The following is a 71,027-nucleotide window of genomic DNA, read 5'->3' as shown; positions in this document are numbered from 1 at the left end:
TTTGTGTGGAGAAACACACCTGATTTTTGTATGTTGATTTTGTGTCTTGCAACTTGGCCAAATTCATTTGTTAGTTCTACCAGATTTGTGGAATCCTTGGGGTTGTCTACATGTAAGTTCATGCCGTCTGCAAACATATGTACATAACTGTACTTCCTCCTTTCTGATTTGGATGCATCCATTTCTCCTTCTTGCCTGATTGTTATGACTGGGGCTTTTCTACTGTACAAATGGGACACTGAAAGTGACATCCTTGTTGTCTTCCTATGAGGTGAGTGTGGGCAATGAATGCTCTGGTCCCACAGCCCCAAGGGTCCCAGATGCCCCCAACCCACCCCCTGCTGATCTACTAGGTTCAGAAAACGATGGCAGAAAGGGAAACAGAAGGTGATGGGAGGAGGGGGGGCTTTGGGGTCAAACCCCCTGGCCCAGCCCGGTCCTGCCTAGAGCAGCCCCAGGTGGACTCAGGGCCTGGCAGGTGCTGCACAGGTTCTGCGAAGGTTCCTGGTGAGTGTTTGGCCTCTTCTTCTTTTACAGTGTTTGTCACACCCCAACACGAACATTTACTGCCGCATCGACCATAAAGCAGATGCGGCTTCTTAGTTTCCTCTGTCAGCTGCTCTTTAAGAACTGTGGCAGGGTCCGCCTGACCCCACTCCCTGGCTAGGGTCACAAGCTGGAGCCTGAGCCAGAAAATCAGCTCTGAGCCTGGGCATATTCAGGGACCCGAGGCCAGGTTCCCGACTCTCCTGATTTCTTCAGTCCCCAAAGGGCTGCCCTGATTCCTGGGTGGGCCAGACAAAGGCTCCCATCCCCCCAGGAAGTGGGGGAGCTCCCAGGGATGGTGACCTGACCCTCCTCCACCACCTGAGAGGGTGTGAATAAAGAGGACCCTTCACCTCTTTTGTCTTTTGCTGTGAATGGGAACATGTCTTGGCAGAAATTCACCTGAAACTCTGGTCCCTTCTCTCCTGAGTCACACAGGGGTAATTTTATCTCTGTTCCTGGGAAGGAGGAGGATGAGGAGTGCAGATGGAGTGGGGCCATACTAACAGGAAAGGGAGAGATCACAAGAGCTGACCCAGCCAGGGGCGCACCCCCGCCGTCCGTAGCCTGCTCAGGACCCCGGGCCGTGGCCACCTCCCAGTGTTTGCCCCTTTGCAGACACGCACTGGGTCTCAGGTACACAGAACAGGGGGCCATCTGATGTCCGCAGGAAGAGGAGCTGCCACGGGCAGCAGCCATGGGCAGGACCCACACCTTTGCACACTTCCCCTTGGCAGCTTCTCTTTGCCCTGAGCATGGTGCTCCCGGCCCTGCTTCCCATCTGCTTCCCCTTTCCTCCCTGACGTGGACCTCATTGAGACATGTGTCCAACCACATATGTGGGCCCATGTCCCAGAGGGAGGGCTCCCCCACTAACCCTCCTGGGCTCCCAAGCACAGGGCCAGTGTCCCTCCTCCCACTGGGCCTCAGCTGCAGCCCCTGCCACACATCCTGGCCCGCAGTTCCCAGTCCTTCCCTGAGGACCTGGGGCGGGTGCTGCTCCCATGTAGGGTCTGAGCACCGAGGCACAGAACCTACAATCTCCAAGGAGGTTCTCCCATTGCCCGAGGGTCCTTGCATGAGGTGAGAGGTAAGGAAATGACCTACAAAGTGTCACATCCCCATGTAGCTCAGATGCTCCTTATCCCGATGCACCGGGTGTTGGGTTAGGCAGAGCAACGTGTTTGTTGATTTCCTATTGCCACTGAAACAAATCACGACAAACTTCATGTGCAGTTCAGCACAAATGGAGATGTCCCCTGAGCTGCATTCTCTTTGGAGTCATTTTCTTGGCCTGTAAGCTGTGTTCCTGGGCTGGGGCCTCTTCCTCCCTCTTCAGAGCAGCAGTGCAGCAGCCTGAAGGCTGTCATCTGCTTCCATCCCACGTCTCCTACCGGCTCTCCAGCTGCCATCTCCCTCCCTCACCTACAGGAAAGGACCCTTGTAATTATATCAGGCCCACTGGGTAAACCACCGCAACCTGCCAATCACTGGCCTGAATTCAGTGTGTAAGTTTCCTTATCATGCAACATATTCACACACGTGGGGGACAAGGCTGTGCCCGTCACTGAGGGCCCATATACCATCCTCTGCGCCTCTCAAGGCCATGCTCATCATCTTGCTGGCCTAACCGCTCCTGGGCAGCCTGGACTTGGTCACCCCGACTGAGGGGCAGTTCCTGCGGTGATGCCCATAGCCCCTGACTGCCCTCGAGGGGTGGAGACAGAGCCAGTCCACACTCCCTGAAGCCCTGTGCACCTCTTGCTTGTCATTAGTCCTCATCTGCTAAGGTGAAAGAGTGCCTTGATCCCCACTGGACCATCGGGTCCCCCGAGCCATTGGGTAGCGGGATTGTCAGCACCGTGGACAGCGCCGCAGCTTTGTCATTCCAGGGCTGCAGCAGGGAGGTCACCCTGGGAGGGGCCGCTGGAAAGGCCGCCCATTTCTATGGGACACCAGACACCAGGAGGCAGACTATGTTACAGGGAGAACCCAATTCTGCTCTGATTTGTAAATCAGGAATCTCTGCACGTCCATTACAACTCCCGCGTGGCTGATCGCTGCACCGTAGTAAGGCCTTGGGGAGGCTGAGGGCCTGCTGGGGCCTCTCAGGAAATCTCTCTGCCCCTGAGAGTCAGGCCACTGTCTTGTCTACAGCAAGGAAGGGTTTGTGATGAACCTCTGGCCCTCGGTCCCGACCTTGGAAACAAACCTGTTACCCACATGGAGCAGCCCCTGCCTGACCTAGCATTCTGGTCCCTGAGACCCAGCCTAGACCCCCCAAGCAGCCAGTTGCATAAGCATGCCCCAAAAAAGATTTTCCTATTTCCTTTCTGTTATGTCTTTTTATTTGATTATTGCTGTCAGGGAACATACTCTGTTTGATTTTGATTATTTTAGTATTGGTTAGATTTTAGGTAGGACATCAGACATAAGCAACAAACAAAGTCGCCCTCCAGCTCCTCCAGGCTGAGCCCCGCACCTGGTGTCAGAGGCCTTTCCCATCTGCTGTCTTCCCACTGAGCCCGTTTACCTCTCAAGGGACAGGGTGGTGTGAGGACCAATCTCCGCAAACCAAAGGGCTCCACTTGACTTTAACCCCAGGAGAAGAGAAAAGACTGGGGCCTTCACAGCCACCCCATCTTCTTCATTCCTGTTTATGTTTTACCCACAGAACCAGTCTGACTATATAGACCCAGCCCTGCTCTTTCCGGGGTCTCAGGTCCAGTGTATCCATGCGGGGTGCCTTTGTAAAGGTCACCTTGCTGCTGTTATCTTTATTTCTTTCCTGTTCTCAGTTGCGTTCATTTTGCTGTTATTTGTACTTTCTTATGATAGGACCTTTGGTTGTTGATTTTGAGCTATTTCCTTTTTTTCTAAATTGTAAGGATTTAGGGTTAAAAATTCCCCTTTGGGCACTGCCTAAGGTGCATCTCACAAAGTTTGGGTGTTTCTCATTTGGTTTTTGCTTTTTTAACTTAGTGGACTTAACTTAATTTTGGTGCTTTTTCAATTTCCTTTGAGATTTCCTCTTTGACTCTTAGATTATTTAGATACATGCTGTTTTGGAGATTTTCCAGTTGTCTTTCTGTTTGATTATTGCTGTCAGGGAACATACTCTGTTTGACTTTGATTATTTTAGTATTGGTTAGATTTAGATCGGATATCAAACATAAGCAACAAAAGGATGAATTGGACATTCTTTCCTTTGGCCATTCTTTAAGGAGAGGTCAGCTAGCAATGAATTCTCACAGTTTTCCTTCATCAGAGAATTTCCTTATTTCCTTTTCAGTTCTGAAGGGTAATTTTACCAGATACAGTATTTGTATTCTAGTGTTCATAGCGGACAGTTCTTTCCTTTCAGCATTTGAAAAACGTGCCACTTCCCTCTGTCCTCCATGTTTTCAGATACAAAAATCTCCTGTCATTTGAGTTAGTGTTCCTTAGTAGGTAATACATTGTTTCTCTGGCTGTTGTAAGATTTGTTTCCTTTCTCTTTAGTTTTCAAGGGTTTGCTATACATCTTAGTGTGATTTGTTTAGGTTTACCCTGTATTGGGTTCATTGAGTTTCTGAAGACATTACTTCTTAAAATATTATTTAGGTCCATGTTTTTTCCCCTCTAATTCTGGCACTCAGGTGGTACAAATATTAGGCCATTGTGTCATTGTCCCACAGATCCCTGGGACTTTGTTCATTTTCTTTCCATTTGTTTTCTATTTTTCAGAAGTAGTAGATTCTATTGATCTGTCCCCAAGTTCACTGATTCTTGTCTATCTCTATTATAGTAATCAGTCCGTCTATAAGGTTTTTTTGCATCAGTTATTGTGTTTTTCAGTTCTGTAATTTCTATTTGGTTCTCACATATAAGTTTTATTTTCTTACTGTGGATTTCAGTCTTTTTCAAAAGAAACCATAATCAGTTACTGAAGCGTTTTTATACTGATTGCCTTATAAAATTCTTGTCGGATAATTCCAACATCTGATTCATCTTGGAATTGGATTCAGCCGATTATTTTTTCTCATTCAAATTGTAGTTTTTACTGGTTCTTGGTATGCCAAGTGATATATTTTTTTATTGCATCCTGGACCTTTTGTTGTTGTGCTAGTAGACGTGATCGTATCAAATCTTCAGTTTCAGCAGGCAGTCGCCCTATTTCAGTTCAGCGTGCCAGTGGATTCTGGCCTACGTTTGCAGGCTTTCATTCCCATGACAGTGTAGTTTCGGAGCCCAGGTACTGCTATCCTGGCCTGCTTTGCTCTCTGGCACCGCTGTAACTCCCACTCAATCCCTGTTTGTTCCCTGCAGAGAAAGGGTCTCCCTTGGCTGCCTGGGCCACTTTTTGCCACCAGGGAAGTGGGGGAGCAGTTGTTAAGCCTGCGTTTCCTTATGCCACTAGAAGGAGGACAGAGAGAGACAGGGCTCCAACCTGGGGCCCCGGTAGTTGGGTCAAACCACTTCCAGTTACCCAGTTGTCAGGTGGGGGCTGGGACAGCCCAACTTCTTGCTGCAGCTGCACCAAATCTACCTCCATCCCACAGGTGCCTCAGTTGTGGGGCAGAGGTTGGGGGGCTGTCTACTAGGTCTCTGGTAGGCCACCCCTAGTCTTTTGGCCAGAAGGACTAGGCTTTGGGGGTTGCCTCTCTATGTCTCTGGCAGTTCCAGTTTTCAGGCTTCTCCTGCGTGTCACTGGGGTTACATGGGAGATAAAAAAGAAAACCCAGAGAACTCACTACCTGGCTGCCTTTTTCTTTCCAGCTTTCAGAATTCTTCTACCAATGTTTGTTGTTGGATAACTCCCAGGAATTTAGTTGTATTTGGAGGAGAGGAGCAGGGATGAATGTGTCTGTTTAGAGGGAGCAATCTTGTTCCAGAATGGGAAGACCAGGTCATCTCCTTTTCTTAGTTACTATCGTTGTTGTAGGAAATCTCCACAAACTTAGTAGCTTAAGCAATGCAAATTCATCATCTTACTGTTCTGGAGGCCAGAAATCTGACGTGGTCTCACTGAGCCAAAATCAAGGTGTCGGCAAGGCTGTGTTCCTAACTGGAAGCTCGAGGCGGGGTGAGCATTTTCTTGCTTTTTATAGCTTGTAGAGGCTACCCACAGTCCTTGGCTTATGGCCCCCTTCTTCCATCTTCAAAGCCAGTAAAATAGTATCTGTGTGACACTTCGTCATTATTGCTCCTTCTGAACACAACAGAGAAAGTTTCCCTGATTTTCAGGACTCATGTGATTAGACTGGGCCTCCTGGGTAATCCAGGATTGTCTCCCCATTTCAAGGTCCTTAACCCATTCAGATCTGCAGATTCCCTTTTGCCATGTAAAGTAACATATTCACGGGTGCTGGGAATTAAGACATCATTTGGGGTCATTCTTTTTCTGACCACACTACTCAACTACCTTTTATGTTTCCATAAATGAATTTGATCAATTCATTCCTTAAAGAAGCTGCCTAATTGCTGCATTATTTACAATAACCGAGATATGGAAGCAACCTACGTGTCCATCTACAGATGAATGGATAAAGAAGATGTGGTACATATACACAATGGAATATTATTCAGCCATAACAAAGAAATCCTGCCATTTGCAACAACATGGTTGTATGTAGAAGGTATTGTGCTCAGTGAAATAAGCCAGGCGGAGTAAGACAAATACCGTATGATTTCACTTACTTGTGGAATATAAATACAAATCAAAACAGAATGAACCAAACAGCAGTAGACTCATAGACACAGAGAAGGGACTGGTGGATACCACGGGGGAAGGATTGGGGTGGGTGGGTGGTGAGGTTTGTAGAATAGCCTGTTTTTCCCCCTTTGAGTACCCTTCACAACCTTGGGGAACATCGATTTACCACACGTACAAGAGTGTGTTTCTGATGTGTCTGTTCTGTTCCACTGGTCTCTGTATCTTGTCTTTATACTAGTACCATGTTGTTTTGATACAGTTTTTTAATACGTTTGGAACTAAGGAAGTATGAGGACTCCAACTTTGTTCTTTTCAAGGTTGTGTTTGCTGTTCAGTGGCCCTTGAAATTTCATACAAATCGAGATGAATGGATGGATTTCTTCAAAAGATGCTGTTGGGATTTTGCACGGGTTGCACTGTATCTGTCAGTTTTTTTAGGTAGTGTGACGTCTAGACAATTTTGAGTCTTCCATCCGTGAACTTGGGATGTGTTTGTGTATTTGTGTCTCTAATTGCTTTCAGTCATGTTTTCAGTTTACAGTGTACAGCTCTTCCATTCTTAGGCTAAGGTTATGCCAAACTGTTTGAGCCTTTTCAGTGCTACTAGAAATGGAATTATTTCTTCATTTCCTTTTGGTTATATAGAAACAATTAATTTTTCTGTGCTTTTATCTTGAGCATTTTTTAACTCATCCAATACTTTCTGCAGGTTTTTTTTTTTGGTGTGGAATCTTCAGGGTTTTCTCTGTTTCCAGTCATGTCAGCTGTGAACAGAGATAATTTGCTTCTCCTCTTTCTAGGTGGTTATCTTTTGTTTCTTTATCTTGATTGTTTCTTCTGGCTAGGAGTTGTGGTACTGTTTTCTAGAAACAGGGCAGGCAGCACAGGCTTGTTCCTGCTGTTAGAGAGAAGTTTTCATTCCATCATCATTTAGTTTGACGTTAGCTGCAAGCTCTTTATGTGTGGCTTATTATGTCAAGATTTTTTTTTTTCTGTTCTTAGTTGACTGGGGATTTTCATCAAAAGGATTATCTGTTGACTTATTCATGAATTTAAATGAATGACCATGGGGGTGTTTTACTCATTCTGTTAATAGGGAGGGAGTATTACGTGGAATGTTTGTCATATGTTAAACAATCTTTGCTTGCCAGAAACATATGCCCTCTGGTCATGCTGTACAGTCCTTTTTATGTGCAGTTAATGATGGTTTACAGTTGTTTTGTTGATTTTTACATCATCCATCAGACATAGTTGAGTATTCTCTTGGGTTTTCTCATTAATCTTGCTATGGGTTTCTCAATTTTGTCAGTCTTTTCAGGGTACCAGCACTTGATTTCCTGCAAATTGTTATGAACTTTCATACATTTTTTTGTCTCACTATTTTGGGGGTAGTCATTTGAGAAATGCAGCTTTTGCAGTAGTTTTGTGTAGATTCCAAAATAATTTTTTCTGTGTATATTATTGTTAATTTAGTGTCTCCATGGGTAGTGAGTGCCTGGGGTTTACTGCTCTCCTTTCTTGATGGCCGTGTCTTTTTTATTAAAGAGATTGTGTTAAGAGACTGAGGGATATGAGTTTAAGTATTTACGGAAGCCCAGCAAAAAGGATACTATGTTTTTAACAAAAACAAGGGATCTACCCCTGTCACATTTATATGTGAAATTTAAGCTTCTTTTTAAAAACTAAATTGTGTAATTCGTGATGAAGTGAGATTCCTTTTTGAACTCATTTGATTGCGTCCTTGAAATGCTCTGACTTATGAAAAAAACCTCATACTAGCTTTGCTTCCCAAATAAACTCTGCCCACCAAGCCAGGAGATGAGCATTCAGAACCCGTCTCCCTACTTTGTTTTACTGGTTGCAAGATTTTATTGTCTATGAATCTGTGTGTGTACAGAATAAACTCATCCATCATTTTTGATGGGTATTTCTTGGTTTTTCTTCCCCAGTCCTGCTGAAAACATTGCCCATATATCCTGGAATATCTCTATATGATTCTCCTGAATATATTCTAAGAAGTGGAGCTCATGGGATATTAATCTTAAAAAATTTTATAGCAAACATTGCAATAGACAAAATCTTTGTGCAACATCACATATTGTCCCTTTTAAATCTCTTCCATCTTTTCCCATGCTTCTAATTCCAAAAGTCAGAAATGGCATGGTATTCTGCTACTTTTTAATAGAGTTCTTTTCTAAAAAGAATGGTATTTTAGTTGCCCTTGTGTAATTACATTTCTACAGATGTGCAAGCAGAAGCTCTGCTCCCACATGTCCCTTGTCCCTCTCCTCCTCTCCTGCCCTGCCCCAGTGCAGACTTTTCCCCACATGGGAGCTTGATCAGGATGAAATACACTGTCGCTTCCTAACACATTGTTTCTACTCCTGAGTTCCCAGTTTCCACAGCACTTCTTTTACCCTCTCTCCTCGACAGCGCAGTAAACACACTATAAAAATGCCCCCCGTTTTAAAAATTTTTATTAATGTATTATTGATATACACTCTTATGAAGGTTTCGCAGGAAAAATGTGGTTACTACATTCACCCATATTATCAAGTCCCCCCTCCAAACCCCAAGGCAGTCTCTCAGGACTCTCTAGTCTGTTCCATTGGTTTAGGGGTCTGTTCTTGTGCCCATACCAAATTGTCTTGATTACTGTGGCTTTGAGGTAGAGCTTGAAGTTGGGGAGCATAATTCCCCCTGCTTTATTCTTCCTTCTCAGGATTGCTTTGGCACTTCATGGTCTTTTGTGTTTCCATTTGAATTTTACAATGATTTTCTCTAGTTCATTGAAGAATGCTGTCAGTATTTTTTTTTTTTTGGTATCATTAATCTACAATTACATGAGGAACATTATGTTTACTAGGTTCCCCCCTACTAGGCCCTCCCCGTGCCTTCCCCTACATTATACATGCTAATTGTAATGCCCCCTTTCTTCCCACCCCCTTATCCCTCCATTTCCACCCATCCTTCCCAGTCCCTTTCCCTTTGTAAACTGTTAGTCTATTCTTGGGTTCTGTGATTCTGTGGCTGTTTTGTTCCTTCAGTTTTTTCTTTGTTCTTATACTCCACATATGAGTGAAATCATCTGGTCCTTGTCTTTCTCTGCCTGGCTTATTTCACTGAGCATAAGACCCTCTAGCTTCATCCATGTTGTTGCAAATGGTAGGATTTGTCTTCTTCTTATGACTGAATAATATTCCATTGTGTATATGTATCACATCTTCTTTATCCATTCATCTACTGATGGACACTTAGGTTGCTTCCATTTCTTGGCTATTGTAAATAGTGCTGAGATGAACATGGGGGTGCATCTATCTTTTTCAAACTGGGCTGCTGTGCTGTTGTTATTTTGACAGGAATTGCATTGATTGCTTTAGGCAGGATGGCCATTTTGACAATATTAATTCTTCCTATCCATGAGCACGGGATGTGTTTCCATTTATTGGTATCTTCTTTAATTTCTCTCATGAGTGTCTTGTAGTTTTCAGAGTATAGGTCTTTCACTTCCTTTGTTAGGTTGATTCCTAGGTATTTTATTCTTTCTGATGCAATTGTGAATGGAATTGTTTTCCTGATTTCTCTCTCTGTTAGTTCATTGTTAGTGTATAGGAATGCCACAGGTTCTGTTTATTAATTTTGTATCCTGCACCTTTGCTGAATTCAGATATTAGATCTAGTAGTTTTGGAGTGGAGTCTTTAGGGTTTTTAAACTACAATACCATGTCATCTGCAAACAGGGGCAGTTTAACTTCTTCTTTACCAGTTTGGATGCATTTTATTTCTTTGTGTTGTCTGGTTGCCGTGGCTAGGACCTCCAGTACTATGCTGAACAGAAGTGGGGAGAGTGGGCATCCTTGTCTTGTTCCCTATCTTAAAGGAAAGGCTTTCAGCTTCTCGCTGTTCAGCATAATGTTGGCTGTGGTTTGTCATATATGGCCTTTGTTATGTTGAGGTACTTGCCCTCTATACCCATTTTGTTGAGAGTTTTTATCATGAATGGATGTTGAATTTTGTCAAATGCTTTTTCGGCACCTATCACCTATGGAGATGATCATGTGGTTTTCGTCCTTCCTTTGGTTGATGTGGTGGATGATGTTGATGGATTTTCTAATATTGTGCCATCCTTTAAGCAACAGAGTGTTCTCCAAATCCACTGAATGATTCATAATTGAAGGAAATGTAATGAATTAATTTCTTAATGACATGTCACAACAGAATTCACATCAGAGAACTTATATGAGAACTAAGTCTCAGGTACTTTCAAAACTCAGCTGTAAGTACTCATGTGGCTCTCTCGCTGGGCTCTGTTCTATTCCGTTGGTATGTCTCTCACTCCACAAGTACACATCTTGATTACATTTTAATCCAGTATTAGAAGTCCTAAAATGAATGAGTGTGAGTCCAACCATCCCAGTGTATTTATTTCACTGATTTCTATCTTAATTCTGCTGTGTGCTGATGGTATACTTTGTGTGATTTACCTCTTAGGTTATTTAGGTTTGTTTTATGGTCCCTAGTATGATCTATTTTGGTGAATGTTCCATGTGCACAGTTAAGTGCACGTTGTTTTATGTGGTTGTTTGTTGGGTGATATTTCATAAATGTTAACTTAATACATAGTGTTGTTTAGGTCTTCCATATCAGGAATCAGCACTTTTTTTTCTTTTCTGTGCTAGGGGTAAGGATTCCTTTACACATAAAAATGCATAAGACGTCAGCACTTTTTCTTAAAGAACAACATGGTAAGCATCTTAGTATTGTGGGTCATACATTTTCTGTCACAACTGTTCAACTCCACTGTTACACTGTGAAAGCAATCATAGAGAATATGTAAATGAATAAATGTAACTATGATTCAGTAAAACTTTATTTACAAAATCAAGTCATTGGCCCATGGATCATAGTTTTCTGCCTCCTGTATCCTTTTGGTGTTTGATTTACTTTGTTTAGCAATTACTGTATGAGGCTTTGACATATCCATCTATAGTCATGGATTTATATATTTTGCCTTCAATTCCATCATTATTTGTCTCATGGCTTGTAAAGATCTTTTGTTTGAAGCATACATGGTTTGCAGTTGCTATGACTTCAACTTTCTTTTAGCCAATGTCTGCATGTCGTTTTCCATTTTACTTAAACTAATCCATGTCTCTGTATTTTAAATGGATTCCATGTAGGCAGCATAGTTCTTACTTTATTGTTAATTCTAATCTTAAAAATTCTGTCATTTAATTGGGATGATTAGGCCATTTAAATTTAATGTAATTATTGACATCAGTGGATTAAATCTATCATTTTGAAATTTGTTTTCTATTTGTTCCAACTTTTTAGTTCCACTGAGAGTCCACATAGACTGTCCTATGAGTGAGGAGTTTGGCACTTGGCCAAGAAAACTTATGCATGATTTTTCATGTCCAACTATTGACAATTACAAAGGCTTTACCTGGCAAGACTTTCAGGGGTAAGTTGCCCTCTCCACAGGAGACTTGGTGCTCAGTCAGTGCATTACAGTCTCTGAAAGGAGTTGCAATCAAGGAACTCCTGATTGGCCATGCTCTTATGCATATATACATTCCTTGCTGAAGTGCCTGTACTTGATTTTCTTTATCAGAGATCCAGGAAGAATAATTTTCTCCACTTTGACTTAGTACTCAGTATTTTTCTACTTCTAAACCATCCCCTTCTCCTTCCTCCCAAACCCCCACCACACCTCTAGAACCCTTTTAGCTTCTGTTCAGAGGTTCCTCAGCAGTGAGATGATTTTCATCTGTGTCTATCTACCTGAACATCTGTTGGTGAGGGGAAGTTAAGAGGAGAGTATCTATACTTTCCCTTACCATCTTAGTAAGTAATTAAAGGCTTCACTGTTACTTTCTTTTTGTCTTGTGATTTTAATTGGCTGTTCCCACATCTGATGGCTCAGCTCTTTCCAGTTCAGCTGCACTAGTGACAGTGAGTGTATTAAATTTATCCTTGTATCTGGAACTCCCAAGCATTACAGACAGGCTTGCCTGCCTAAAGTAAAATAAAATTTTATTTTAATAAAATTTTAGCTTATTTCTCATTACCTAAGTTTCCTGGGATGGGGGTGGTGAAGGGAGCCTTTAATTTCAGGCTTTTTGTTTATTCTTTGACTGCAGCTAACTGATGGCTTCAAGAAAATGTCTTGTTATGATAAAAGTGATATTCTTTCCAGCTTTCTAAATCATAAGAGTAAACAGAAATGTCTGGCCACCACTTTTCCTAGCTTGTGAGAGCTAAATCATTCACCTATTACGGTTTTCTCCTAGGAATCTTGCCAGACTGTTAAATCCTATGTCATGAGAGAGTAGCTCCATAATGCCTGTGCTCCTTATCTAGTTCCATATTCCATTCGCTCTGACCCAGCATCCTCATTGTCCGCTCTTATTTACTCTGTTTTGCTTCCTGCCTGTACCTGTTAGCTAGACCCAGCAGCTCTTTTGGTATGCAATCCCGCTCAGCTATTAGCAGGCACAGCACTTTTCCAACTGCGTACACTGATGTTTGGGCCTGCAAAGGGGTCTGACTTTCAAGAAGGGAGCTTATAACAGATCCAAGGCAAAGAAAACTTTGTTTAGTATATGGGGGCTTCTGAGTAGTGTTCAAATAAGGGGAAGCTTTTATTTTCAAACAAGGGGAAGTAGGCTTCTTCTTTTGTCCTATATGATTCAGGAAAACCTGAGCATTCTGTCTTCAGATATCCCTATTCAAAGCCTCAGGGTTCTATCCCTTACATTTCCAGGTCCAAATGTTTCCCTCTGTCTACTCAGAATGCAAAAGATGAGTGTCTCAATCGGTGCCAAGGAGACTATCTGACTTTCCAAGTTTATACCAGACTTATGAATGGGTCTGTGCATGTCATATTCTCTCCTCAGTTTATCGGCAGTCTACCAAAATAACTAGTCAATTCCACAGTCCTAATTTTTAGCAATTTCTTCCATACTTGAGATTTTGAGATTCATCCAACACCTGAGATTTTGCATATGCAAATATAATACATTCCTTTACTCCTGCAAAATATTTTGATTTATCACTGCTGCATATTCTAGCAATTGCCATGCTAGTGCATGCCAGGGCCTATCAATTGTCCACCTGCCATCATCAGTGATGATACTCCCCACGTCAGTCAGTATTTGGCTGCTCCCACCATGTAATCTGAAAAGCAAGGACAGTCTGTTGTGGCCTGTGGATTAGAGGTCAAGGTAACGATCATTAAGCCAAGGGGAGGTTTCCAGGAAAGGGGAAGTTGTGTTTCTAGCAGCCTATGTTTATAGTAGCTAGGTGAAGGAGGCACTGGCCTGTGGATGGGAACCTGGGGGTGATTCTGGCAGCCCCTCATGACAAGGAAAAGCACGAGGAAAAGAACAAGGGTGCAATATCCTTTGAAAAAAGACTGTTAGCTTGTCCCACTTTCCTATGTCTTTTTATTCACTAACACTGATAAGTCCTTATTCTTTAATTTGATAATAATTGCATTTTACACTAAATATCCTCAAAAGAAAATTAGTTTTTGTGGATACAGTTGTCTATCCCAGCATCTTGAAATGTGGTGCTCTTGAAGACAGCTTTGACCTATATGGTTGATCGTCTCCTTTGCATCTGGAATGCTCTTTTTTAGTCTTTTCTTTTTCCCTTATAAAATATGAGCTCGACCCAGTTTTGGTAGGAAGTAATTCTTCCATAAGCCTTTCCTTTATGCACAAATTTATAGTGAACTTTTCCTTTTCTCAGATGTTGGAGAGTAATTCTAGCAGTAACACTCATTTAGATATTATTTCAGGGTAGCACATATTATTATTACTATTTAATCATTTTTTCCATATGTTTTATCTGCACAATTATTTGTTATAGGTAGATTCAACTTCCTTGGAGCAAAGGAAACCTAATTTTTGTCTTTTTAAGATTTTTATCAGAATTAAGCTAAGTGTTCCGTCTATGAGAGCATTATATAAAGATCTCAGAGTGAGGAATCAAGTCTCTTTAATGTGTCACTGGCATGTGGCACAGGCCCTGGCACAAAGAAGCACTCAGTAAATATTTTCTAACTGAATAAATAAAGACTAAATTAAATTGTGTTAAGTATATATTCTGGTATGCCTGCCTGTTTGTATATGGGTGTTGATATAAAAACACACAAATCTGATAACTTAATTTTTTATTTGAAATATTTTCTAAAATGGTAGGTTATTTTTTCCTCTAAATTTACTTAGTCTGCTTTAAATTACTGAGAAAAGTAGCACTTTTATTCCTGTTATAAGTCACATAGTGATGAGCATTCTTGAATTTATTTCTCTATTTCTTAAAACCACAGACCTACAGATGAGTTTGAATCAGATTCAAAAATCTATGGGTACTTGAAAGCACATGGGGCCAGGCTGCAGTTTGTGGGGGACTCTATAACTGCAGGCACATGACAGCTAGAAATTAGTACACTATTTTGGGTGGTGAAATTGTTTAAGCTGAGTTTACTAACTCTGTGAAATAACCCTTGAGCTGAAATTCTCAAGAATTTTGTAAATCTTAAGAATCTTTATGAAATAACTCTTGAGCTGAAATTCTTAAGAAAATATTGGTGAATGTCAACCACCTTCATTTATTTTCCTTTTGTGTACATCTTTATGATATATGTTATTGTCAGAATAACAAGTGGATTCTTTGAGGCTGTTCAAGAGTAAAAGAGACTTGGCTAGTATACCAACATAGCTGAAGGAAGAAGCACCTATGCCTAGTGAGAATATTCTTCCATTTCCAAGAAGCTTTGCAGGGCAGTTCTGCAAGATCAGATTTGTACAACATACAAAAACAAACATTTGAATGCTTGACCAGATCGGATCCTCTCAAAGTGTTAATATCAGACTCATTTTTATTACTGAAAAATAATAAAAGATAAAATATTAAGAGACAAAGTTACTCTTTTTTACAAATGATTTCCCACAGGGGAAGACTGTCAACTTTATTATATGCTCCCTTTCACTTTTACTTGACTTTTAGTTAAAGCCCAGTTCATTTAGTTTATACTACTTAGACATCAGACTTTTTTCTCATCATTTTTTCATTTAGCTACTATCTGATTGCCTCCTTAGAAACCTTCTAAAAGGCCCTTTCATTTTTATCCTCTTCTCTGTTATGTGCCTCATCTGTACAGAAATATAGTTGGGCAATTTTTCTCAAATCTGCTTTCAACTCATTTTATTCCAAACAGTGAAATGATATTAGTGAACCCATAGTTGCCTTGCTTAGTGAAAATACACTTCCATATTTTGTACATGCAGTTCTTTTTGAATAAAATATATTTATTTCCCACCTTCTATCACGTGTGCTACATACCTCACACCACATCCAGTTTGTCATGTGCCAAGTCACTTGTCAATATTCAGTTTAGTTATTACTTCTCCTGACAATTCCAAAACTGCAACTAGCTTAGGCCTGGCCTGCTTGGGAGAACTGAATGGTGGTTCTTGATTCAAGTAAGCATTAGAGATCTCAGGAGCAATAATCTGTGAATTTTCAATTTCATGATTAACACATAATGTGACACCCTTGTTACCATGCCTTCTTTTTTCTGACATGGTAAGCAATTGCTGACCTTCTCTTCTACCTTAAATTTAAATGTCCAGAAAACAGTATGTAATTGTCTGAACAAATCGCTCATTTCTATTGAGTTCATCTCTTTCATGTCTAGCTATATTTTTGTCTCCTGGTTTGCCTAGGATTGAGCTGTTTTGGATTAGGTATCTGCCATACTGATCCAATCAGTGGTGACATGTAACATGACCAGCCACTTACAAGGACCATGGTTAGGCAGTGCCCCTGATTCAAGAGTGTGGGCATGAACAGGACAAGCCTTGACTGACATCTTCATTACTTTCTCTTTCTTGATTCAGTGAACACATGACAACACTCCTGTGCATACAGTTCCTAAAATGTTCCACCTACAATTGTCCTACTAGAACACATTTAGTAATTCAATATTTACTGACTACCTAATATGTGTCAGGTAAATTTATGTTTATTCATATTAGGATAAATTAGAGCTATAGAGCTGAATAAGATTCAAAAACCCTTGATTTTAACTTTCTTAGAGAGCTAGAAAGACTATCAATTACTTACTGATAAAGTAAGTGCATAATAAAGGAGATTTGAGAAATGGAGGAGATGAGAGGTAAACAGGTGAAAGATCATATAAGTCTTTGAATATTACAATAAAGAGTTGTTTTACTTTTGTTAAAAAGCCCTTGGATATTTTTTAATTCATGGGTGTATTATGATCTAATTTCTGTTTTAAATAATCACTTTGGCTGCTGCCTGGAGAATGCACTCAATGGGATTAAGGTTAGAAGTAGTACAAGCAAATTATGAGATTAGTGATCTGATCCAGATGAAAAATGATTGCATTCTGAATTACATTTGGAGGAGAATGTGATGAAAATAAGTTATATTAGAAATTTTAAAAGAAGAACCGAGAAAATTTAGTTTATATTGGGTTTTACATAGTAACCAACAATTAGAACCTGAGCAACTGAGAAGACAGTAATCTTCTGAGAGAGGAAATATTCTCTCTGGAGTAGATTTGTCTGGAGAATATCTAAGGTAGTAGCTGTAAACAGATTTCCTGTTTTAGCCATGGTTAATTTGACATGCCCCTTAGAAATCCAAGAAGAGATGTTGAGAAGGCATTTGTAAAAATAAGATTAGAACACTTTGGAGAGAATCAGAGTGCGGTTAAACATTTGAGAGTCATGACTTCGATGGATTTTTAAATTAGAGACCAGAGAGAAGAAAGACTAGTAAAGGAGACAGAAAATGCGTCTCATGAGATGGGCGAAAACACAGATAAACCTTGTTTTGTTGGAATATGGTACCTAGTTTTCATAACTGAGGGTCTATCAAAATCCCCTGAAAATTGTTAAGAGATTGCTGTGCCTACCATCTGAGTTTCTGATTCAGGAGATCTGAGATGGGCCCAGTGGTTTGCTTATTTTTTATGTTGTCAGGTGTACTAAGGGATCCGACTACATTTTTTGCTATTCGACTAGTCACAGCTTTTAAGCCCAATCCTCCCTCCTTTGCCCGCATCCAGGTAACCTGCTAAGAGATCTCGGCCTCTTCCACTTTTGCTTTTGGTGAGAGGTTCAAATGCTGAAAAACATCTGCCAGTGTGAAAGGAGCTTTACCTGGACCACCCCCAGTGGCAATAAAAAACCTAGCCAGTCTCCTTTCCCTGTTCTCACGGGCTGTTTTTGGACCTGCTTGGGAATCATTCTGCTCTCCCCAGAAAGCTTTTTGATGTGAGTAATAAACCTTTTCATACCCTTTTAGTATGTGTTTGGTTCGTATACTTAGTCTCGGTTTATGGACCAAACTTGGGGCAGTGTCAGTCCTGCTGCTTCAGGCGCCATAGGGGATGCTTGTACTGCTTCTGTGAAGACCACTATAAGGACACTTATCTGAACACTAGCATATTTTAACAAAGAAGGAGAGGTCATTCAGATTAAAATGTTGGTAAGAAATCAAGTAAGAGGATGACCGAAAGTTCACCATCAAATTTAGGAAGATCATTTGTAATCTTAATAAGAGCTACTTTAGTGGAATGGAATGGGGATATAATGAAATGGAATGGAATTGAGGGTACATGAAAAGTCTTATTTCAAGAATAGCTTTTTAAAATGTTAAGGTACATTTCTATCCTCAAAGAATGATCTAATATAAAGGGGGAATGATCATGTCATAGGGAAAGGGGCTGCTTGTTAATCAAAGTCCTTGAAAAATGACCATGTACTCCACAACAGAACTGGAAGGTTTATTCTTAGACTAGAAAAGGGAGAATCTTAGATCATGTTAGAGAATTCTTACATCCATATTAGAGGAGGAAAATGAAGTTGGTCTCACCTGACTGTGTCTCTTTTCCTAGTGACATATAAGCTGAGAGCATCACTTCAGTAAAGAGGGATGGACTGTGGAGAAATAGTCACAGGGAGAGTGGAACAATGATTTTCTAAGGTATCTAAGGTTCATTTATTAATTTTTGGCAGTGATGAGTACTTATCTGAGATGTGTGGTCATAAGTTTAAAAGGAGACCAAGTAGTACCAGGAGCCAGTATTGAGGAGTATACATATGACTGCAGTTCTTAAGTCAGGCCTTCTGGGTTCAGATCCTGTTTTCACCACTTATTAGTTGTGTGACCTTGAAAAAATACTTAACCACTGAAAAGGCTCACTGCCTTTTATAATATTAGTTTGACATGAGAACATGTCAGCTTTCAAAGGTCTGAATACTACTGTGTACAACAATTTCTTGCTGTAGTGCAGAAAATTACTGTAAGTAATAAACATTTTCATACACTTAGTATGTGCGTGTGGCATCATCAGTCTCAGTGTGTGAAACCAGCTGTGAGCAGTGTCCATCCCACTGGTCGGCCTCTGGCAGGCTTGCCTAAATCCTATAACAAAAGGGATGGCCCACTGACCATCATAACCTAAGCATGGGATTTCTTCCTGGAAAACTGGGGTTCATTACAGGTAAAAAACAATAAGGTCACGTTCTTAATTTTGTCAAACCCTCTCATCCCTGTTTCCATGGTTACTTTACTTTTGTGCCATTAGGAAGATTCAGATTGGATAATAAAAATATAGTTGGTCACCTTGGATAATTTAATCAGTATTTTGTTAAAAAAAAGCTCTTCTCCTGGGAAGGCTTTCTGGTGAGCATTAAATGTGATAAAATAGTCTTTCCCAAAACTTAATCATTATCTACTATTTCAATCTTGCTACTTCTAAAACACGGCCTATCTAGTCTATTACCTCTACCAGAGCAGCTTCATTGGCATGCGATCTGTCTAGTTGCACAAACCCCATACTAGGCAGAGTCCCAGGCTTTGTTTAATGCTTCACTTTCATCATCTTGAAATTCTTTGAAATTGAGTTTTCTAAGTAAAGTCTGACAGAACATCAAAGCATGCACACGAGCGGAGGAAGCACAGTGGATGGCAAAACCCTCATATGGTTGTGGTCCAGCACCTATCAGTACCATCGGCATGGTGGGAAGCATGAATGCATAGCAGTTGGTGTGGTACATAAACATGTGCCTTGGGGCAGCTCAGGGCCCTACGGGACTTTCCAAGACAGGACCTGAGACCAGATTGGAGCTGGCATTGGCTAAGCCGCAGAGAAAGTGCCAGCAGCAGTGGCTATGGGAGAGAGGTGGGGCTCTGCATGGATGTCAAGGCCTGAGATGGGAGGCCGACTTGTTCATCTACCTGCAGAGCCTGTCCTCGAGGCATCTGCAGTCGTATTAACCCTCTAGTCTGAGCATTGTGCCAGAATCTGCCTGCAGTCAAGCAGTAAAATATGTCAGTAAATTGCCAGAAAATAAAAGTGTGCATATCGACATTGCAATAAAGAATATTGGCAGTTATTAGAACACTTCAAAAAGTTTAGAATCTCCAGTTTCATTCATTTCAGGAATGACCTTTAAATATCGGAAGACAATTTTTAATTATTTCCTCGAAATTCAAGATACAGCACTAGAATGCATAGACAGGCATTTCGAATTCCATATGAATCATGGAGTTGCTTTGTTTCTTACATGACCTCCACAAGTTACAAGAAATGTCAGAGGAAAGAATAAAATACCTTTATATAAATTCACATTTAAATTAAATTCAGACTGCAAGAAAGTGATCGGTATGAAGAGTTAAATCTTTTTTGAAAAAATGTTCTGCAAACAATATCAGGTCCAGATGTACCAAATTTTATTTTTTGAAATAATTTATTAGAAATTTATCCTAATATTATCACAGCTTATAAATATTCTTAGTTCCAGAAACAGTTTATCAGAAGAAAGATCCTTCCCCAAATTAAAAATTATCAAAATTATTTGCAACCTTGCGTTTTATCTAGAGTGGTGAACATTGCTGTCAGTCACATCAATTGTAAATAAAATTGCTCCAAATATAAATTTTGAGGATCTAGCAAATGAATTTTCAGAAAAGTGAGACAAAAATCCTATGATCAATCAAGATGCTATAGTAAGAAGTTATTACTTAAGGTACTATATAAAACTATAACACCATTATTTTTTTTGCAATTTGTAAGTTAATATTTCTCATGTAGCAGTAGTAACCCTGTTATGTTTAGAATTACATTTAATAATAAGATCTTTGAGGAAAAAGCTTTATATTTTTGTACTTTTAATAACAAGGTACTATGCAAGGGGTCCTGCATTTTCATTTTTTATTACATAATGTAAATTATTCAACTTTTCCTACACACAGGTCATCAATTATTTTAAATCCTACCTCTACTTATCCTCTCATCTATGTAGAGTAAACTTTGAGATGTATTGTTCAAAGTTCTAATATTGGGAGAACTTTTCATCTTTTTCAGGACTATCCCTATGAAAAGAGGTGTTCCAACATGTATATGAGATTTCTATCAGTTCCCGCAAACAGACGCTTCTAAGTAATATTGCCAAACTTTTCATTTAGATGCCATATGGTATATCATTGGGTATGATAACCTGCCATAAGTGCATTATGCTTTATTTTTAAAAGTTATCTATAGCCTATCTATATGATAATCAGTGAAATAGAATGTAAAAATAAGGTGGGCCTGTCAGATATGACTTTTAATTTTGTTTCCATCACTTATAAGTTGTGTGATCTTAGACAACTCACTTAATTTTTCTTGGTCCAAATTTATTTATCTGTAAGATAATGGACTTGTTTAGTTGCCTTTTAAGCCCCTTTATGGTTCTAAAATTTTATATAGCAAAACTATTTTAAAATATTTAATCACAACGATGGTTGATTACCCAAACAAAAATGCCATTCACCTCAAAATTTAAGAGTTATAATTTTGAAGCAAAATTTACAAGTATTGACTGACTTAATGTAGAGTGTCATGATTTACATATTCTGGGACTATATCGCAGAATTATAGATCAGCTTCCAATAATTAAGTGGTCTAGTTTTATAGAGGAGTGCATGTTGTAGCTGAAGAAAAGCAATATAGACCTGGATATATCAGTGACAGCTTAGTTACAGCATTTTTTTTTGACACTCTAAAGTTTGGCATTTGTCATATAACCTATAATCCCATTTCCTTCCCACCTCTTCAACTCTCCCACTTCCACATGTGTAATTTATATTCCAGAGAGCGTAGTACTAACCATAAATTTTTTCCCTGAAAATTTTTTTCACTTAAATTTATAAAATCTTTCTGAAATCTAGTATTACCACAAGAAGAGTCATGCATTGAAGAAACTTTCCCGTTTCTTTATAGCAATGTAGAAAATGCATTTGTTGTACTAAAGATGGAGCAACCAGTAATAACAAAGTGAGTTTCTTCCTATTTCCAAGGTGCCACAGGTCATTCATTCAGGGGCTGACTGCTAGGTATGGTATAATGTTATCTGTTCTTGAGCAAATAAGCTCACAGTTCTGTGGTGAAAAGCCCCAAATAGAGCATTGTGTTTGCTTAAAAAAATGTGGTAGAAATCAACAGCTCTCACTAATAGACCACAGTGCTCACAATGCGTGTTTGTTTCTAGTATTTGTAATTTCTGGGTCTGTGTATTCTACATCTACACATTCTTTGTTTCCAGACACTCTGCTGATTTCTGAATTGAGGTCAGGCTGTTCCTTCTAACACTGCTTTATAAACAAGTGATGAGATATGCCATACCCCAGGATAGATCAGAAACTTCTAAAGTACTGTATGGAATTCTGGGCACACTGCACACAGCCTTTGAGCAAATAAATAGATTTCAGATCAGTCAGTCTTCTCTTTCTCAATCTGACTTTACATGATGGAGGAAACCATGTGGACAAAATTAGGAAATTTAGAATATTAGGACAAGAAACTATTCTAGAATAGAAAGCATGCTATGCTGTAGAGTCCTCTGTTGGATGTGATGTTGGCCAGAACACTTACTGAAATTAAAGGGAAAAGCATAGTTGTAGTCATTTCCTCCCTTTTTTAAAAGTCATTCCATACTAGAACAAGAGAAAAAGTAACCTGCTCCAAATTCTGTCAATGGATAAATTACTAAATATTCTAAGAGAAAACAGCAACAAAATTAATGCTTTATAAATGAGTATGACATCATTTTAAATGAATCACCCAAATAATATTTGTTTTTATTCTGAAATAAAGTGTTTAGTTCAAAATCACATCATCCAAAATTACTTTTACTCAGACTCTATTTAGAACTTGAAAAATGTCATTAGCAATTTATCATGGAGTATTCTGGGACGAATGTGGAGTAGAGAGAGCCTAAGTCTACCTTATCCCAACTGTACTCTTTCCCAATCTACACTTATTCACAGGGCATTTCACCCTGAATAACAGAAACTGAAGTGAACACTTTCCATACAACAAGGAAGAGAAAAATAAAAAACAAACAAACAAACCCAAAACAGCAGGAGAGACAGAGACATGGTAAAGGAGGGTAACCCACCCACCCCCAGCACAGTGACTGGCAGAGGGAAGGGGGAGGGGTGTCCCTGAAAGAGCCAGGCATGGACTCCCTGCCCTGAGGGGCAGTAAAAAAAACCTTGCCATTTAAAGTACAACTAGACCATAGTGGAATAACTTAAGTTTCAAAATCAAATACCTACCAGTTAGTAAGGAAACAGTTTGAGGCAATCTGGGATCAGAGGAGCCAGCCAGTGCAATTGTTTGTACTCCTTCTGTACATCTTAGTGTGGCCCAGAGCAGGAGCTAGGTACACACACCAATCTCAGACTTGGTCTGGTCGGCCCCCTCATCCCCACCCATACCCAGGTACCCTGTAGGAGATCCAGCAGTCATGCCCTACTGCTCACTGTCACCCAACCACTGGAAAGTTCCCTGGCTCACAGGGAGGGTGCACAAATTTGTGGGCTGGTACTACCAAGAAAATTCCCCAGAGCACTTTGGGGGGACACACATGTGGGACTGACACTTGGCCACCAGTGGGACTTGACAGGTACCAATGTGGGAATTCTCCAGGGCAGCCCAGAGAGTACAGGGGCTGGGGTTAATGCATGTGCGTGATATCTGATCCTGGTCCCAGTGGGACCACAGGTGCTGATGAAGAAATTCCCCCTGGAAATCCAGAGTGTGCAGAGGCCTCATGGGAACATGCAGCAAACACAGTGCCTGATCCCAGCCACCAACAGGAGGTAGGGCGCTAACATGGGAATTCCCTTGAGCAGCCATGAAGGGACTGAGGGGAAAAGTGCGCAGAGCTTGATTCCATGCTGTCAGCAAGAAGCAGTGGGCACCTGTCATGGGAGTTCTCTGGAGTGGTCCTGAGCAAACCAGCAAACCAGCATGTTCTTGGGCATGCAAATGAGGAGACACTAAGGCCTCAACTGGTGCCAATTTGGGAGTTACCTGGAGTGTATCCCCAACCCACTGCTGCCCCATCACCCTCTCTATGCCAGCACAGAACCCACAGGTGACCACCCATGATCTCCTCCAATGGACCTTCAAGGCCTTGCCCCCAGGGACCACACCCTCAGAGCCCCAGCACCATGAAAAGACTGCCTTACACTTGTCAGCCTCCAGCTTGCCAAAACCACAGGCACACAAAATATACACAGGGCACTCTTCCCCAGAAGGCCAATACTCCAAGACTCGGAGACTGAGCCCTTTCAGTGAATTCAAAGAACCAAGCACAGAGAATCATATGAAATTAGAGGAATATGCTGCAAAGAACAGAACAAGAAAAGGCTCTAAAAAAGGAGCTAAATGAAACAGTTAACCAGACTACCTGGTAAAGAGTTGAATGCAGTGATACTCACTGGATGTAAATAAACAATAGCAGAACTCAAGGCAGACCTCAGCAAAGAAATAGAAATTGTAAAAAGGAACCAATCAGAAGTGAATAATCAAATAGATGAAATAAAAAAAATTGGGGGGAATGAACATCAGACTAAAGGATGCAGAAGAATGGATTAGTGACTTGGAAGATAGAGTAATGGAAAGCACTCAGGCTGAACAGCAAAAGGAAGAAAATTAAAAAAAATAAGAATAACATAAGAGAACTTGGGACATCAAATGTCTTAACATCCACACTGTAGGAAACCCAGAAGAGGAAGAGACAGAGAAAGAAGTAGAAAATTTACTTACAGAGATAATAGCTGAACATTTCCTCCAACTGGGGAAGGAAACAGTCTTCCAGGTCCAGGAATCACAGAAAGCTCTAAATAAGATGAAACCAAGGAGGTCCACACAAAGACACATTTTAGTTAAAATGCCAAAGCTCACAGACAAAGAGAGAGTCAAAAGCAGCAAAAAAAACAAGAAAATGCAGTAAGTTACATATAAGGGAAACCCCATAAGTTTAACAAGCTGATTTTTTGGTAGAAACTCTACAAGCCTGAAGAGAATGGCATGATATTACCAAAGTTCTGAACTAAAAAACCTTCCAACCCAGAATACCCTATCTAGCAATGTTATCCTTCAGAATTCAGGAAAGAGAGCTTCACAGATAAACATAAGTTGAAAGAGTTCACCACCTCTAAACCTGCCTTACAAGAAATGTTAAAGGGACTTCATTAAGAGGAAAAAAAAGACCCAAAGTAGAAGCAAGAAATTTAAGAGCAGGAAAAATTTCCATTGGTGAAGCAAACATACAGCAGAGGTAGTAGAACAGTTATTTAAAAGCTAATATAAAATCAAAAAGACAAAAGTAACAAAAGCAATTGCATCTAAAAATTAAGAGAATCATTTAATAAAAAAGGAGTAAGGATATATATATATATAAAACATGAAGGAGGAAGAATAAGAAATGTAGTGGTGTTAAAATGTGTTCAAATGTAAGTGACCGTCAGTTTGTTGTAGATTGTTGTATTTATAGGATGTCCTTTAAGAACCCCATGGTAACCACAAACCAAAATCTTATTATAGATACACAAAAAATAAAAAGAAAGGAAGCCAATCATAACATTAAAGAAAGTCAGAAAGCAAGAGAAAAGAGTGAGAGGAAGAAAGGATCAGAGAAGAACAAAAGCAACCAGGAAACATTTAACAAAATAATGGTAAGTACATGCATATCAATAATTATGTTAATGCCAATGGCCTAAATGTCCAATCAAAATACCAGATAACTGAATGGATTAAAAAACCAAGACCCATCTATTTGCTTCCTGTATCTTATTTCAGACCTAAAGACACACACAGACTGAAACTGAAAGGATGGAAAAATATATACCTTGAAAATAGAGATGAAAAACTGGTGTTACAATACTTACAACAAAATAGACTTTAAAACAAAGAAAGTAATAAGAGACAAGGACATTACATAATGATAAAGGAATCAGTCCAACAGGAAGATATAACAATCACAAGCATCTATGCACCAAACATCGGATCACCTAAATATATAAACCAAACACTAACAGAACTAAAGGGATAAATTGAAAGCAATACAATAATAGTAATGGTAATTACACCCCATTTATATCAATAGATCAGCCAGACAGAAAATTAGAAAAGGAAACAGAGGCGTTGAATGACACATTAGAACAAATGGACTGAAAAGATATTTACAGGTTATTCTACCCAAAGCTAAAGAATACACATTTTTCTTAAGTGCACATGGAATGTTCCTCAAAACAGATTGCATATTAGGATATAAAATAAGTCTCAAAAAATTTAAGATAGTTGAAATCAAGTATCTTCTCAGATCATAATGGTATGAAACTAGAAATCGATTACTAAAAAAATACTGGAAAAAAAACATGAACACATGGAGGTTAAACAACATGTTTCTAAATAATGGATCAGTGAACAGATCAAAGAGAAAATAAAACAATACATGGAGACAAATTAAACAAAAACACAACAGTTAAAAATGTATGGGATGAAGCAAAAGCAAAAAATTATGTGTCTACAAATTGGACAACCTAGAAAAATGGATAAGTTCCTAGAAACGTACAGTCTTCCAAGACTGACCCAGGAAGAAATAGAAAATTTGAACAGACCAATTACTAGTAACAATATTGAACTGGTAATCAAACAACTCCAAGCAAATAATCCCAGGACCAGATAGCTTCATGGGTGACTTGTACTAAACATTCAAAGGTGAGCTTATAGTTACCCTTCTTAAAGTATTCCAAATAATAGAAGAGGTGGGAGTACTTCCAAACTCATTCTATGAGACCAGTGTTGCTCTAATACCAGAACCAGAGAGACAGTACAAAAAGAAAACTACAGACCAATATCCCTCATGAACATAGATATGAAAATCCTCAACAAAATATTAGCAAACCGAATTCAAAAGTATATCAAAATTATCATTCGTCTTGACCAACCAGGATTTACTGCAGAGATGCAAGGATAGTACAATATCCACAAACCAATCAATGTGATGTATCACATTAATAAAAAGAAGGATAAAAACCATATGAGCATCTCAATAGATACTGAAAAGCATTTGAAAAAATGCCATATCCATTTATGATAAAAAAAAATCTACAAAGTGGGTATAAAGGGAACATACCTCATCATAATAAAGGCCATATATGACAAACTCACAGCCATCATACTCAATTGTGAAAAGAGGAAAGTTTTTTCTCTAAGATCAGAACAAGACAAGGATCCACATCTCGTCCATTTTTCAAAATAGTACTAGACATCCTAGCCATGGAAGTCAGACCAAAAAGAAAAAATAAAATTCATCCAAATTGTTAGGAAAGAAATAAAACTGTAACTATGTGCAGATGATTTGGCACTATATATAGAAAACCCCAAAGACTACACCAGAGAGCTATGAGAACTAATAACTGGATTCAGCGAAGTCACAATACATAAAATAAACATGCAGAAATCTGTTGCATTCCTATATCTAACAATGAACTAACAGGACAAGAAGTCAAGAAAACAATTCCATTTACAATTTTATCAAAAAATTATAAAATGCTTATGAATAAACCTAATCAAGGTGAAAGACTTGAAAACTCTGAAAACCATAAGACACTGAGAAATGAAATTAAAGGCACAAATAAATGGAAATCTATCCCATGCTCATGGATAGGAAGAATTAAAAGTGTCAAAATGGTCCTCCTGCCCAAAGCAACTTACAGACTCACTACAATCCCTATCAAACCACCAATGGCATTTTTCAATGAGCTAGATCAAATAGTCTTAAAATTTGTTCAGAATAAAAAAAGACCCTGAATATTCAAAGCAATCTTGAAAGAGAACAATATTGGGAGTATCGTTCTCTCTATAAAGCTACAGTGATTAAAACAGCATGGTACTGGCACAAGAATAGACCCATTGATGTATAGAATAGAGAGACCAGAAACAAAAACATCCAGGCAAATATGGTTAATTAATGTATGACAAAGCATCCATGAATATACAATGGGGAAAGACAGTCTCTTCAATAAATGGTGTTGGGAAAACTGGACAGCTACATGTAAGAGAATGAAACTATGAAAGCATAAAACTCTTAGAAGAAAACAGGCAAGAATATCATGAACATCAACATAAGAAATTATTTATGGATACATCTTCTCGGGCAAGCGAATCAAAATCCAAAATAAGTAAGTGGGACTACATCAAACTAAAAAGCTTCTGCACAATAAAGGAAACCCCCAGCTAAACAAAAAGGCCATTGATACATATTTGCCAATGATATATTCAATAAGGGGCTAATATACAAAATACATAATGAACTCATATAACTCAATAACAAAAAAACAAATCGTCCAATTAAAAATGGATAGAGGACCTCAATAGACATTTTTCCAATGAAGACATACAGTAGCCAACAGGAGCATGAAAAGATGCTTCACATCACTGATCATCAGGGAAATGCAAACCCACAATAAGGTATCATCTCACACCAGTCAGAATGGCTACTAAGTAAAAGACAAGAAATGACAAGTGTTGGAGAGGATATGGAGAAAAGATAACCTTTCTACTCTGTTGGTGGGTATATAACTGGTGCAGCCACTATGGAAAGCAGTATGTAAGTTGCTCAAAAAACTAAAAATAGAAATACTGTACAACCCACCAATTCCACTTATGGGAATTTACCCAAAGTAAACAAAATCACCATTTCAAAAATATTCATTCACCCTCTGTCCATTGCAGCATTATTTACAATAGCAAAGATACAGAAGCAACCCAAATGCCTATGGATTGATAAATTAATAAAGAAGTGTTACATATATACAATGGCATGTTACTTGGTCATGGAAAAGAATTAAATCTTGCCATTTGCAGCAACATAGAACTAGGGGGTGTTACGCTAAGTCAAATGAGCCAGGAAGAGAAAGACAAATACCATATGATTTCACTTATATGTGGAATCTAAAAAACAAAACAAGACAAACAAAAAAAGAACAGAAAAAGAAATAGACTCATACAGAGGGACAACAGACTGTTGGTTATCATATGGCGGAGGGTAGGGGGATGGATGAAATAGGTGCGGAGGATAAATAAGTACGAATTGCAAATTGTAAATTAAGTTAGTTATAGGAATGGAAGTACAACATATAGAATATAACCAATAATATTTTAATATCTTGGTATGGTAATAGGTGAACTACACTTACCATGACTAGAATCCAATAATATATATATAATAACATATTAGATATATAATATAAAACATATATATATGTGTGTGTATATATAATATAAAACATATATGTATATATATATATATATATATATACGGTCAGAAGAAACAAGATTGAATGCAAAAATGTGTTCAAAATTCAAGTAAGTTTATATTAAGGTGATCTGGTCTGATTATTATTCTTGATCCTCTGCCCTATTATACATTGAAGATTCATCTCTTCAGGAGATAAATTAATTACATGGCTGTTTCATATTTGGATTAACCTGGGAAAATTAAAATTGTCTCTAAAATGCTTAGTAACTAATTGATACAGTATAAAAATCAAAAGAAAGTAAAAGCCATTTATCATGTATATTGTCATCTTTTCCAAATATATTCTAATACCTATTATTAATGAAAATATTTAATATAATTTAATAATTTAAACAAATTCCTTAATAAATAAATAAATAAAAGTAACTATTACAATAATTATGAAAAACTATTATTAATGAAAACAACAGTATTTACTTATTTCATAATATGGTCTAATGGAACAATTATTGATATTAAAAATGCTCTTATAGAACTCATGCAAATTAAAATATGCCTACCAATATTTCTGTTTGGCTTATCAATCATAAAATAGGTAGTAAAATCAACACAATTTTCATCTTCAATATTTACTTGCTCTAGATTGAAATGTAGGTTATTTAGAAATCTTCACTCTATACATTCAATTGGCCTTTATATCCACTTATCTTCTTCGATCTAAGAATGTTAAATCTGAAAGGATCAAAATTTTTTTCACAGCTATTATTGTTTGAAATGTGTTTTTCCCAATACCTAAAAGTTGAATTCCAAACCCTTAGTCCCTCAAAATGGGACCTTATTTGGAGATAGGCTGTCTTAGACAGTTCAGGCTTCCATAATAAACTATAGATCAGGTATCCTAAACAGGAAACATTTATTTCTCATAATTTTGGACACTAGGGAGTCACACGGTTTTGTTGATCTGGTGTCTGGTGAGGGTTCACTTACTAGATTGTAGACAGCCACTTTCTCTGTGTCCTCACATGGTGGAAAGATAGGAAGCACACTCTCATGTTTCTTCTTACTAAGGGCACAAATCCGATCATGAAGTCTCCACCTTTCAGACCTAATTACTCTCAAAGATCTTAATACATTCACATTGAGGATTAAAGCTTTAACATATGAATTTTGGAGGGACACAAATATTTAGTCCTTAGTAAAGGGTCTTTACTGATGTACTCAGGTTAAAATGAGGTTGCTATAGTGGGCTCTAATACAAAATAACTGTTGTACTTACAAAAAGGAGAAATTGGAGAACCAGGGATTGGTATGATGCTTCTACAGCCAAAGATTGCCAGCACGTCATCAAGGCTAGGCAAGAGGTGCAAAACAGATTCTTCCTCCTAGCCCTCAGAAGGAAACAACTCTACCAACACTTCTAGGGTTTTAAACATGCAGAATTGTAAAACAATAGATTTCTGTTGTTAAATTATCCCATTTGTGATATTTTGTTATTCTAGCCCCAGGCAACTAATATACATATGCATAAAATATTTATGTACTTGCTTAAATTACATGCTTGTATATTTCACATGTAATTCACATAATATGGATGAATGTAAAGGCAAATGCATGGGGAGAGACAAAGAATATTCATATCAGTGATAGTGGGAGTAAAGAAGAGGGATTCTTGGGTTTATCTTTAACATGCTAATGTATAAAAGAAAAAATTAATAGTCACTTGTGCAATTAAAAGTTAATTATAAAGAAAACAAGCTTTAACTTTAAGTTTCAATAGTAACCTACTTGGTTTCCTTTGTTTAAAATTACATGTATATATTATTTCTCCACTTAGAGAAATCCTACTAACCGTTCCAGAACCAATCCCTTCCCCAATATTTCCAGGTGAAATTAGTTGTTTCTGTGTGAACATGACATTATGATTCAATTTCCATTATGGTGTACTTTAGAATTTGATCTTTCAGAGAAATAGTTTGATATATTTTTTGTGTCACCTACTAGAGTATGAGCTTCTTGATTTAAGATAGTTGCCTGAAAATGCAGTATGTATCATTCTTCTTTGTAAAGAGTAGGAACTTTAAAATTATTTGCTCAGTTTTACAGTATATTGATTAAATGGGGGAGAGTACCATAGCATTCAGAGGCATACATTTTGGGATTAGATAGACCTCTCTTTCTATTCCAGCTCTGACATTTATTTGTTACGAATGTCACCTAATCTTGGATAAATAACCAAAGCACTGACCACTTAGATAATAATCCTAAAGACTCCACCAATAAGCTATTAGAACTAATGAATTCAGTAAAGTTGCAGGATACATATTCAATATACAGAAACCTGTTGTATTCCTATATAGTAGTAACAAACTAGCAGAAAGAGAATTAATAAAACAATTCCATTTATAGGTGATTTAAAAATAATAAGATACTAAGAATAAATTTAACCAAGGAATTGAAAGACCTGTACTCTAAACTATAACACCTTGATGAAAGAAATTGAAGATGACACAAATGGGAGGATACACCATGTTTGGAAGAATTAATATTGTTAAAATATCCATACCACCCAAGGCAATCTACACATTCACTGCAATCCTTATCAAAATACTAATGGCATTTTTGACAGAACTAGAACAAATAATCTTAAAATATGTATGGAACCATGAAAGACCTCTACTTCTTGCTGTTGGCTTTCTCTGATATGTGACATCTAGGAAAATGTATATGGAACTTTTGCCAGAACTATATAGAAGGGGGTTGTCATTCTGATGGACAACTCTTGATGCTTAGTCTTTGGTATGGCATAGTTCCTCCCAAAATCCAGCCTTTTGGCTGCAGGTTGATCGCCTCTTATTTCTTCTGCCCTGGAGAGACAAGTAGCACACTATTACTAGAACTGACCACAAAGCTGGATATGGTTTTCTTTCCCTGTGTGAAATGACTCCACAAGCATCACCACCCAAATGTCTGTTTTATTAACACAGAGTATTGCACAGTATTGCCTCATATTAAGGAACACATTTTATGTCAAAATATGTGCATTAATAGGTACAAAACTATGGGATCTGCTGGTCTAACCCCATCACCCAGAAGCAGCAATCTAATGAAATGGTGAAAAAGCCTGCTAAAGGTTGGGTTTGTCCTCTGGGATATGAAATATATCTCTGTACTGATAGCATATAATATCAGGCCAACTGGAGATTTGAAAAAAGATGGTGGCATGAGAAGTAAGGAAGAAATCTCCTTCCAAAACCACATGTAATATGAAAATATATCAGACACAACTAATCCTAAATGAGTGACCAGAAATAAGATTGCATCAGAGATTCTACTTCTGAGACAAGAGAACATCTCACTGAAAAAGTAAAGTAATAAAACCACGACCCAGTGGGACATGAGAACTACCCCAACCACAGCTCACTAGAGGGAGGAAGAGAAATAGAGCAGGGAGGGAGTAGACATCTAGGAATGCTAAAAACCCAGCCATAGAATCTACTCTGGGAGCACAAACCCACATTGCATGGTGCTCTGGAGATTAGAGGGGTTGAAAAGCAAAGTCAGAGACTGAAATTCCAGCTATTTGTGGAGAACAGGTACCCACAACAGGCTGCTCTGGAACAAAAGGAAGGTGGGCACTTTGAAAGACTTTCCAACAGTGAGAGGGCTGCTAAAGGGGCAAGGATTACACAGAGTTTACTCCTCAGGAGGAGGAACAGGTGGACAAAATCGTCCCGGCACACAACCCAGCAAGTTGGGAACTTTCAGAATATTCAGGAGCTCCATGCACCTGGCTGGCAATGCAGCCTTGAGGGCCCCCACTGTGATAAGCAGCCTGCCACTCCTTTCTCTTGGTGGGCACCTGTGCTCAAGAGTGCTGCCCCCACCATCGTGTCTGGCCAGCAGGAAGGCAGCCCTGCCTACAACTACACAGGCTTAATGCACAGGCTGCTCCCTGCACACGTGGATAACTGGACCTGACAGTGGAGGCAAGCAGGAAAGACCTCTGTCCTCCTGGCAGGCACTGGTGCATCTCACCTGCAAACCCTGTCATCACTCCAGGCCAGCAGGAGGACAGCCCTTCCTACAGCAACTTTTAGGTGCTTAACACAGAGGCTGCTCTCTGCATGCACGGTTCAGTGGCCCTGACAGTGGAGGCAGGCACTGCAACTGGGAAGCAGCAAAGAGCTGTCTCTTTAGGGTAGGCACTGCCACTGCTCACCTGTGACCACTACCATCACTCAAGGTGCTGGGCAGCTAGGAATAGCAGAGCTTCTGGGCACTAGAGGATGCTGCCTACACAAACAATATTTCTCATTATCCAATAGGATTATGAAAAGGCAGAGGAACCTTGTTTAATCCAAAATTCCTCAAACACCAGAAAGAGGGCCAAGTGAGACTGAAATCACCATCTTCCTGAAAAAGAATGCAAAATAAAAGTCATAAGCATGCTAATGGAGTGGCAGAAAAATTTTCAAGAGCTAAGGGATGAATTCAGGAGGGGGATAGACACCTTAAAAAATACAGTAACTGAAATGAAACATAAAATGGAGGGATTTAAAAGCAGATTAGATGAGGAAGAGGAGACGTTAAATGGAATAGAAATTAGAGAACAGGAATACAAAGAACCTGAGGCACCCAGAGAAAAAAGGATCTCTAGGAATGAAACAATATTGAGAACTCTGTGAACAATCCAAATGGCACAATATTCTCATTGTAGGGGTACCAGAAGACGAAGAAGAGAAAGAGGGATAGAAAGTGTCTTTGAAGAAATAATTGCTGAAAACTTCTCCAATCTGGGGAAGGAAATAGTCTCTCAGGTCATGGCAGTGCACAGATCTTCCAAGACAAGGGACCCAAGGAAAACAACACCAAGACATATAATAATTAAAATGGCAAAGATCAAGGAAAAGGACAGAGTATTAAAAGCAGCCAGAGAGAGAAAAAAGATCACCTACAAAGGAAAACCCATCAGGCTTTCATCAGACTTCTCAGCAGAAACCAGAAGGGAATGTCAAGATATATTCAATGTAATGAAACAGAAGGGCCTCAACCCAAGAATACTCTCCCCGGCAAGATTATCATTTAAATTTGCAGGAGGGATTAAGGAATTGCCAGATAAGCAGAAGTTGAGAGAATTTACCTCCCACAAACCATCTCTACAGTGTATTTTAAAGGGACTGCTCTAGATGGAAGTGCTCCTAAGGCTAAGTAGCTGTCACCAGAGAAAATAAAACCCAAAAAGCAAAAACCCAATTAAAAAATGGGTGGAAGATATGAACAGACATTTCTCCAAAGAAGAAATTCAGATAGCCAACAGGCACATGAAAAGATGCTCCATATCACTAATTATCAAGAAAATGCAAATTAAACCACAAATCCTATATTCTTTTCTCTGAAAGGAGCTGTCACTATCTGCTATTGATTGAAAAATCTGGGAGGATACATTAAGTAACCTTTTCTTAGTCTCTGGCTTAATGGGATATTTTGTGATATCAACCAAGACAAAGCAGAGCTGAAACAGAATGGCATGATTAACACAACAGAGCCAAGTTTATACATTAGCATTTGGCAGTAAGAATATGCAGTCAAAATATTTGGCAAAGATTGTTACTGTGGGTCTAAGTAGATTTGAACAGACACATTTTTCTTCGTGGCCATGAAAACCACAATTTCATTGTTTTAACATAAATATCCCTAGGCAAAGGGTCTTGGCAGTCATATCTGACTGATTATGGAAAATCTATAGACATTTTTATTGTTTAAATAATTTTCTTTTCTTTCATTGAGATAAAACAGCAGGAAAATTCTATCACTTAATACTTTGATATGATTAAGCTTAAGTCTATGGCTGCTACCACATGATGGAATTGGACCAGATTTGAACATTATGGTCCCTGGTATACCTAACTGGTTTGCTCTCACTTGAGGTTGAATTGCTCTATTACATTTATATAAGTGCTGAGTTCTTAAGATTTTTCACTTTACCCTTCAGTTTCTTCTATTTGTAGAGGATAAAAAATTAAAAAACAGATATCTTGTAGTCCAAGATTCTAGATGTAAAATGTAGTTAGCCATTTGGATATAATTGATGGAGATTTGGAAAGCAAAAGTGAAGAGATATTTTTCTTCTTGTGGCTTCTTTTACTGAAGTCTGGTCATACAGATATATGGGGCTTCCCTACAGCAGTGTTCGGTGTCCCTTCTCTTATTTCCTGGATGTTAGAGGTAGTTACAAGGTAACAGTGGTTGTTTCTTGTTCTCAGCATAGCCCTTGTGGCAGACTCAGAAGTCACTCCCTGAATAGATGAGTGCTATAATATTCATAGAGAAATTCCAGGGCAGCCATCAGGCACTTTCAGCACTTATAATGACTTTCAAAGGTCTAAATTCCCTGTATCAAATATCTTCCTGCTTAAAATACCCAGAGCATTTTGTTTTCCTCCCTGAACCCTGATGGATGGATCAAGTTAAGGAGAAGTGAGTCCTACAATGTAACAGTGGGATTTCATGTGATTGAAGGAGTACCGTCACAGAGATTAATAGTATGAAGTGAATTTATGTTCATATAAGGTTGTTTTCTTAGGAAAATATCATGTGTTCAATGTATTAGCAAAAGTTAGAGAAAGGCCCAACATGGAAGTCCGACGTGTTTATTTTTAGTGGAGTTAGATGGTTTTGATGATAAAGAGAGTGATGACACTAATCTTTGGGCATCTGTGTGCTCTGGGCCTGAAACCATTATCCCTTCTGCAGACCTTAAAAAGTCAACATAAAGACTTTTTGTCAGAATTTTTTAAAAATGATATTTGAGTTTTATCTGACTTCAATTTTTAAAATATGGACAAATATAAGATAAAATTACACATTCCACTGTGTTCACATTCCTGTCTCCTATTCAGCTATCTTCAACTCAGAGCAACATTCTGAGGGAAAAGAGGCATGTCTCACATTGGGCACTCATGTGTCTCAGATAGATTCATGGAATTCTAGATTTTTGGACTATTGGGAAAGTAGTTCTTACAGTCAGTGATTGTGCGTGCCGGATGCTGTCAATTCCTCGTAATTTCATCAACAGCCTGGCACCATGGCATTTGAACCGATTCTAACTTGAGGAACAATCTATAGGTCGTAGAAGCTGAGAGTTTGAACCATACTGGATTTCTGATTTTCTAAATATTAACTCTTCCCAGACTTTTAAAATAAAGAATCTTAAAATAGTACCAAGTCTGCTTGCATTATTATCTGTAATCCATTAAATACAGCATACATGTAATAATAAAACTGTGTATTTTTAGTTTTGGTGAGTGGTGAAAAAGCTGACTCTTAGAATACCTTTCCAATGATATTCTTTCATTTATTATTCTTATCAAGGAAATACAGATTATCCCCCATGTTATCTCAACGGCTCACAATGTCATTTGAAATCATGGATCAAATAACAAACTTGTCTCTTAATATTTTGTGCTACAGCTGTTTCCATTCTGTTTTTAAGACTATATTATTTATATATTTTTCATGCTCTTTGCTGTTCAACAGTGATCTCCCTGGCATTGGTATTTGTAAATTATAATAAATTGAATAGCATAGATGTTATAGAAAGATAAGATTTAAGAAATAAAATTGTCAGATATCATGAAGAATCAGTTATACAAATAGTCAAAATTAAATCATCATTGTACTAAATATACAGTGAATTAAGATAAACATGTGAAAAGTGTCCTTAAATTTCTTTAGAAGTAAACAAAACAAAGCAAAACAAAAAGCCCTTTAATAAATAATTGAAAATAGAAATTATTTATTAAATAATCTACATTTAGATTATTTAAGTCACCCCAGCATAGATGTTAAGAAGTCTATGTATGGCCCATTACTTTAATGAACATAAAAATATTTATGCTTGATTAAAAGCTTTAAAAAAAAAGTATGGATGTTTTTGGCTAATTGGTTATTTAACAGAATACGTAATTGAGTATTATGACTGGTGACCTTTTTTTTTGAGAGGGCATCTCTCATATCTATTGATCAAATGGTTGTCAACAACAATAAAATTCTGTATAGGGGACTCAATGCACAATCATTAATCAACCCCAAGCCTAATTCTCAACAGTCTCCAATCTTCTGAAGCATAACGAACAAGTTCTTCCATGGTGAACAAGTTCTCACATAGTGAATAAGTTCTTACATGGTGAACAGTGCAAGGGCAGTCATATCACAGAAACTTTCGGTTTTGATCACACATCATGAACTATAAACAATCAAGTCAGATATGATTATCCATTTGATTTTTATACTTGATTTATATGTGAATCCCACATTTCTCCCATTTTTTTTTTTTTTTTACTAAAATGCTGAAGTGGTAGGTAGATGCAAGATAAAGGTAGAAAACATAATTTAGTGCTGTAAGAGGGCAAATGTAGATGATCAGGTCTGTGCCTATAGACTGAGTATTAATCCAAGCTAGACAAGGGCAATGAAACATCCAGAGATGCAGAAGATTTCTCTCAAAATGGGGGGGGGGGGCGGTGAGGTTCTAAGCCTCACCTCTGTTGATCTCCAATTTCTCACCTGATGGCCCCCCTGCGACTGTGCCTGTCTGACCTTTTTTTATGCTGAAATTTTTTAGAATAAGTTAAATAAGTATTTATACTTAATTAGAAATTAATAGTATCTGCCTCTGGCAGAGTACTTCAAAGTCCTACAAGGAGGAATGGAAATGGATTAATTCTGAAAATATTTCTCTTCCATTGACCTGAATAATTCCTTTGAGACAGAATTGCAAGTTTAGTAATTGCTGTTGAATAACAGGGGTGAGATATTAGTACACTAGGTTGAATGACTAATGCATTAATGTGTGGAAGACAGACAATAGGATTTTTGCAAAACTAGTTTCCAGGTGCTGGAGGCTTCCGTTTGCCTCCTCCATGAAAAACCCACACACTTTTATGAAAGCATCCACTTATTACAAATTCAGGCAAAAGTTAAAGAAACAAGGAATTTACCAGGTAATTCCTTCACTTAGCGGAACAGAAGAGACAACAAGGAAAAAAATACCTGGCAACAAATGTTGTTTATCCTTTATCTGTTGATCTTCAGAGACATTCACAGGATTATAAGATCAAATGAATGCTTTTTGTTATATACCAAAATTTCTCCATGACCCATAGCTTTGACTTTTCCTGTCAATCATCTCTCTTTTTCAACTGTCTTCCCTTCTGCATTTCTTTTTATAAACCAATTATTTCATAATTCACAAGAAAATCAACCCTGGTTTTTGGAGTTCCTTCTTTATGCTACTAATCTTTTCATGAAATTAAATGATATTGATTCTTTCTCTCATTTCTGTGTAATCCTTTGCAAATTGCCTTCTATTGCTGCCCTAACCTTAGAAAGATTTCTTTCTTCAGGACAACAGTGTCTCTCCAGTGACTAATCACAAAGATTTTCCGTTCTATATTGTTACTGCTTTTTCTTAGTCTGTCTCCAGTTTAGTTTATGCAACATTTTATTTAGGCCCTTTTCCTGCTTCTTTGTCTCTTTCCTTCCTTGTCTCCTTTCTTTCTGTGTCTCTTTTCCTGTAGTGTTTTCCACAGTTCCTAAATAATGGTGTTCCCCCAAGTATGTATTCTGTTTTGTAACTGTACTCTTTATCATATGCTTCCATGATTTCATCCAAATCTTAAAGTACTTTCTAGCTCTCTTGGTGACACATTTCCCCTTTCCATTAAATTACAGATCCTACTCAATATAGGTGATTGAATTTTACCTTGTACCCTTAATTGAGGTTTCTACTTTTAGATGGTTTTTTAAAATGCAATGCATTCAAATACTTTTTTGAATGAAAATAGTGATAAATTTTATGCAAGGACAAATTATAGATTAGGCCATACCTTTAATTACCAACAACATATTCATGGGTGATGTTTTTAGTATTTGAAATTGTGAAGCCCAAGTCACATAATTTCAAATGTAAGAAGAAAAATGTAAATGGAAATTGCTAACCAGTGAAGCCAGGCTTGGTAATCGATACTTTTTAATTTAACATTTAGGCTTCATCTAACCCCAAATTACCTAATTCATTAGGGTTTTTTTTTTAATTGAAGTACTGATATACAATCTTATGTTTCAAATGTACAACAGTGGTTCCGCAATTATCCATATTATTAAATCCTTACCCCCTCTAGTGTGGTAACTGTCTATCAATATGGAAAGATGTTACAGAATCATTGAAATTATTCCCCATGCTGTAGTACCCCTGTGACCAGCTCATATTGAGATTCTGAATTATTGGGCCCGTTTATCCCCCTCAACCTCTGCCCCCACCGGACCCAACCCCTTTCTTTGGTGACCATTACTCATTTCTCAGTGTCTATAAGACTACTGCTCTTTTGTTCCTTCTGTTTTGCTTTATTTTTAGATTCCACAAATAAATGAACTCATATGATATTTGTCTTTATTTGTCTGGCATATTTTCTCAGCATATTAGCCTCTAGGTCCATCCATGTTGTTTCAAATGGCAGGATTTCTTTTCTTTTTATGGCTGAATAATATTCCATCGTGCATATGTACCACATCTTCTCTATCCATTCATCTGTTGATAACATTTAGGTTGCTTCCATATCTTGGCTATTGGAAATAGGATGGTGATAAAAATAGGGGTGCATAAACCTTTTCAAATCAAAGCTTTTGTTTTCTTCAGGTAAATTCCTAGAAGTGGAATTATTGGCTTGAATTGTATATCTATTTTTAGATTTTTGAGGAAGCCTGTTTCTGCTTTCCCAAGTGGTTGCACCAATTTACATTCCCACCAACAGTGTAGGATGGTTCCCCTTTCTCCACATCCTTGCCAACACCTATTATTTTTCTGTCTTTTGGATAGTGGCCATTCTAAATGGTGTGAAGTGGTATCTCACTGTGGTTTTCATTTACATTTCCTTGATTAGCAGTGTGGAGCATCTTTTCCATGTGCCTATTGGATATCTGTATTTCTTCTTTGGAGAAGGGTTTGTTCAGGTCCTCCACCCATTTTTTTAATCAGGTTATTTATTTTGGGGGTTTGGGGTCATATTAGTTATTTATGTATTTTGGGTGCTAATCCCTTATCAGATGAATTCATTTATGAGTATATTCTCCCATGTGTTAGGATGCCTTTTTGTCCTGCTGATGGTGTTCTTTGCTGTATAGAGGCTTTTTAGTTTGATGTAGTCCCATTTGCTCATTTTTAATTTTGTTTCCCATGTCTGAGATGTGTCCAGGAAAAGCTTAGTCATGTTTATATTCAAGGGACCTTTGCCTATGTTTTCCTCAAGAGTTTTATGATTTCATGACTTATATTCAGGTCTTTGATCCATTTTGAGTTTACTTTTGTGTATGGATTTAGACAATAATCCAGTTTTATTCTCTGAAATGCAGCTGCCCAGTTTTGCCAACACTAGTTGTGGAAGAGGCTGTCTTTTCCCCATTGTATATCCATGGCTCTTTTATAGTACGTTATATCTACGGTTCTTTTATAGTATGTTAATTGGCCATATATGTGTGTGTTTATATATGGGGTCTCTATTCTATTCCATTGATCTATGGGTCTGTTCTTGTGCCAGTTCCAAATTGTTTTGATTATTGTAACTTTGCAGTAGAGCTTGAAGTCAGGGAGCATAATCCCCCAGCTTTGTTATTCTTTCTCAGGATTGCTTTGGCTATTTGGGATCTTTTGTGTTTCCATATGAATTTAAGAACTATTTGCTCTAGTTCATTGAAGAATGCTGTTGGTATTTTGATAGGGATTGTATTGAATCTGTAAATTCTTTGGGCAGGATGGTCATTTTGACATCCTATCTATGAGCATGGGATAGATTTCCATTTATTGGTGTCTTCTTTAACTTCTCTCATAAATGTCTTAAAGTTTTCAGAGTGCAGGTCTTTCATCTCCTTCGTTAGGTTTATTCTTAGTTATATTATTGTTTTTGATGCAATTGTAAATGGAATTATTTTCCTGATTTCTCTTTCTCCTTGTTCATTGTTAGCATATTGGAATGTAACTAATTTCTGTGTATTAATTTTGTATCCTGCAAGTTTGCTGAATTCACTTATTAGTTGGAATGTTCTGTAGATGTCTGTTCTAATGTGTTGTTCAATGCCTCTATCTCCTTACTTATTTTATGTCTGCTTGAATTGTCTATTGGTGTGAGTGGTGTGTGAAAGTCTCCTAAAATGACTATGTTGCAGTCTATTTTTTCCTTTAATTCTGTTAGTATTTCTTTTACATATTTAGGTGATCCTGTGTTTGGTGCATAGGTATTTATCATGATTTTGTCCTCTTGTTGTACTGACCCCTTTTTCCTTATGTAATGTCCTTTCTCTCTTGTTAGTTTCTTTGTTTTGAAATCTATTTTTTCTGATATAAGTATTGGTACTCCTGCTTTTTTCTCCCCATTATTTGCATGATATATCTTTTTCCATCCCTTCACTTTTAGTCTGTTTATGACTTTGGGTCTGAAATGAGTCTCTTGTAGCCAGCATAGAGTTGGGTCTTGTTTCTTTATCCATTCTGCCACTCCGTGTCTTCTGATTGGTGCATTCAGTCCCTTTACATTTAAGGTGGTTATTGATATATATGTACTTATTGCCGTTTTATTAATTGTTTACTGGCTGTTTTTATAGCTCCCCTCGGTTCCTTTCTTCCTCTCTTATTCTTTTCTCTTGTTATTTGATGGCTCTCTTTAGTGTTATGATTGGATTTCTTTTTTTATTTTTTTGTGTATATCTATTGTAGACTTTAGTTTTGTGGTTATCAAAGTTTCAAGGATAGCTTCCTTACTATAACACAGTTTGTCTTAATTTGATGATTGCTCTATTTCAAACACAATATAAAGGTAGTTTCTTTTTCTTCTTCCTTCTCCCCATTTTTGTATTAGATGTGATGATCTGCACTCTTTGTATGTCCCTTGACCAATTTTTTGTACAGTTGATTTTGCGTCTTTTGTTTTGTTTTAATTTTTTACTTGCTTGGTAAGTAATTGGTCTACTACATTTATTGTGGGTTTATTTTCACTGGTGAAAACTATTTATTTATAGAAACTGTTCCATGTACAGCAGTTCCTTTAACATATCCTGTAAGGATGGCTTAGTGGTGGTGAATTCCTTCAACTTTTATTGGAAATTGTTTAATCTCTGCTTCAAATTTAAATGATAATCTTGCTGGGTGAAGAATTGTTTGTTGGAGGCCCTTCTGTTTTATTGTATTTAAATATATCATTCCTTATGCTTCTGGCCTGTAAAATTTCTACTGCAAAGTCTCCTGATACCCTGACAGGGTTTCCTTTATAAGTAATCTTTTTCTCTCTCTGGCTTCTTTCAGTACTCTCTCCTTAACCTTGATCTTTGCCATTTGAATTGTTATATGTCTTGGTGTTGTTCTCCTGGGGTTCCTTTTGTTAGGGGCTCTGTGTACTTCCATGACCTGAGTATCTATTTTCTTCCCCAGATTGGGGGAGTTTTCAGTAATTAATTTCCTCAAAGAGACTTTCTATCCCTTTATATCTCTCTACTCCTTCTGGTACCACTATTATATGAATATTGCTTCATTTGGATTGTCTGTATAACTCTTGTCATTCTTTCATTCCTAGAGATCGTTTTTTCTCTCTGTGCCTCACCTTCATTTTGTCCCTGTTCCATAAGTTCCACCCCATTCACTGTCTCCTCTACCTGCAATAATCCTCTCTTTAGTCCTTCCATTGTATGTTTCATTTCAGATATTGTATTCTTCATCTCTGAGTGGTTCTTTTTTCAGATCTTCTGTCTCTTTGATGAAGTTCTCCCTGAGATCTTGAATATTTTTCTGTAAATCAGTGAGCAAGTTTCTTACTTTTGCTTTGAAATCTTTATCAAGAAGATGGGTGTTCTCCATTTCATTTAGTCCTTTTTCTGGTGTCCTGTCCTATGGTTTTGTTTGGAATGTATTCCTCTGCCTCCTCATTTTGTTAGGGCTTCTGTGTTTCTCCTTTTGTATTAGATGTCTTTGCTTTACTTTCTAGTCTAAAAAGCAGTAGTTTTATGAAGAAGCTCTGCTGTGGTATCTAGAAGTTCAAGACTCTTTGCTCTGCAGTGCCTGGTTCTACTTCGTGGGAACCCCAGCTGCTGGCATGCGCTGGGCCAGGCTGCCTTTCTGTTGCCTGTAGTGGCCTGAGTCTGTGCTGGCAGTTTGCTTTAGCTGCCACCTTTGTCACCAGCACAGAGTCTCTGCTTGAATCCCTGTGGGAGAGCTGCCGTCTGCCTGTCGTGCAGCAGTGGTGGAGCTACATGGTTCACTTGGTGTGTGGAGTCATGTATGACTCTTCCTGGGTCAGATGGGCAGCCCCAGGACTGGAAACCCACAGCGATGGAGGAGCTCTTGGGGCTGGCTCCTGTAGGCACCTCTCCAGTTGGGCTTAAACAGAGCCAAGGAAGCTGGGGGAGTCTCCCTATGCCTGCCAGGCAGTAGAGTCTGAGATGCTGTTGGGCTGAGTGGGTTGGCTGACAGCAGTGTAGACAGGGAGAAACCTCTGGGGTGTTTTGCCAGTGACGGGGATGGAGCATCTTGGCCTCCCGAGAGTTCCCAACCTGTTGGGCCAAGGGAGAGCTAGGGAGGTATCTTCTACCCGCCCCTTCTCCTGAGGAGAGAGCGCCATCCAACCCTGCCCCTTCTGACACCCCTCACAGTGCTGGCAACCCTTTCAAACTACTACCTCTGCTTTCGGTCTTAGCTCTGGTGGAGCGTGCCAGTCCTCCACGAGCAGCTGGAGACTCAGCCTCCCAGAGGGTTCCACCTGACCCTGGTGTCCAGGCCCGCTAATCACCAGAACCCAGGGTAATGTGGGCTCCTGCTCCCAGAGCAGATCTCCAGGGCCAGGTGTGTAGTGAGCCTGGGCCCCTATCCCCTCCTGGCTCAGTCCCTCTTTCTCCTGCCTGCAGGCTGGTGTTGGGATGGGCTTTGGTCCCACTGAACCACGGCTCTGCCGCTTTGCCCCTCTCTGTGCAGTCTTCTCTTCTTCTCCAAGTGTAGGTGGTCTGTCCTGCAGTCCTCAGGTCATTTTCACGTTTTTTATGAAAATGTTGTATTTGCTGTATTTTTTTCTTTTATGTGTTTTGGGAGGAAGCTTCTGCCTTGCTTTCCTAATCCACCTCTTTGTTTCCACCCCCTACCCCACATTCATTAGGTTTTAAACTAAAATGTCAGCTAAAGACAGCACTGTAATTCATTTTCCTTTTCATCCTGAAAATCTGTTTCATGTTACACATTGTGCATAAATAACACAACCAGAGAATTATGTCTGTCAAGTGGACACTCATTCATTTAACACATGTACAACACACTTTGCTCAGTAATTTGGCAATACACTGCTAGGAGACCATTTCAGGTCACAGAATTAGTTATCTGAGGTTTTTCTGAATTAAATGAGACAATTATTTTTCATCTAGTTTATATGTTTTTGATAGAAAAAGGTACTGTATTTTAAATATCAATAAAAAGGAAGGAGAGATATTATAAGCAAAAATAATTGTGTGATTTAAAGTTAAAATACATAAGGAAAATGAGGCAAATATGAATGAAAGATTCATGACAGAAGTAAAAATAAAACCATCAAATCCAAATCTCTTGATTTAATCTTTTTAATTATCTCAAGTGATGTTTTAGCTTATATCACAGCAGTTCAGATCTTCTAAACTCTTCATGTCACATATGAATAGTCTATTAATTTCATGTTCATTTATTCTGTTCTATCCCTTTGCCTTCACAGCACAACTTAATACATTTCAATAATTTGGAATTATTATAGTGTTAATGCTTTATGAAAAGACAAATTGTAATGGGGTACACTTTTACCAACAACACATTCATGTGTGATGTTTTCAGTATTTAAATCTGTAAAGCCTAACTCATAAGATTTCACACATAAGAAAGGAAGATATGAGAGAGATTGTTTTCATTTGTTTATGTTACTTTTTCTTCTGTTAAACAAAGCTCCTTGACAGGAGGAACTATGCCTAAATCATCATTGTAGCTCAGATATTAAGCCAATATCTGATAAATCAGGTTTTCTATTCAATAACTGTTACATGAATGAAAATAATGGTTTTATTATCTAGAAATTATAATAATATACCTAATGATATAATTCAAAATTAGCAAACATGATACTTGCAAAATGATAAAGGTAAGAATAAAACATACCAAAGACACAAGATGAATTGGAACCATAGCATTGAATCACACAAATTAATATAATTTTAAGGTATTGGTGTCATAAATATCAAAACATCTGCTAAAACTGGAGGATAAATATTATTAAGGATCATACTGAAAAGAAAATCCCATTCTCTATTTTTACACATAACTGAAACTAGAAGTCTTGCGTGTATGATTAAAAAAAAACAGATAGGAAAGACTTTGTCATATAAATAACATGATACACTAATGAGCTTCTCTCCCTACATTCACAATACATGAGAATTACTAACCCATTCTTCTTACTCTACACCTCTGCCAAGATAACCTATATGTACAACCTGATTATTTTAAGGGAGTTTTCCACTTGGTCAACTTTGTACTGAATGAGACACACAGTAAGTGTATTTCCAAAACACAAGGGAAGAAGTGTGATGTCAAAGGATGTGCGTGGCTTTAGGAGTGTAGGGTTTATAAAGATCTAGTTTTGTTATTGACTCTTTTCTGAGTTTGTTTTTATGTAAACTTCAATTTCTCCATTTGTAAGTCAAAAAGAAGAATTTAGTTCTGCCCTCATCTTAAGTAATATTGGCACTGTATTTCAGGGTAGCCTCAAATTTCATCATGTTATTTATGCAATTAATATAAGCTTTCATGTAAAAATGAAGTCAAGGTGGCTTCTCTACATCTACTCTTAAGGGTCCTCTTTTGTTTGATGACAGAAAAAGTTGATAATGTCACAGACATTGATTTTAGTTTGGACTTTAATTTTCAGTGGTATATTTATGAGAGAAGACACAAGGTTCTGTGTGCCTCCAACCTGTCAGAGAACTAAAATCTCTTTTTAATCTCTAATATTTTTATACTGCTTTTCCCATAGCCTTGTAAAACACTATACAAAGCAAATGGCTCAATTACCTATTACATGTTGATGTTAAAACATTGAATCATGGGGAGGCGGAGCCAACATGGCGGCGTGAGTAGGACAGTGGGAATCCCCTCCCAAAAACATATATACTTTTGAAAATACAACAAACACAACTAGCCCTAAAAGAGAGACCAGAAGACGCAGGACAGTGGCCAGACTGCAGCTACACCAGCGAGAACCCAGCGACTGGTGAAAGGGGTAAGATACAAGCCCCGGCCCGGCGGGACCCGAGCGCCCCTCCCCCCAGCTCCCGGCGGGAGAACAATAGGCAGAGCGGGAGGGAGACGGAGCCCAGGACTGCCGAACACCCAGCCCCAGCCATCCGGGCCAGAGCGCAGACACAGTACATGCCCAGGGGGCCCTGGATACTGGGGGAACAGGGAGTAAGACCTCTGAGCGGGTGCTGAAGCTGAAGCCCCTGTGACAAAGAAAAGCGGGGGCTTTTTGAAAGTCTTAAAGGGACAGGGACTTAACAGCTTGACGGAAACAACCCAGGTCACAGTACAGCAGCTGGAAATTACAGGGAAAACCGGGTGCACTAACCCCCTGGGCAACAGCTCTGAGACCCCTCACGGAGGCAAACAGTCAAGCAGCCCCCCCATCCATTACCCCACCGGGCGCTGCAAAAGCAGAGAAGCAGCCTGAGACAAATTCCGCCCACAGAAAGGGAAATTTCTCCCTTCCGGCCAGGCAAGACACAAAGACCCAGTCTACACGCAATTACCCAACACAAGCCACTAGGGGTCGCAGTTGTCCCAGTAAAGAAAGGCCAGTAGCAAGTGAAAATTTTGGCCCTCCCAGCTGACAGTCAATAGCACCTGTCAACATGAAAAGGCAAAAAAATATGATCCAGACAAGACTAACCCAGACAGCTTCGGCATCTGCTACATCTTCCCCTGAGAAGGAATCTGGGGAGATAGATTTAGCCAGTCTTCCTGAAAAAGAATTCAAAACAAAAGTCATAACCATGCTGATGGACTTGCAGAGAAATATGCAAGAACTAAGGAAGGAGAATTCAGAAATAAAACAAGCTCTGGAAGGACTTCAAAACAGAATGGACGAGATGCAAGAGACCATTAATGGACTAGAAAACAGAGAACAGGAACGCAGAGAAGCTGATGCAGAGAGAGATAAAAGGATCTCCAGGAATGAAAGAATTTTAAGAGAGCTGAGTGATCAAACAAAAAGGAACAATATAAGAATCATAGGTATTCCAGAAGAAGTAGAGAGAGAAGAGGGGATAGAAAATGTCTTTGAAGAAATAATTGCTGAAAATTTCCCCAAACTAGGGGAAGAAATGGCCTCTCAGACCACAGAGGTACACAGAACTCCCATGACAAGGGATCCAAGGAGGGCAACACCAAGACACATAATAATTAAAATGGCAAAGATCAAAGACAAGGACAAAGTATTACAGGCAGCCAGAGAGAAAAAAAAGGTTACCTACAAAGGAAAACCCATTAGGCTATCATCAGACTTCTCAACAGAAACCCTACAGGCCAGAAGAGAATGGCATGATATACTTAATGCAATGAAACAGAAGGGCCTCGAACCAAGACTACTGTATCCAGCACGAATATCATTTAAATATGAAGGAGGGATTAAACCATTCCCAGACAAGCAAAAGTTGAGGGAATTTGCCTCCCACAAACCACCTCTACAGGGCATCCTACAGGGACTGCTCTAGATGGGAGCACTCCTAAAAAGAGCACACAACAAAACACCCAACATATGAAGAAGGGAGGAGGAGGAATAAGAAGGGAGAGAAATAAAGAATCATCAGACTGTGTTTATAATAGCTCAACAAGCGAGTTAAGTTAGACAGTAAGATAGTAAAGAAGCTAACCCTAAACCTTTGGAAACCACAAACTTAAAGCCTGCAATGGCAATAAATTCATACCTTTCAATAATCACCCTAAATGTAAATGGACAGAATGCACCAATCAAAAGACACAGAGTAATAGAATGGATAAAAAAGCAAGATCCATCCATATGCTGCTTACAAGAGACTCACCTTAAACCCAAAGACGCGCACAGACTTAAAATCAAGGGATGGAAAAAGATATTTCAAGCAAACAACAGAGAGAAGAAAGCAGGTGTTGCAATTCTGGTATCAGACAAAACAGACTTCAAAATAAAGAAAGTAACAAAAGACAAAGAAGGACATTACATAATGATAAAGGGCTCAGTCCATCAAGAGGATATAACCATTATAAATATATATGCACCCAATACAGGAGCACCAACATACCTGAAACAAATATTAACAGAACTAAAGGAGGAAATAGAATGCAATGCATTCATTCTAGGAGACTTCAACACACCACTCACTCCAAAGGACAGATTCACCAGACAGAAAATAAGTAAGGACACAGAGGCACTGAACAACACATTAGAACAGATGGACCTAATAGACATCTACAGAACTCTACATCCAAAAGCAACAGGATACACATTCTTCTCAAGTGCACATGGAACATTCTCCAGAATAGACCACATACTAGGACACAAAAAGAGCCTCAGTAAATTCAAAAAGATTGAAACCCTACCAACCAACTTTTCAGACCACAAAGGCATTAAACTAGAAATAAACTGTTCAAAGAAAGCAAAAAGGCTCACAAACACATGGAGGCTAAACAACACGCTCCTAAATAATCAATGGATCAATGACCAAATCAAAATGGAGATCCAGCAATATATGGAAACAAATGACAACAACAACACTAAGCCCCAACTTCTGTGGGACATAGCAAAAGCAGTCTTAAGAGGAAAGTATATAGCAATCCAAGCATATTTAAAAAAGGAAGAGCAATTCCAAATGAACGGTCTAATGTCACAACTATCAAAATTGGAAAAAGAAGAACAAATGAGGCCTAAGGTCAGCAGAAGGAGGGACATAATAAAGATCAGAGAAGAAATAAATAAAATTGAGAAGAATAAAACAATAGCAAAAATCAATGAAACCAAGAGCTGGTTCTTCGAGAAAATAAACAAAATAGATAAGCCTCTAGCCAGACTTATTAAGAGGAAAAGAGAGTCAACACAAATCAACAGTATCAGAAATGAGAAAGGAAAAATCACGACGGACCCCGCAGAAATACAAAGAATTATTAGAGACTACTATGAAAACTTATATGCTAACAAGCTGGGAAACCTAGGAGAAATGGACAAATTCCTAGAAAAATACAACCTTCCAAGACTGACCCAAAAAGAAACAGAAAATCTAAACAGACCAATTACCAGCAATGAAATTGAAGCAGTAATCAAAAAACTACCAAAGAACAAAACCCCCGGGCCAGATGGATTTACCTCGGAATTTTATCAGACATACAGAGAAGACATAATACCCATTCTCCTTAAAGTTTTCCAAGAAATAGAAGAGGAGGGGATACTCCCAAACTCATTCTATGAAGCTAACATCACCCTAATACCAAAACCAGGCAAAGACACCACCAAAAAAGAAAACTACAGACCAATATCCCTGATGAACGTAGACGCAAAAATACTCAACAAAATTTTAGCAAACCGAATTCAAAAATACATCAAAACCATCATACACCATGACCAAGTGGGATTCATCCCAGGGATGCAAGGATGGCACAACATTCGAAAGTCCATCAATATCATCCACCACATCAACAAAAAGAAAGACAAAAACCACATGATCATCTCCATAGATGCTGAAAAAGCATTTGACAAAGTTCAACATCCATTCATGATAAAAACTCTCAGCAAAATGGGAATAGAGGGCAAGTACCTCAACATAATAAAGGCCATCTATGAAAAACCCACAGCCAACATTATATTGAATAGCGAGAAGCTGAAAGCATTTCCGCTGACATCGGGAACTAGACAGGGATGCCCACTCTCCCCACTGTTATTTAACATAGTACTGGAGGTCCTAGCCACGGCAATCAGACAAAACAAAAAAATACAAGGAATCCAGATTGGCAAAGAAGAAGTCAAACTGTCACTATTTGCAGATGACATGATACTGTACATAAAAAACCCTAAAGACTCCACCCCAGAACTACTAGAACTGATATTGGAATACAGCAAAGTTGCAGGATACAAAATCAACACACAGAAATCTGTGGCTTTCCTATATACTAACAATGAACCAACAGAAAGAGAAATCAGGAAAACAACTCCATTCACAATTGCATCAAAAAAAATAAAATACCTAGGAATAAACCTAACCAAAGAAGTGAAAGACTTATATTCTGAAAACTACAAGTCACTCTTAAGAGAAATTAAAGGGGACACTAACAGATGGAAACGCATCCCATGCTCATGGCTAGGAAGAATTAATGTCGTCAAAATGGCCATCCTGCCCAAAGCAATATACAGATTTGATGCAATCCCTATGAAACTACCAGCAACATTCTTCAATGAACTGGAACAAATAATTCAAAAATTCATATGGAACCACCAAAGACCCCGAATAGCCAAAGCAATCCTGAGAAAGAAGAATAAAGTAGGGGGGATCTCACTCCCCAACTTCAAGCTCTATTATAAAGCCATAGTAATCAAGACAATTTGGTACTGGCACAAGAACAGAGCCACAGACCAATGGAACAGACTAGACAATCCAGACATTAACCCAAACATATATGGTCAATTAATATTTGATAAAGGAGCCATGGACATACAATGGCGAAATGACAGTCTCTTCAACAGATGGTGCTGGCAAAACTGGACAGCTACATGTAGGAGAATGAAACTGGACCATCGTCTAACCCCATATACAAAAGTAAACTCAAAATGGATCAAAGACCTGAATGTAAGTCACGAAACCATTAAACTCTTGGAAGAAAACATAGGCACGAACCTCTTAGACATAAACATGAGTGACCTCTTCTTGAACATATCTCCCCGGGCAAGGAAAACAACAGCAAAAATGAACAAGTGGGACTATATTAAGCTGAAAAGCTTCTGTACAGCAAAAGACACCATCAATAGAACAAAAAGGAACCCTACAGTATGGGAGAATATATTTGAAAATGACACATCCGATAAAGGCTTGACTTCCAGAATATATAAAGAGCTCACACGCCTCAACAAACAAAAAACAAATAACCCAATTAAAAAATGGGCAAAGGAACTGAACAGATTGTTCTCCAAAAAAGAAATACAGATGGCCAACAGACACATGAAAAGATGCTCCACATCGCTAATTATCAGAGAAATGCAAATTAAAACTACAATGAGGTATCACCTCACACCAGTAAGGATGGCTGCCATCCAAAAGACAGACAACAACAAATGTTGGCGAGGCTGTGGAGAAAGGGGAACCCTCCTACACTGCTGGTGAGAATGTAAACTTGTTCAACCATTGTGGAAAGCAGTATGGAGGTACATCAAAATGCTCAAAACAGACATACCATTTGACCCAGGAATTGCACTCCTAGGAATTTACCCTAAGAATGCAGCAATCAAGTATGAGAAAGACCAGTGTACCCCTCTGTTTATCGCAGCACTATTTACAATAGCCAAGAATTGGAAGCAACCTAAATGTCCATCGATAGATGAATGGATAAAGAAGAAGTGGTACATATACACAATGGAATACTACTCAGCCATAAGAAAAGGGCAAATCCAACCATTTGCAGCAACATGGATGGAGCTGGAGGGTATTATGCTCAGTGAAATAAGCCAAGCAGAGAAAGAGAAATACCAAATGATTTCACTCATCTGTGGAATATAACAACAAAGGAAAAACTGAAGGAACAAAACAGCAACAGAATCACAGAACTCAAGAATGGACTAACAGGTACCAAAGGGAAAGGGACTGGGGAGGATGGGTGGGTAGGGAGGGATAAGGGGGGGCAGAAAAAGAGGGGTATTAAGATTAGCATCCATAGCGGGGTGGGAGAAAGGGGAGGGCTGTACAACACAGAGAAGACAAGTAGTGATTCTACAACATTTTGCTATGCTGATGGACAGTGACTGTAAAGGAGTATATAGGGGGGACCTGGTATAGGGGGGAGCCTAGTAAACAAAGTATTCGTCATGTAAGTGTAGATTAATGATTAAAAAAAAAAAAAAAAAAAAAAAGCAGTTCCTATGTGGTGACCTCTAATGAGTTCTACACAATGATATAAAGGGCATATAAAAGTGTAGGCAAAGGGTCTGTTTGTGTTTATACAGAGGATCAAAGCCTAATTTGGCTACCCCAAAAATGAACTAAGATACGATATGAAAAAGAACTTCCAACATCAGCACTCTCGGGAAGACTCATGACAGAAGATGATCAGCAAAAAAAAAAAAAAACTCCAACAAAAATCCACGCACTGTCACAGGTGTAGATGCACTCATCCCACCAGTTCCTGGACTTGCCATGGGAATGATGAAGGAGATATCTAAGCTGGCCTGTGCATACAGTAAAACAAAAATTGGACTGGATCTATACTGTTGGAACTCAACCAAGAATTAGGAGAAGTGCAAATTGTAGCACTCCAAAATCTTACAACCACAGACTATTTATCGTTAAAAGAACATATGGGATATGAACAGTCCCCAGGAATGGGTTGTTCTAGTTTATCTGAATTCTCTCAGATTGTTTAAGTTCAGTCGGACAATATCCACCATATCATAGATAAGTTTTCACAAATGCCTAAGGTGCCTAACTGATTTTCTTGGTTTCAGTGGAGATGGCTGGTAATTACAGGTATGCTTTGGTTAGGTAACTATATTCCTATTATGTTAATGTGTGTGCACAATTTAATTAGTAGTTTAAAACCTATCCATGCTGAAGTTACTCTACAAGAAGATATGTCAAAGAAATAATCAATCTTCCCAGGTTTTCTTCTGCCTGCTACTTCTATAGCTTTTCTTCTTCCTACCTAATCACAACCTTTAAATAGAACTCGTGCCACATGTCGAATTTACCGAGTATCATAATTCTTCCAAGTGGTAAAGATACCTCAAGACAAATGCTGGGCATAGATGCCACAGGGCATAAATATGCAAAGAAGTAAAAAGCTAACCTTTTCAAACGATAAGGCTTCTCTCTCACCTACCAACTTAACATTTCCCTGTATGGCCCCGGAAGATGACTGGTTAGCCAGAGACGGGTAAGATTCCTCAAGGGAGGAACAACCTAAGACAGGCACAGTCGCAGGGGGCCATGTGGTGAGAAAATGGGGAGCAGCAGAGGTGAGGCTTAGAACCTCCCCCCTCATGTTCTGAGAGAAATCTTCTGCATACATGGATGTTTATTGCCCTCGTCTAGCTCGGATTAACACATAGCCTACAGGCACACACCTGATCATCTACATTTGCTCTCTTACAACACTAAACTCTGTTTTCTACCTTTATCTCGTATCTACCTACTTCAGCATTTTATTAAAAATAATAATAATAGAGAAATGTGGTATCCACATATAAATCAGGTTTAAAAATCAAATGAATATTCATATTTGAACTGACTGTGTATAGTTCATAATGCATGAACAAAACCGAAAGCTTCTGTGATGACTGCCCTTGCACTGTTCACCATGTAACTTATTCACTATGTAAGAATTTGTGCTCCATGTAAGAATTTGTTCGTTATGCATCAGAAGATTGGAGACTGACGAAAATTAGGCTTGGGGTGGATTAATGAGTGTGCATTGAGTATTGACCCCCCTATACAGAAATTTATTGTGGTTAACAACTATTTGATCAATAAATATGAGAGATGCCCTCACAAAATATATATATACATATATATATATATAAACACACTTCCAATTGTAAAATAAATAAGTAACCAGGATGTAATGTATAGCATAAGGAATATAGTCAAAATATTGTAACAACCTGGTATGGTGATACCTGGTACCTAGAATTATCATGTATATAAATGTTGAATCACTGTGTTGTACACGTGAAACTAATGTAATGCAATACTGTTGTCAACTACCCTTCAATAATAAAAAAACAAAAAAAAACAAAAAAAACACATTGAATCATGAAAGATCTATCAGTTCTGCAATGCTTAGTATCCAAAGTAATGGATATTTGTTAAATTGTATCTGTCATGATGACTATAGCAGTTTAGTAAATCTGTCCAGATAGCAACATTAAGCTATTTGGATCAATACATTGATTATTTTTACTGATGTCACAGGATGAACTTCAAGGATAATGCTAAATTGCATAGAATGAATACAATTTCTGGGAGATACCTCCATGGAAAAATCTAGGCCTGGTGCTTTCTCAAAGGGAGAATCTCTTGGAAAATTTTACTTATTTATTAGGGTCATTTTTTCCCCCCAGTTTAGACCTTCTATACCTTCTGAATGAGTTTTGATCATTTATATTTTCATGAAAATCATGTATTTTACCTGGTTTTACAAATTTATTTCATGGTGTTGAACAAACAACTCTTAAAAATTCTTATGATTTCCTTTATATTTATGGCAATTCTCCACTTATTTCCTATTTTACTTAATTATGTTATCTTTCTTTCTATTGTGGTTTACTGTAGTTAACATTTTATACATTTTATTGTTTTAGTATGTAAATAAGAAATTCTTTACATAGGTGAAGTTAGTTTATTTAAAAATAATTACATTACTTATATGTCTGTTATTTTACTAGCTTTAAGTAATTAAAGTTGGGAAATAATATAATCTACCAAATTTCTCTTTTCATTTCCCTGACATCTCTTTTTACTTTTATCTTTTCCAAGGTTTTACAGTTTATGATATTCATACGGTAATTTGTAAACCTAAACTCCATATTCAATTTATTCATAGTCATACATTCCTCTTGTGATAGTTTCATCATGATCTCAAGGTTGCCAGAATTCAACCTAAAGTAGTGAGTTAAATAAAAGCTTATGAGTAATACATGAGCAGCATAGCCTCTGAGTTATTTCAAGTTCAAGAAATGTGTCCATTACCTTTTTATGTGATTGACAGTTGGGTTGAGACATACTTTCTTTCCTTGAGGGAGCACACTGTGTTCCAGTGCCTTTAACCACTGGAGGGTACAGGGTCATTTCCAAGGTAATGAAAATTCTCTTTATGACAGCATCTTCTGAGAGTGTTCTTTTATCTGTTAGTTCTCTCAGGGACTGTATATATCACTTCCAGTTTAGTCATGCCCTCCACCCTGCCTCACTGACAAAACGTTTTATGCAAATATTGTTCATTTTTAATATTGGAAATAAAACAAAGTCCAAGAAAGCTCCCATTGCTATCTTGTACATATTCTTCTAATAAGTGAATTTTTCTTGGTTTTAGAAAAATGAAAATTTACATTCCAGTAAAACGTCAGTGTATCAGTACCCTTATAAATACAATTGCTACTATAGTCCAACAGATGTCTTTTCAAAATATAAATTATTTAGATATCATGTATTTCAGGATATATAGATGTAGTTTAGAAAAAACTTGTAAATCAGTTTTATACAGGTGACAGAAGGTTCACATGTTATCTCTGTGAGATCTTGTTTGAAAGCAAGAGTTTGACAGTAGTTTTTTATAGCTACTTGAAACAAGTACATGTATATTCTAGGTGTATGATCAACAATCAACTTACCTAGTATGGTGAACTAGCAGTAAATCTTGCAGAGAATGCTGGAGGGCTATATATTTAAGGTACATATCAATAGAAGTCTGGAGATTTTTGCATTTAGCGATGTATTTATTGAACACCACTAACATTAAATAAAACTTTAATAGTGTGAGAAGAACCACATAAGAGTTACAACATTATTTTCAATTTATTTATGCTGTATAATCATAGAATAGTAAATATCATATGGAAGGAGAACTATGGTAAACCATTTTGAAAAGATTTTAAATCATATTTCTCTAGTGTCAGTCCAAGTTATGAGTTGTAATAGAATATTTTTAAGCATCCTACTTTTGAGGTTATTCCATCTCAGTAACTCCATCTCACATTAAAAATGTTGCAACATGTGATTCATTACTTTCATTAGAGCTCTATCATTATCTTAGACATATGCTTAGAACAGTGAAAAAAAAATCCATGCATTTCAGAAGTCAGTTTTCAAATATAGTTTAATGGATTTTCATCCTCAATAATTCATATAGTTTGTAATGTGCAGTATTGGTAAGCTTTTAATGAAATACCTTTTGCAAACACTGCACTTTATCTTTGTTTACATTCAATAAATGTTGAGCATGTAAAACACAAGGCACCATCCACCTATGAGAATGAAAGACAAAAACACAGTATCTGCTATTTTCGAATGTTAAGCACTATTTTGTTTATGATTCCTATTCCTATTTTTATATTTTAAGAAATGATGCATAATTTATATTCAGTAAAGTTCATGTGCATCTTAATGTATTTTTACCTATGTTTACCTCTGTGTAACCATCCTTCAGTCAGGATATAGAATATGCCAGGATCACAGGATCCTTTCTCTTGCACTTTGTCAACATCATTCATATTCAACTGCTACCCTGTCCTTTGTCACCCTAGAGTAATTTCCCTTAATGGTGAATTTGCTTCCATTCTTGCCAACACACTTGACAAAAGTGCAATGAAGGTTCTGTTATTTGATTGCTATTGTTAAATAGGTCCCCTGTTGCTAAACCCTTGCCTTATCCCAGAATATTTCTATTTTCCTTCTGCATTGCCTCTTGTCCACATACTGAGTTTATACTCTAAATAAAATAGTTGTCTATTGTGATTACCTTTATGTCTTAGGTGGAAGTTGTGATAAATATGTCATCATTCAGCCATGTTTACTGGAAAATTGATACTGTGTTATACTTTATTTAGTCAAATTTATTGAGATATAGGTGATATGCAGTAAAATCCAACCTTTTTACAATAACATACTATGAGTTTTGACACACATATATATAGCTCTGTAACCATTGCAATAATCAAGGTAGAGAAAATTTCCATCGACACAAATTTATCTTTGTACTACTTTGTATTTAAATAAATCCCCACCTCCCAATCCTTGGCACCTACTCATTAGTTGCCTTTCCTTATAATTTTGCTTTTCCCAGAATGTCATACAAATGTAATCATATTGCCCTCCAATTTGCACAGTTCCTGGTGAGAAGTTTTTTCTAATTCCTATCTGTGTTCTTCTATATGTAAAGAATCTTTTATTCTCTGACTTGACTTCATGATTTGTCTCTCTACTGTTGGATTTTCATAATCTTAAGTATTAAGCATCTAGACATGTTTTCCATTTGCTTGTTTGTTCAGTCTTATTTGCCTTGCTTGGGAATCTCTGCACATCTTGGGTATATAATTGACTTTGAGGTCATTTGTTATTTTTGAAAAATTCTTGGGCATTACTCTTCAAAGATTTCTTCTTCTTTATTACACTCTACCTTCCAGTATTATAATTGTGTATGCTCTTTTCTTCTGGGATTCCAGTTGCACATATGAAATTATTTCTGAGTTTCTTTTCCTATAGAAGCAAATCCTACTGATGGGTGAACCTAAAATCATACTGAAAACTTTTCCTTTCATGGTATCACACTACTAAAGAGGATGGAAACCAAATACTCTTCCATCCTCACATTACAGCTAGTGGTGACTACAAAGCCCTGTTCTACTCTCTGAATTTAAGTGGAAGTCTGTTGCAAGAGTTTCTGGCAAAGTTTTTATATTTCAGATGAAAATAGAAAACTGCAATGCTCCTGCCTACTCTATACATTAAAGATATGATTTTTGGCACTAAAACAGCCATCTTGGACTTATAGAACTGTAAAGTGACATGCTAAGGCTTGTGGAGCTCAAATGCAGATAAAACCAGAATCTTTGACATTACTGAGGCATTGGACCAACTCCAAAATTTCCAAACTTAGATTTTTAAAAATAACTTTATTGTGCTGAAGAAAAAAAGTATGTTAAATCTGAATTCTAAATCCAATAAAAGTTTGCTTCTAAAAGGAATATAAAAAAGACATTTTAAGATAAATAAGGAGAGCTTGTGTCACTAGCAGATTCTGTTATCAGACAAGATGAAGGATGTTCTTCAGGATGAAAGGAAGTGATCTGGGACAGATTTAAATCTGAAGGGAAGAATGAAGAGTACTAGAAGAGGTAAATAATGGAATACACATAAAAACTATGTTTAATGCTTAGCAAAATTTCTTTAAAGACAAATTACTTTTTAAACCAAAAATAATCACATTGTAAATAAGGAATTATGACCTAGATAAAAATAAAAGTTGTGAGTATAATAAAAAGAATAGGAGCTAAGTAAATGGAATTATATAACATTATAATATTTAATGTTAACATATAACATGTAACATAATATTTTATAATATGACATTAATGTAATGTGGGAAGTCATACAATATTTACTCTAAGAAACTCTGATAATATAAGAATACAAAATTTAGATCCAAAACAACAAATCAATATAATTGTTTATAATATGTATAGATATAAAAACTGGAAATGAACAATTGGAAAATAGTAACAATAACTAAAAAAAACATTTATAATATTAAATACTGAAGAATAATCTTTGAAAGGTCTATAAGAACCATCTTTGAAAATAAAATATATCTAAGCGGAATTTAGAAAGCCTAAATAAATGGTAGGGTATACATGTTTATGAACAGCAAAAATTAATATTGAGGTATCTCATTTCTCCAGATTAATCTGTAGATTCAATATGCTACTAATCAAAATCCCAAGCAAGCTTTTTCATAGGCATTGAGTAGCTGATTTACAATTTTTGTGGAGAAACAAAGAAGAAAAAGAAAAAGAAGCTGGATGACTTACAGTATCATCTTTTGAGACCTGCTGTAGAGCCACAGTGAAGAAGAGTGTTTGGTATGTCATAAGGATAGATAAATGAGGAAAAGTAGAATCTAGAAATAGATTCATACAGATATGACCAACTGATTTTCAACAAAAAAATCAAGATAATTCAATGGAGAAAAGATAGTTTTTTCAGTGAATGTTCCTGGAACAACTGGACGTCTGAATATAAAATGTAAACATTGACCCGTATGTAGTATTATCTAATATTTCAAAATGAATATTATCTATAAACTTAAAAGTTAAAGATATAAATGTTCAAAAAGAAAACATGGAGAAAAATCTTCAGAAACTTGGGTAGGCAAAGATTTCTTTGAGAGGACACAAAATGTAGTAACCACAAATGAATTAATTGGTAAGTTAGATTTCATAAAAAATTAAAGTTTCTGCTTTTGAAAAAGGGCTCATATTGGAGGAAAAGTATGTTCCAAACATACATCTGGTAAAAGGGTTCTATGTAGGACATATATGAACCTTTTGCAAATTAATCCTAAAAAAGCAAACAAAAATTTTTAAATGGGCCGAAGTCTCAAAGAAGTTCTTCACAAATAAGATACATAGAGGACTAATAAGATCATGGAGGGATGTTCAACAAAAGATAAGAGCTTAAAATTAAAACCACAGTGAGGTACCACTTCACACTCACTAGAATGGCAAAAATTAAAGACGCTCACAATGCCAAGCATTGGCCAGGAGAGCTGTTCGAACTCTTACATATAATGAGAGTGACTTTGAAAAATATTCTGATGTTTCTTATAGAAATGTGGCATGTTGCGGCATTTTCTCAAAATAAATGAAAACCTATGTTCATCAGTGACATATATGAATGTTCATAGCTGCTTTATTTATGTTAGCTTCTGACTGAAACTACCCACGTATACATAAATATGTGAGTGGAAAAACAAACTAGTGCATGTGCACAATGTAGTATTACTCACTAGCTAACAAGAACAAATTTCAGATGTAGCTGCAACAAGCATGACCCTCAAAACACTATGTTAAGCAAAAGAAGCCAGCCATAGATACTATATAATCCCTTTTATATGATATCTTCGGAGAGGTAAAAATAAGTGACCACGATTCAGATCAGGCTGGTTGCCTGGGATCAGGTTTTGGAGAGAATTGAATGAATAGGTACATGAAAGAACTTCTGGAGTGAAAGAATTTTTCAATATCTTGACTGTGGTGACAGTTTCAAGGTATATACAGTTGTCATAACATCATACACACAATTAATATGTGGACATATTATTTAATGCAAGTTATAATTTTAAAAATTGGACTGTAAATTATATAATTGGAACCGTGCTTCAGAAAGATAACTTGTCAATGATGTTTATATGGAATGAGAGGCAGGAGTAGGATTAGAGAGACTGTGAGCTGACGTACGAGCTGAGAATTTTGTCCGAGTTTACATAAGAGGTAAGGAAGACCCACGGTAGAAAAGGCAAAATTTAGGAAGGGAAGTACACAATGATAAGTGAGGGCTTTAGCACTAATATTTGCTGAACTCTTGAAGCTGCAGTGACAAATTCTGGAACACAGAGCCACTGTGTTTGTTCTCTTGTTTAAAATTATTATGATAATGGTATATTTCACAAAAAAGTGGTTAATAGACAAACTAGGCTACTTTGGAGCAACCTAAGAATGAACTGCACAGCAACGTTTGCTACTTGTAGAGATGATGTTTTGTTATAAATGGGTCATATTATGCTAAAACAAATGAAAGCAACAATTCTGATCATTCATTCAACATACCCAAATGCTTTCTGAAAAATTATCACACTTTTGTTGAAAAATCTGTGCATCTTTGGTTCAACTGTACTACAAGTTTGGGGATGCGTATTTGAAAAATATAGGAAATGTAGGACGAGTTTATATAAATTTTTGGTATAGTTTTCAGCAGTCATCTTTGTAATAGTAATGAAATATCAAGTTCATGTTCTACTGAAGGCATTTAATCTTAAATATATTAACTGATGCATTCTAATTATGCTAAGAAAAACATGGATTGTTTAACCTTTTAAAGAGAATTAAAATAATATTTTTTCACAATACAAAAATTGTATCTGTAAGGAAAAACCTCTTTTCTTACTTTCTCTAATTTGCATGGTCTTTTAGTAAAATCAAAACTTTGTTACAAAAAGAAACAGCTGGAATTGCTCAGAAAGGTGAAATAGAAGTATTTTGATAAGACCGCCATGATTTAAGGTTAACTATGCCAAGAAGACAGAAGTAGCTAATATGAAGAGGTTAATATTCTGATGGCAAGAAAAAATGTCTTAAAGAAGGGAAAGGTTAAGGGTTAAATGCCATATTATTTGACTGTTAGTCAAACAATATCTGTGATTTATATTTTAGTTCAGTATCTGAGTTGTGACTTTTTGTTTTGCCCCCCAAATAAAATAATAATAAGTTGTGTTAGTATGCATTTAAAGTGAGGAATTGGGGGGAGGGTATTTAAGTTTTTAAAAGTCAGAGAGAGACTTGGACTTGGAATAACCTTTGCTCTGGCAAGATTTTAGCCTAGATGACATCTTTGGGCAGATATATATGAAAGTGAGACGGAAAACATTAATGTTTGTGTGCTATTACTTCCCAAGTCATTAACAATTGAATTATTAATCAGTGAATCTTAACAGATCATATTTATAGGATACAATCACCCAGACTCTGTCCACTGTAAAACAGTAATAAAATGTCTGTAAGCAATTTTGAAATTTCAGGAATATGAAGCTTGTTATCAGAAATTTATATTCCTAATTTAATATTTTCTTAAATGTAATTCAAAAATGCATATTTACAAAGCTCTGTCATCTATAGAATTTTGATTAGAATATATCTATACATACACTTCTTGTGATGTACAGTTTTATTTTTTCCAGAAGTCTGTGTGATTCATGCAGTTCTTATATTTGTATTATGCCAAATCAGAGGGCCATCTCAGAATTCCTAGACTAGTTTTGATGCCTTGGACGCAGCACTTTCTTAATACATTTGTCTGCTTAGACTCTTACTGCATTGGCCACATCACATTTAAATGTTGGTCTGTCTACCCGGGGAGACTGTGGATACCATGAAGGCAGAGGACGGTCTTCAAGCACAATATTGAAATGGAAATGTGGGTGTTTAGGAAATATTATTAAATGGTGAAGAATAGAGTAAATAAAGAACCAAAGGTCTTAAGCTGACCGTATCTTAAATAAATATTCTTATTATAATATGTAAGTTAACCCAGCAATAAATAATCCATGTCAATGTTTTTGAGTGATGAATTAAAGTGTCTTCTTTTAATATGTGGCTTCTTCATTCACTGGGGATTAAGTGCTTTCAACCTAATCCCTCAAAATTGTTTTGTGAATAAGAAAGACTTGAGGTCTCGCGGTGGACTCCGCATGGCGCAGGACCTTGAGCTTGGGACGTCCGTGTTTCCCGGCTCGCAGACACATCTGGACGCTCTGCTTAGAAACCTCTACGACTTTGACCAAAACTAACATCCATGAGAAAGACATGAGTATACAAGAATTTAACTTAGAAAAGGCACGTTTGGAAGTGCACCGGTTTGGGATCACAGGTTATGGAAAAGGAAAGGAAAGAGTCCTGGAACAGGAACGCGCCATTATGCTGGGTGCTAAGCCTCCTAAAAACAGTTATGTGAATTACAAGGTTTTCCAGGAGCAAATCAAAGGAAAAAGGGCAGCAAAGGAGGAAGAACAGAGAATGGCCCAGGACACAGATATTTTCAAGAAAAAGAAGAGGAAAGGGCAGGAAGACAGGAAACTCAAAAAGAAGAAATCAGCTCCCATTTTGTCAAGTGGACAGAGTGGACAGGTTGGAAAATTCAAAAATGGGACATTGATTCTGAGCCAAGTTGATATCAAGAAAATTAATTCTTCCCGAGTGGCTAAATGAAGTACTTTGTAACATAAAGAGAGGACTGGGAAAGTGCCATTATACTGAAACTGGACTCCTGCGAGACTTCTAGATTATTATTTATTTTCAATACATAGACTTTAAATTTTAGGGAAAAAATAAATTATAAATAATAAAAAAAAAAAGAAAGACTTGAGTAAGACTTTTCCTGATAATATTCTTAATAATAGGCATTGTACTATGACCAAAAAGAAAGCCAGAAAATAAGATAGCTTTGATGAATTACATATTTTCATTCTCTTCCATTGCTTTAAAAAGAATCCTGAGTTTCAATTCAGCTTCAAAAGAGATATTACTCATTCTAAATAGTACTCTAGTATTTTTTTTTGAAGAACATTATGTTTACTAGGCTCTCCCCTACCCCAAGTCCCCCCCACAAACCCCATTACAGTCACTGTCCATCAGCATAGTAAGATGTTGTAGAATCACTATTTGTCTTCTCTGTGTTGCAAAGCCCTCCCCTTTCCCCCACCCCCCCATTATACATGCTAATCATAATACCCCCTTTCTTCTTCCCCGTGCTTATCCCTCCCTACCCTCCCATTCTCCCCAGTCTCTTTCCCTTTGGTAACTGTTAGTCCATTCTTGGGTTCTGTGATTCTGCTGCTGTTTTGTTCCTTCAGTTTTTCTTTTGTTCTTATACTCCACAGATGAGTGAAATCATTTTGTATTTGTCTTTCTCCACTTGGCTTATTTCACTGAGCATAACACCCTCTAGCTCCATCCATGTTGTTGCAAATGGTAGGATTTGTATTCTTCTTATGGCTGAAAAATATTCCATTGTGTATGTGTACCACATCTTTATCCATTCATCTCCTGATAGACACTTAGGTTGTTTCCATTTCTTGACTATTGTAAATAGTGCTGCAATAAAAAGACAGATAGGGGTGCATCTCTCTTTTTCAAACTGGAGTGTTGCATCCTTAGGGTAAATTCCTAGAAGTGGAATTCCTGGGTCAAATGGTAAATCTATTTTGAGCATTTTGAGGAACCTCCATATTGCTTTCCACAAAGGTTGAACTAATTTACATTCCCACCAGCAGTGTAGGAGGGTTCCCCTTTCTCCACAACCTCACCAACATTTGTTGTTGTTTGTCTTTTGGATGGTAGCCATCCTTACTGGTGTGAGGTGATATCTCATTGTGCTTTTAATTTGCATTTCTCTGATAACTAGCGATGTGGAGCATCTTTTCATGTGCCTGTTGGCCATCTGAATTTCTTCTTTGGAGAAGTGTCTGTTCAGCTCCTCTGCCCATTTTTTAATTGGATTATTTGCTTTTTGTTTGTTGAGGTGCGTGAGCTCTTTATATATTTTGGATGTCAAGCCTTTATCAGATCTGTCATTTACGAATATTTTCTCCGATACTGTAGGGTACCTTTTTGTTCTGTGGATGGTGTCCTTTGCTGTACAGAAGCTTTTCAGCTTGATATAGTCCCACTTGTTCATTTTTGATTTTGTTTTCCTTGCCTGGGGAGATATGTTCATGAAGAGGTTGCTAATTTTTATGTCCAAGAGATTTTTGCCTATGTTTTTTTCTAAGAGTTTTATGGTTTCATGACTTACATTCAGGTCTTTGATCCATTTCAAATTTACTTTTGTGTATGGGGTTAGACAGTGATCCAGTTTCTTTCTCTTACATGTAGCTGTCCAGTTTTGCCAGAGCCATCTGTTGAAGAGACTGTCATTTCACCATTGTATGTCCATGGCTCCTTTATGAAATATTAATTGACCATATATGTTTGGGTTAATGTCTGGAGTCTCTAATCTGTTCCACTCGTCTCTGGCTCTGTTCTTGTGCCAGTACCAAATTGTCTTGATTACTATGGCTTTGTAGTAGATCTTGAAGTTGGGGACTGAAATCTCCCCCACTTTATTCTTCTTTCTCAGGATTGCTTTGGCTATTCGTGGTCTTTGGTGTTTCCATATGAATTTTTGAACTATTTGTTCCAGTTCATTGAAGAATGTTGCTGGTAATTTGATAGGGATTGCATCAAATCTGTATATTGCTTTGGGAAGGATGGCCATTTTGATGATATTAATTCTTCCTAGCCAGGAGCATGGAATAAGTTTCCATTTGTTAGTGTCCTCTTTAATTTCTGTTAAGAGTGTATTATAGTTTTCAGGGTATAAGTCTTTCACTACTTTGGTTAGGTTTATTCCTAAGTATTTTATTCTTTTTGATGCAATTGTGAATGGAATTGTTTTCCTGATTTCTCTTTCTATTGGTTCATTGTTAGTGTATAGGAAAGCCACAGATTTCTGTGTGTTAATTTTGTATCCTGCAACTTTGCTGTATTCCGATATCAGTTCTAGTAGTTTTGAGGTGGAGTCTTTAGAGTTTTTTATGTACAATATCATGTCATCTTCAAATAGTGACAGTTTTACTTCTTTTTTGCCAATCTGGATTGTTGTATTTCTTTGTTTTGTCTAATTGCCGTGGCTAGGACCTCCAGTACTATGTTAAATAACAGTGGGGAGAGTGGGCATCCCTGTCTTTTTCCCCATCTCAGAGGAAAAGCTTTCAGCTTCTCGCTGTTCAGTATGATGTGGCTGTGGGTTTATCATATATGGCCTTTATTATGTTGAGGTACTTGCCCTCTATACCCATTTTGCGGAGAGTTTTTAACATGAATGGATGTTGAACTTCGTCAAATGCTTTTTCAGCATCTATGGAGATGATCATGTGGTTTTTGTCTTTCTTTTTGTTGATGTGGTGGATGATGTTGATGGACTTTCGAATGTTTTACCATCCTTGCATCCCTGGGATGAATCCCACTTGGTCGTGGTGTATGATCCTTTTGATATATTTTTGAATTCGGTTTGCTAATATTTTATTGAGTATTTTTGCATCAGTGTTCATCAGGGATATTGGTCTGTAATTTTTTTTTTGGTGGTGTCTTTGCCTGGTTTTGGTATTAGGGTGATATTGGCTTCATAGAATGAGTTTAGGAGTATTCCCTCCTCTTCTAGTTTTTGGAAAACTTTATGGAGAATGGGTACTATATCTTCTCTGTATGTCTGATAAAATTCCGAGGTAAATCCATCTGGCCCGGGGGTTTTGTTCTTGGGTAGTTTTTTAATTACCGCTTCAATATCATTGCTGGTAATTGGTTTGTTGAGATTTTGTGTTTCTTCCTTGTCTTGGAAGTCTTGGAAGGTTGTATTTTTCTAGGAAGTTGTCCATTTCTTCTAGGTTTTCCAGCTTCTTAGCATATAGGTTTTCTTAGTAGTGTCTAATAATTCTTTGTATTTCTGTTGTGTCCGTCACGATGTTTCTTTTCTCATTTCTGATTCTGTTGATGTGTGTTGATTCTCCTTTTCTCTTAATATGTCTGGCTAGAGGCTTATCTATTTTGTTTATTTTCTCAAAGAACCAGCTCTTGGTTTCATTTATTTTTTCTATTGTTTTATTCTTCTCAATTTTGTTTATTTCTTCTCTGATCTTTATTTTGTCCCTCCTTCTGCTGACTTTAGGCCTCATTTGTTCTTTTGCCAATTTTGATAATTGTGATGTTAGACTATTCATTTGGGATTGTTCTTCCTTCTTTAAGTGTGCCTGGATTGCTATATACTTTCCTCTTAAGTCTGCTTTTGCTGCATCCCACAGAAGTTGGGGCTTTGTGTTGTTGTTGTCATTTATTTCCATATATTGCTGGATCTCCATTTTAATTTGGTCTTTGCTCCATTGACTATTTAGAAGCGTGTTGTTAAGCCTCCATGTGTTTGTGAGCCTTTTTGCTTTCTTTGTACAATTTATTTCTAGTTTTATACCTTTGTTGTCTGAAAAGTTGGTTGGTAGAATTTCAATCTTTTTTAATTTACTAAGGCTCTTTTTGTGGCCTAGTATGTGGTCTATTCTGGAGTATGTTCCATGTGCACTTGAGAAGAATGTGTATCCTGTTGCTTTTGGGTGTCGAGTTCTTTAGATGTCTATTAGGTCCATCTGTTCTAGTGTGTTGTTCAGTGCCTCTGTGTCCTTACTTATTTTCTGTCTGGTGGATCTGTCCTTTGGAGTGAATGGTGTGTTGAAGTCTCCTAAAATGAATGCATTGCAGTCTATTTCCTCCTTTGGTTCTCTTAGTATTTGTTTCACATATGCTGGTACTCCTGTGTTGGGTGCATATATATTTATAATGGTTATATCCTCTTGTTGGACTGAGCCCTTTATCATTATGTAATGTCCTTCTTTATCTCTTGTTACTTTCATTGTTTTGAAGCCTATTTTGTGTGATACAAGTACTTCAACTTCTGCTTTTTTCTCCCTATTATTTGCATGAAATATCTTTTTCCATCCCTTCACTTTTAGTCTCTGTATGTGTTTGTATTTGAAGTGAGTCTCTTGTAGGCAGCAGATGGGTCTTGCTTTTTTATCCATTCAGTGACTCTATGTCTTTTGATTGGTGCATTTAGTCCATTTACATTTAGGGGGATTATTGATAGATATGTACTTATTGCCATTGCAGGCTTTGGATTTGTGGTTACTAAAGGTTCAAGGGCAGCTTCTTTACTATCTAGCAGTCTAACTTAACTTGCTTAGTACAGTATATCAAACAAAATCTAAAGGTTCTTCTTTTTCTCCCCTTTTTTCCTTCCTCCTCCTTTCTTTATATGTTAGGTATCATATTCTGTACTGACATGGTTAGGTGATTTTATTTGGCATTTGCTTAGTGATTAATTGGTCTACTTCCTTTACTATGGTTTTATTTTCTGTGGTGACAGCTATTTAGCCTTAGGAGCACTTCCATCTGTAGTAGTCCCTTTAAAATGTACAGTAGAGACAGTTTGTGGGAGGTTAATTTCCTCAACTTTTGCTCATCTGGAAATTGCTTAATCCCTGCTTCAAATTTAAATGATATTTAAATGATAACCTTGCCGGATAGAGTATTCTTGGTTTGAGGGCCCTTTTGTTTTATTGCATTAAATATAGCATGCCACTCCCTTCTGGCCTATAATGGTTCTGCTGAGAAGTCTACCTATAGCCTGATGGGCTTTCCTTTGTATGTGATCATTTTTCTTTCTCTGGCTGCTTTTAATACTTTGTCCTTGTCTTTGATCTTTGCCATTTTAATTATTATATGTCTTGGGTGTTATCTTCCTTGGGTACCTTGTGTTGGGAGATCTCTGCACTTCCACGATCTAAGAGACTTTTTCCTTCATATGTTGGGGAAGTTTTCAGCAATTATTTCCTCAAAGCTACTTTCTATCCCTTTTTCTCTCTCTTCTTCTGCTGGGACCCCTGTAATGTGAGTATTTTTCCATTTGGATTGTTCACACTGTTCTCTCAATATTCTTTCATTCCTAGAGATCCTTTTTTCTCTCTGTGCCTCAGCTTCTTTGTATTCCTGTTCTCTAATTTCTATTCCATTTACTATCTCCTCTACCTCATCTAATCTTTTAAATCCCTCCATTTTATGTTTCATTTCAGATACTGTATTTTTCAAAGTTTCTATCTCTTTCTTGAAGTCCTTCCTGAGATCTTGAATATTTTTCTGTAGCTCTGTGAGCATGTTTATGATTTTATTTTGAAACCTTTCCCAAGAAGATTGATGCTTTCAGTTTTACTTTCCCTCTTTCTGGTTTTTGTCAGATCCTTGTTTGTACAAAATTCTTTTGCCATTTCATATTACTAGTGATTCCTATGCAATAATACTTTTGTGTAGGCAGTGCCTCTAGTGTCCAGATGCTCTACTCTCTGGAGCTGCCCAGCACCTGGAGCAATGGTGGGGGTCACAGGCACATGCCATCAGCACCTGCCTGGAGGAGAGATCCCTTTCCTGCTTCCCAGCTGCCATGCCTGCCTCCACTTCCAGGGCTAATTGGCCAAGCACACTGGGAGGAGCCTCTGCGTTATGACCCTGTAGCTGCGATAGGCACAGCTGCCCTCCAGCTCTCCAGGCACTACGGTGGGGGCAACAGTTGTGCGGAACTTTGGCTGCGAGGAGGAAGTAGCAGCAGGCTGCGTGTTGCAGTAGGGGGCCTTGGCCCTGCATTGCCAGCCTGGGGGGTGGAGCATCTGAAACTTCTTAAAGTTCCCAATCTTCTGGGGTAAGTGTGCTGGGACGATTTTGTCCACTTCTCCTTCCTCCTGAGCAGCAAGCTCTATGTAATCCTTGCCCCTTTAGCAGGACTCTCACCATTGGGAAGTCTTTCAAAGTGCTTGTTTTTCTTTTGATCCAGATCTGCTGGTTGTGGATACCGGTTCTTCACAAGTGGCTGGGATCTCTGACTCTCTGAGTATTCTGTCTGTCTTTGCTTCCCAACCCCACTCATCTCCAGAGCACCATGTATGTGGGTCTGTGCTCCCAGAGTAGATCTCCAAGTAGATGAGCAGTCCTGGCCTTCTCCTGCCTTCCAGCTCCATTTCTCTTTCCCCCACCTGGGAGCTGGGGTGCTGGGAGTTCTTGGATCCCACCAGACTGCAACTTTGCTACTTTACCCTTCTCTGTGAGATCTTCTTTTCCCTAGATATGGGCAGTCTGTTGCAGTCTTTGGGTCACTCTTTCAGGATTAGTTGTATTTGCTTTATTTTCATGTTATATGTGGTTTTGGGGGGAGGTTTCTGCCTCACTTTTCATGCCACCATCTTTTTCAATCCTGTGCCTTTTTCTGTTTTGTTTGATTGTTTTTTCATTTGTTTTGTCTTTTAGACTTCACATGTCAATGAAGTCATATGGTATTCATCTTTCTCTGTCTAATTTCATTTATGATAAATACTCTAGGTCCATCCATGTTGTCTTAAATGGCAAGATTTCATTTTTTATGACTGAGTAATATTCCATTGTATATATTTATCACATCTTCTTTTTCCACGTATCTACCAAGAGACACTTAAGTTGCTTCCATATTTTCACTATTGTAAAGAATACTGCAGTAGAGATTAAAGATGGCGGCGTGAGAGGTGAGACAGAGGCTTCTTCCTAAAACTGCATACAATTTGAAAATATAGTTGGTGCGACTAATCCTGAGAGAGCAACAGAAAAGAGGGCTGTGCCAGACTGCATACACCTGGAAAAAAGAGCAGACCCCATGGAACAGGGCAATTACCAAAGCTGTGTCCCAGCGGGACCCGAGCCCCTCCCCCACCCCAGCTCACTGGCCGGAGGAAGAGAAATGGATCAGGGAGGGAGTGGAAGGCCTGGGACTGCTGCATACCTAGCTCTGCAGATCTGCTCTGGGAGCACAAACCTACATTTCATGGGGCTTTCATGGTACTCATGTGATTATGGGGCTGGAAAGCTAATACAGGCAGAATTCCTGGAGAGACTGAGGTTCCAGCCACTTATGGAAATCAGGGATCCATATCCTACTGTTCTGGGACAAAAGTTTATACCTCTGTGCTCAGCCTACATTGCTGGTGGTAATGTAAGCTAGTTCAACCATTGTGGAAAGCAATATGGAGGTTCCTCTAAAAACTAAAAATAGAAATACCATTTGACCCCGGAATCCCACTCCTTGGAATTTACCCAAGGAATACAACTTCTCAGATTCAAAAAGACAGATGCACCCCTGTGTTTATTGCAGCACTTTTTACAATAGCCAAGATATGGAAGCTACCTAAGTGTCCATCAGTAGATGAATGGATAAAGAAGATGTCGTACATATACACAATGGAATACTATTCAACCATTAGAAAGAAACAAATCCTTCCATTTGCAACAACATGGATGAAGCTTGAAGACATTATGCTCAGTGAAATAAGCCAGGCAGAGAAAGACAAATGTCAAATGATTTCCCTCATTTGTGGAGTATAACAATGAAGCAAAACTGAAGGAACAAAATGGCAGCGGACTCAGAGACTCCAAGAACGAACTAGTAGTTATCAAAGGGAAGGCGTGTGGGAGGGTGGGTGGGGAGGGAGGGAGAAGGTGACTGAGGGGTATTATGTTTAGTACACATGGTGTGGGGGATCATGGGGAGAACAGTGTAGCACAGAGAAGGCACACAGTGGATCTGTGGCATCTTGCTGCACTGATGGACAGTGCCTGCATTGCGGTATGGGTGCAGGCTTGATAATATGGGTAAATATAGTAACCACGTTGTTTTTTCATGTGAAACCTTCGTAAGAGTGTATATCAATCATACCTTAAAAAAAAAAAAGAAGATATGGTCCATATACCTAATGGAATTATTATTCAGCCATAAAAAAGAAATCCTGACATTTGTGACAACATGGATGGACCTAAAGGGTATAATGTTAAGTGGAATAAGCCAGGTGGAGAAAGACAAATAGCACATGATTTCACTTACATGTGGAATCTAAAAACAAAACAAAACTGCAGCAGACTCAGAGACACTGAGGAATGACTGGTGGTTATCAT

The 71,027-nt window shown here is 37.8% G+C and overlaps 1 protein-coding gene and 1 long non-coding RNA gene across 2 annotated transcripts; both read left to right on the top strand.

Moving 5' to 3' along the window:
- Nucleotides 1-10,492: 10,492 nt before the first annotated feature.
- LOC130681046 (uncharacterized) lies at nucleotides 10,493-17,557 on the top strand. The gene is made up of 3 exons (XR_008994087.1): nucleotides 10,493-10,986; nucleotides 11,576-11,705; nucleotides 17,346-17,557. It is a non-coding gene; the product is annotated as an uncharacterized LOC130681046 (long non-coding RNA).
- Nucleotides 17,558-58,024: 40,467 nt separating this feature from the next.
- LOC130681130 (uncharacterized protein C1orf131-like) lies at nucleotides 58,025-62,825 on the top strand. The gene is made up of 2 exons (XM_057493377.1): nucleotides 58,025-58,043; nucleotides 62,152-62,825. Exons 1-2 carry the CDS (start codon nucleotides 58,025-58,027, stop codon nucleotides 62,685-62,687), a joined length of 555 nt encoding a protein of 184 aa, XP_057349360.1. The 3' UTR covers nucleotides 62,688-62,825.
- The last annotated feature ends 8,202 nt before the right edge of the window (nucleotides 62,826-71,027 follow it).

Source organism: Manis pentadactyla, chromosome 15, assembly GCF_030020395.1.
Source record: "Manis pentadactyla isolate mManPen7 chromosome 15, mManPen7.hap1, whole genome shotgun sequence".
NCBI lineage: Eukaryota > Metazoa > Chordata > Mammalia > Pholidota > Manidae > Manis > Manis pentadactyla.
This window is presented reverse-complemented; position numbering and strand designations above follow the sequence as displayed.